The sequence below is a fragment of the Lutra lutra genome, chromosome 17, assembly GCF_902655055.1.
Source record: "Lutra lutra chromosome 17, mLutLut1.2, whole genome shotgun sequence".
Classification (NCBI taxonomy): domain Eukaryota; kingdom Metazoa; phylum Chordata; class Mammalia; order Carnivora; family Mustelidae; genus Lutra; species Lutra lutra.
Genome location: NC_062294.1, coordinates 34,086,366 through 34,158,454, shown reverse-complemented (window position 1 = coordinate 34,158,454; position 72,089 = coordinate 34,086,366). Strand labels below are relative to the sequence as shown.

At 42.2% G+C, this 72,089-nt stretch overlaps 1 long non-coding RNA gene across 1 annotated transcript; it reads left to right on the top strand.

Moving 5' to 3' along the window:
• Positions 1-27,936: 27,936 nt before the first annotated feature.
• Positions 27,937-61,244, top strand: LOC125089340 (uncharacterized). The gene is made up of 3 exons (XR_007123923.1): positions 27,937-28,265; positions 43,049-43,168; positions 61,194-61,244. It is a non-coding gene; the product is annotated as an uncharacterized LOC125089340 (long non-coding RNA).
• The last annotated feature ends 10,845 nt before the right edge of the window (positions 61,245-72,089 follow it).

Genomic DNA, 72,089 nt, shown 5'->3' with positions numbered 1-72,089 from the left:
AAACCAGTAAAGAAGACAGGGGATCACTGGCATCTGATGGTTGCCTTTGTGCAGGAACAATCTTGTGAACTCTTTCAGTGGACCAGAATGGACTCTGCCTCCCCAGGCTAAGCCCAAGGGTGCTAAAGCAATTTCTTTTTTTAAATTTTTTATTTCTTTTCAGCGTAACAGTATTCATTGTTTTTGCTCCGCACCCAGTGCTCCATGTAATCCGTGCCCTTTCTAATACCCACCACCTAGTTCCCCCAACCTCCCACCCCCCGCCTCTTCAAAACGCTCAGATTGTTTTTCAGAGTCCATAGTCTCTCATGGTTCATCTCCCCTTCCAAGTTCCCTCAACTCCCTTCTCCTCTCCATCTCCCCTTGTCCTCCATGCTATTTGTTATGCTCCACAAATAAGTGAAACCATATGATACTTGACTCTCTCTGCTTGACTTATTTCACTCAGCATAATCTCTTCCAGTCCCGTCCATGTTGCTACAAAAGTTAGGTATTCATCCTTTCTCATGGAGGCATAATACTCCATAGTGTATATGGACCACATATTCCTTATCCATTCTACGTTGAAGGGCATCTTGGTTCTTTCCACAGTTTGGCGACCGTGGCCATTGCTGCTATAAACACTGGGGTACAGATGGCCCTTCTTTTCATTACATCTGTATCTTTGGGGTAAATACCCAGTAGTGCAATGGCAGGGTCATAGGGAAGCTCTATTATTAATTTCTTGAGGAATCTCCACACTGTTTTCCCACGCCATTCCACCAGAGCTAGAGCAATTTCTTATCCCAGCATCTTCCTAGGATGGGGAAGATGCATTTATCCCACGGGCTCAGGAAGGTCCTAGAGAACCTGGCTTAGAATTGCAGCTTCTGACATGAGAAAACAGCTACTTGCCAGGCCCTGTGCCATGCCCTTTCCCACACCATCTCCAAATCCTCAGCACAGCCCTAAGAGATAGGATTAAGTGTGAGTTTTCTGGGTGCTTCTTTTCTGCAGACACTTCTTCCTCCCCTAGGTCAGTCAGGAATCCTTAAGAAGGGAGTGAGTTAGCAGCCAGACTTAGTAAATCCTAGTGGAAGAGGAAAGGCTGTTAATTTAGGTCCATCTGCTCCTGCCCAGGATAGCATACTGGTTCAACCTTCCCTTACTGGGGGATCTTTCTCTCTGGCTCCAGGAATTGTCCTAAGTCACCTGCCTGCAAGGTCACTTGTCAGTGAAGCAAAAGATCAGCCTCCACCTGTCACCACCTGTGTCACCACCTGTCTAAGTAAGCCTCACACCTCTCTTTCCCCTGGGTTTCATCTTTGTTTTTCTAGGCCCCATTTTGTAACTGTCTCTGCTGAACTTTTACTAGGATGTACTTATGAGCACATTTATTTATCCCTGGGGCCCTGGGATCCAAAGACATTTGGGGTGGCTCTGTCATAGAGGGAATTTCTCTGGGGTGGCTGTTTCTTTTCCCATTTCTGGGAACCTGTGAAATGATAAGAAATAGGTACTGGCACCCCTTGGAGATATTATAGGTTTCACTTCTAGATACCACAATAAAGTAAATATCACAATGAAGTGAGTCAAATGAATTTTTTGGTTTCCCAGTACACATAAAAGTTATGTTTACACTATATGGGAGTCTATTAAGTGTTCAATGTCCTTATGTCTAAAATAAGAATGTGTATTCTTTTTTAATGATTTTATTTATTTATTGACAGACAGAGATCACAAGTAGGCAGAGAGGCAGGCAGAGAGAGAGAGAGGGAGCTGAGCAGAAAGCCTGATGCGAGGCTTGATCCCAGGACCCTGGGACCATGACCCAAGCCGAAGGCAGAGGCTTAACCCACTGAGCAACCCAGGAGCCCCTATGTATTCTTTTTTTAAAAAATCTATTCTTTTTTCTTATTAAATATTTTTTAAAATTTATTCATTTGACAGAGAGAGAGAGACAGCGAGAGAAGAAACACAAGCAGGGGGTGTGGGAGAGGGAGAAGCAGACTTCCTGCAGAGCAGAGAGCCCAATGTGGGGTTTGATCCCAGGACCCTGGGATCATGACCTGAGCCAAAGACAGACACTTAACAACTGAGCCACCTAGCAATGTATATTCTTGAATTCAATAATACTTTATATAAAGCACTTATACAACTCAACATCAAAAAATTAATCTGATTTAAAAATGGGTAAATGATCTGAACAAACATTTTTCCAAGGAAGATATGAGAAGATGCTCGACATCACTCATCACCAGGGAAATGCAAATCAAAACTACAATGATATAATCACCTTACAAACCTAACAGAATGGCTAAAATCAAAGAGATAAGAAATAACAAGTGATGACAAGAATGTGGAGAAAAAGGAGCACTCATTCACTGTTGGTGAGAATGTAAATTGGTGCAGCCATTGTAGAAACCAGTATGGAGTTTCCTCAAAAAATTAAAAACAGAAATATCATACAATACAATAATTTCACTACTGCGTATTTACCCAAAGGAAATGAAAACACCAACTTGAAAAGATATATGCACCTCTATGTTTATTGTAGCATTATTTACAGTAGCCAAGATATGGAAACTGCCCAAGCATTCACTGATAGATGGATGGATAAGAAAGAAAGATGTGGTATACATACACAATCAAATATGCAGCCATAAAAAAGGATGAGATAATGCCATTTGCTACAACCTGAACGGACCTACAGGGTATTATGCTAAGGGAAATAATCTGGCAGAAAATGACAAATACCATATGATTTCACTTATATATGGTCTCTAAAATACAAACAAACAAACAAAACAGAAAAAAAAAACCCTACAAATACAGAGATTAACTGGTGGTTGCTAGAGGGGAGAAAAGTGGAAGATGGACAAAATGAGTGAAGGGGAGTGGGAGTTACAGACTTCGAGTTATGGAAAGAGTAAGTCATGGGGATGAAAGGTACAGCATAGAGAATACAGTCAATGGTACTGTAATAGGGCCAAATGGTGCAGATGGTAGCTACACTTGCAGTGAGTATAGCATAATGTTGAGAGAAGTTAAAACACTATGTTGTATACCTGAAACTAATGTAACATTGTGTATCAATATACTCAAACAAAAAGATTTTTTCAATTTAAAAGTACTTTGTTGCTAAAATGTGCTAACCATCACCTGAACTTTCAGCAGTTGTAATCAATTTGCTGGTAAAAGCTTTTGCCTTGATGTGGATGGCTGCTGACTGATCAGGGTCGTGGCTGCTGAAGGTTGGGGTGACTGTGACAATTTCTTAAAATAAGAGTGAAGTTTGCCACATTGACTGACCCTTCCTTTCACAAACAATTTCTCTGCAACATGTGATGCTGTTTGGTAGCATTTTACCCACAGTAGAACTTCTTTCAGAATTGGAGTCAACCCTTTCAAACTCTGCTGGTGCTTTATTCACAAGTTCATGGAATATTCTAAATTCTTTTTTGTCATTTCAACAATATTCACAGCATCTTAACTAGGAGTAGATTTCATTTTTTAAAAAATCACTTCTCTGTTCATCCATAAGAAGCAAGTCCTCATCCATTAATTTTTATCATGAGATTACAACAAATCAATCACATCTCCAGGGTCCACTCCTAATTCTACTTTTCTTGCTCTTTCCACCACATCTGCAGATACTTCCTCCGCTGAGGTCTTGAACCCCTCCCAGTTATCTATGAAAGTTGGAATCAGCTTCTTCCAAACTCCTGTTGATGTTGATATTTGACCTCTTCCCACGAATCACAAATTTTTGTCATGGCATCTAGAATGATGAATCCTTTCCAGAAGTTTTCAATTTACTTTGTCCAGACCCATCAGAAGAATCACTACCTATCACATTTATAGCCTTAAGAAATGTATTCTTAGATAATAAGACTTGAAAGTTAAAGTTACGCTTTGATCCATGGTTGCAGGATGGATGCTGAGTTCATAGGCATAAAAACAATATTAATCTCACACATTATCATTAGAGATCTTGGGTGACTGGGTGTACTATCAGTGAGCACTAATATTTTGAAAGGAATCTTTTTTCCTGAGTAGTATGTCTCAACCAAGAGCTTAGTAAAGCATGTTGTAAAGAGATGTACTGTCATCCAGGCTTTGTTGTTCCGTTTATAGAGCACGGGTAGTGTAGACTTACCATAATTCTTAGGGCCCTAGGATTTATGAGATGGTAAATAAGCATTGTCTTCAATTTCAACCAACTGTGTTAGCTTCTTTTTAAAAAATATTTATTTTATTTATTTGAGAGAGAGAGAAAGCACAGGCACTGAAAGGAGAGAGGGAGAGAAAGAATCCTAAGCAGACTCCCCACCTAGTGTGGAGACTGAAGTGGGGGTCAATCCCAGGACCCTGAGATCATTAGCTTTTAGCAGCAGAGTTAGCCTGTCCTCTGAAGCTTTGAAGCCAGGCATTGACTTCTCCTCTCTAGCTATGAAAGTCCTAGATGGCATTTTATTCCAACAGAAGGCTGTTTTATCTACACTGAAAATCTGTTGTTTGTGGTAGCCACCTTCATTAATTACCTTAGCTAGATCTTCCGGAGAACTTGCTGCAGCTTCTACATCAGCACTTGGCCTTGATGTTATGGAGACAGCTTCTTTCCTTAAATTCAGGAACCAAACTCTGCTAATTTCAGACTTTTCTTCTGCAACTTCTTCCCCTCTCACAGCCTTCACAGAACTGAAGAGAGTCAGGGCCTTGTTCTGGGTTAGACATTGGCTTTGGGGAATGTCGTAATGGGTTTGAGCTTTTATCCAGACCAAGAAAACTTTCTCCGTATCAGCAATAGAGCCATTTCTCTTCCTGACCATTCAAGTGTTCATTGGAGTCATACTTTTTATTTCCTTCAAGAAGTTTTCCTTTTAATTTACAAACTGACTGTTTGTCCAAGAAACCCAGCTTTTAGCTGGTCTTGGCTTTCGACATGCCTCACTCACTAAACTTAATCATTTTTACTTTTGACTTAAAATGAGAGACATATGACTCTTCCTTTCACTTCAACCAATACTTAGAGGCCATTGTAGGGTTTTTACATGGATCTAATTTCAGTGATGTTGTGTCTGGGAATAGGGAATCCTGAGGAGAAGGAGATGGGAATAGCTAGTCAGTAAAGCAGTCAAAGCACACACAAAATTCACTGATTAAATTCATGGGTGTGACTCACGGTTCTCCAAAACAATTACCACGGTAATATCAAGGATCACTAATCACAAATCACCACAACAAATGTAACAGTAATGAAAAAGCTTGAAATATTGTGAGAATTACCAAAATGTGACACAGAGACATGAAGTGAGCAAATGCTATTGGAAAAATAGTGCTGATAGACTTGCTTGGTGCAGGATTTCCACAAATCTTCAATTAGTAACAAATGCAAGATCTGCAAAGAGAAACAAAGTGAGGCCAATAAAACAAGATATTCCTATATACTGGCCTCTGCTCCCAATTTCTGATACAGGGTTCCTAAACCCTCATAAATGGGGTCCTAGGAAAATCTTTTGTTTTTACAGTTAGTCTTTGACTCCAGGTCCTGACACAGAATTCCTAAATCCTTTGGAATTTCCTGGGTGACAGGAGTGTCTTTTGTTCTATTGAGGGGACTCTTGGTGAGCTTCTGGATGGGGCTGGTCAGAAGAAAGACCAAGTCCCGATAAAAACCTTGGAACTTTCAATTCCCCCCCGCCCCCCACACACAAACATCCCATTCCTAATTCTCCAGCAAGGAGAGAGAGGATGGGGCTGGAAACAGAGGCGATGACTGATCATGCATACATGATGAGTCTCTGTAAAAATGCAATACTATGGGGATCAGAGAGCTTGTGGGTTGGTGAAGCATCATCATGCCAGGAGGGTGATGTACCTCAGCTCTACAAAAATAAAAGCTCCCATGCTCAGGAGCCTCCTAGATCTTGCCCTGTGTATCTCTCCATCTGGCTCTTTATCGGTGTCCTTTATCCTATCTTTATTATATAATAAATTGGTACATGTGTTTCCCTGATTTGAACTGTTCTAGCAAATAATTGAATCAAGGTGGGGTTCATGAGAACTTCTAATTAGTAGCCAACTCAGACAGAAGCTGTGGGTAGTCTAGGGACCTACTACCTGTGATTTGCATCTGAAGCAGGGGGCTGTCTTATGGTACTCAATTCTTAGCCTGTAGGGTCTGCTCTGCACTAACTTCAGTTGGTGTCTGAATTGAACTGAACTGTAGGACACTCAGCTGGTGAGAATTGCTTGGTGCGGGAACTGTCCCCTCCACAATTGGTGACCAGAACTATCTGAAGTGAAGGGTTCAGTGTGAGTAGTAAAGGAGAGACACAGGGGAGAAGTGAATTTTTCCTTTACAGAAGCTTCCTCACCTTCCACAGTATGTTCTTCACTCTGTGGGTCTAGGTTAAGGGATGCTGTGGCCTCTCAAACCCTAACCTCACCCCAGTCAGGACAATCAGACTGATGTTGCCTGTTAAGATTGTACTATGGGGTTTGAATCTGGGAAACTATGAGTTTAAAATATCCATTTATCCGCAAAAACCCAAACTGTATCCAAGTCATATCTTTTTCTCTTTATAGATTTAGGTACTGAACAAAGGTAATTCTATTCTAACATCAGGCGAAGACCCTAATACCCACTGAGCCACTTTGAACTTAAATGAACCTAAAATTGTGTGAAGCTTTTGGACCAGATTCTCAAAAGTCTCTGAAATGAACCCAAACAACTATTGTCAGTGGACTGCTCAGACTGGTTTACTAGCCTCACTTCTGATTGTGTGTCCTTTGCCTGCTGCTTGTGTTGTTTGCAGGTCCTGCTTTGCAAGACACCCAAAGAATGGTGAGGTACTAGACGGCCACAACACTAATCCCAAGCTGGACCCACTGGGGACCATCACAGATCAAGAACCTTGGACCCTCATGCGCCCCCGTCTTCATGTTATAGTTGAGGTGAGGAGGTCCAGAGAAGGCAGGGCCATCCTGTCTTCTGTACCCAAGACTGATGCATTTGCTGGGTCTTCCCCCATCCTAGGGGTTCTTAACTTCAGCTCCACATCAGAATCATCCAGAAACAAATGACCAGAGAGAGGGACTGATTCCCCAGCCCTGCCCAGACCAGAGGGGTCACAGCTCCCATTGACCTCCGCCAAGGCAAAAGCTGGGTATGAGGCAGGCTGAGCTGGTCCTGTTAAGCCCACAGCTGCGCACGGTAAGCCTGGGGTGTCTCCAGTCCCTCCCAGCCCCAAATCTCAATTATATTTCCCCAATTATAACATGAAGGTGTTGGTTTAAGTTATTGTAGCAGCTGCAGAGTTCTTTAGTTACTAGAAAGATCAGTAATTTTATTAGAAAGGCCATTAAAGCTATGTGAGCTCAGGTTCCTCGACGGTCTTGTCCCTCTGGCACCTCCATTGCCTGCAGAGTGTCTGGCACACAGTGATGCACACTCAATATTTGTGGAAGAGTAAATGAGTAAATGAATTAATGAATGAGTAAATAATGTATGCATAAGAACAACAATTCCCCAGACATGGGAAGACCTGGACTAGTTTCTCCCCTACTCTTTATAGGCTCTCATATAGATAAGAATTTGTGTATTTGGGAAAGTGCAGGGGTAGCACTGCTCAGAGTCAGAGTCAGATTCTGATTCGACTATATCCTAAACGTTGGATCTTGTCAGTTACTTAGCTTGCCCAGCCTCAGTTTACTGTATGTGTGAAATGGGAAAATAGTCCCTATATCACGGTGTGTGAAAAACACTTGGCACAGTGCCTGACACATGGTAGGCAGTCACACGTGAGCTATTGTCAGTGTTAATAGGCAGGGTTTGTTTGTGTGCGTGCATATCTGTGTCCGTATCTATTTCTAGAGTCATAAAGTTCAGGGTTAAATAATTGCTGTGTCTATCCTACAAATACTATTGACTGTCTTTGGCCCCCTATATGGCTCTGACTCTTTGCCCAGCTTATTTTCAACTCTTAAAGAGTTACAGTCCATGTGTTAAGTGTTACATTTACACTTTCTTTTTGGTTACCAGAGTTACAGCTTATCAACAGCTCTTGTAAATTCTCCATGCCTGTTTTCTATCACTTGTCTCCCGGAACCATCCACTTGGCAAAGCTCTCGGCTCTCCCTCTCAGTATTTTTTTTTTCTTCTGGTCACCTGATATTATGCTTGTCTTGTCTGCTTTTTTTGTTCTCCTCAGCTTCCCCTCTGTCTTTGGCAGGAATAGCAAATTGTTTTCATTGCTTGTGCCAGTTCAGATAGCCTGGAGAGCTACACTGAGGCTTCTAAGGCTATGTCTGGGGTCAGTGGGCAGAGCATCATGATTGATTAGCAATGTCTGTCACTGACATGGGATAGGGAGGTAGGAATTGTGCATGGTAGCCATTTGCCATTCTTATTTGGGCAAAGGAAACACTGTGACATCTTTTTGCAGCTTTACTATAAATCTTCAAGCAAAATCAAACGTAGGCTAAAATACAAAGTTAAATCATGTAATACAGTATACCACAATTTGGACAGGTGCTAAAAAATGATTTCTTCTCACTCTCTCTGTCTCATAGATAGAGGGAACATCTATATTCCCTGTCTCTGGGGAGCTGGGAGGTCTTGGTAAAGAATGTTTTTCCTTCTCTCTAGAAAGCACAGGCTACAATAGAAAGATTGTTTCAGCACTAATATTAAATTTGCTGAGTAAACTCAGAGATCTCTTTGGTTAAAAGAAGAGCCAGGAATTCTAAGAGATGATAAGTGAGGACTGTGTGGTAGGGCTGGTATCACTGGCCGAGGACCAATCCTGAATGACAGTCTTGTTTACCTCCTCAAAGGCCTGAACAAGGTCACCTTGTCTTGTCTCCATACTTCAAGAAGAGGAGGTATTCAGCTTAGGGTTAATGTGTGAGCATAGAGCCTAGAAGGGTCCATGCCCAGGTGCTGATGCTCATATCACATTTCCTAAAGATCTCGCCAGAACTAAGCTGGGCGCTGGGTACCCATATCAGGTTCTGGTACTGACTTCTTTTGACCAGACATGGATAAAGCCCCTGCCCAGGTCTGTATACCCTGTCCCAGCATGGACCCATGACTGGGTCTTGAGGTCTCTTTGTTCAGACACCTCTCTCCTGTGAGAAGGCACAGGGCCAGCAAGACCACTGACCCCATCTTCCTGACCATTCTTCTTTTGGCTACTCCCCTGAGCTCTCCCATCAACAGTGATGACCTTGTCTGTGACTGTAGCTGCAGCATCCTTTACAGCCTGCAAGGCCCTGGGCAAGCTTCCCAACTGCTCTGTACCTCAGGGTCCTCGTCTATAAGATGGAAATTATACTAAGAGCACCTACTTTGTGGGGTTGTTTTCAAGATTAGAGGGGTTTACACATGTGAAGTTCTCAGAACAGTGTCTGGCACATGATGAATGCTTCCAATGTTAACTATTGTTGTCATTAGAAGGGCTTTTCCTCTTGTCCCATGTGACCCTCACAACGCTATGAGGTCAGATGGGCCAACAGGGTGAGAATTCTTTTTATAGGCAGAAACTGAAGTTCTGGAGGGTAAGGGTCTTTGTCCTAGGGCACCCTGCCGGGCCAGGTGCTGGGCCAGAGCCCAGTTCTTTTGAGTCCTTGTCTGGAATGCTGGTTGAGGCCGCCTATGAATTTTAGTACTTGACTCCAGACCACACAGGTGACTGATTCTGCTTTGCTTTGAATTTTTCACTGAAAAGGGATTTTATAAACAATCTGAGATCTTGGCTATGTCAAAGTCAGATTGGAATATGCAATTCTATTTATATATTTTAATATGTTGAGTATACACCTTGGTGTTACTACTGATGATTTGGCATCCTTGAGAAAGAGAATGGGTAAAGACACTTTGTCTTTTTAGATCTGTCATGGAACTGCTGTTATTATTAGCTCTGAGGCCATTCTAATTCTTTTGTAGCATCACCCTGCTTTTTTTTTTTTTAAGATTTTATTTATTTATTTGTCATAGAGAGAGAAGCGAGAGTGAGCACAGGCAGACAGAGTGGCAGGCAGAGGCAGAGGGAGAAGCAGGCTCCCTGCCAAGCAAGGAGCCCGATGTGGGACTCGATCCCAGGACGCCGGGATCATGACCTGAGCCGAAGGCAGCTGCTTAACCAACTGAGCCACCCAGGCGTCCCTCACCCTGCTTTTCTGTTGAGGAAGCCCGTCTTTTTGGGACAAGTCACGGAGCTCTTATTCCTTACTCTTCTTGTTTCCAAGGGAAGGGGCTTCTACCAGAGTAACACTCCTGGCCTTCCCTTTATCTATCCTTCATCCCTCCCCACAGAGAGGGAGTGACTTACCTCTTTGGCATCTTGAGGGAAGGAGCTGGGCACTCTTATGTCTCTCTCAGGGAATATACAGCCCCTTCTTTTCTAAGCCATGATCAGGGTTCTAAGGGGAACACCTGTAGTTGTCCAGTTCTGCTTATGATAGGCTGGCTGTTTCTGGGATTTCAGTATATAGAAGCCTGTTGTGGAACACTGAAACCACATTCCATAAACCTAGTTTTACCAGTAGTAATTGCGATGTTTTGAGTTCTGTCTACCTGACTCTGAAGCCACCTCTCAAGTGTTCTGAACTCAAGCAGAGAAAAGAGGGAGAGTGGTTTATTGGCTAATAAACACTCCCTTAATCCTCAACCTCCTCCCCAGTCTCAGCCCCACTCCCCAAGTCTGGGCTGCCATGTGCTCCCAGGGTTCCATGACCACAGTCCCTATCCCTTTGGCCACACAGACTTGTTGAGAATGGGCACAGGATTCAAGCTGATTCAATAAGATGCTATCTCTTCATAGTAGTGATTTCTGCTGGAATTACTCAGAAGAGCATATAAACCAAGCCTTGTTGGTGAGATTTTTTTTCCCATCACAGAAGAGCCTGCCTGAGTAGAACTGACACCAAAGTAAGCAGAGCTGGAAGATGGAAGGGGACAGAAACCAAATGACAGTGACCATAAATCTCCTCCACTGCTTGAGATGACATGAGTTGATCTTTATCACGTTCAAACAGAGAGCCTTGCTTATGCAATGCTTCTCTCTCTAATAGTTGGGCAGAAAAGCCCCTCAACTTGCTGATGGGACCCCCATCACACCCTGTCCCTGATATTGTCTGTATTTGCCATACACATGCAGTTCCATGGATAATTCTAAGGTCCTAGAGGTCTTAAAGGACCAAGTTTGAACCCTATCTGTTGAGTGGACTGAGTGTACACTCATGTCGTAATTAATCACAGAAGTTAATGAACTTGTGGTCCTTTTACCCTCAGCATAGTTTACATGATTCTGGAGCTAATTATAGTTTCTGTTATTCTCTCAAAACACATCAGAGCCTTTCCATTCCGCATGATTCCTGTGCTAAACCTCACTGTGGGCCAGAGGAGAGAAAAGAGTCAGTCTGGTCCTGACTGTCATCACCTTCTGGGGATTTCTTTCTTTCTTTCTTTTTTAAAAATCATGTCAGATAGATGGCAAATATAGATCCAAGGATGTGATGGAGGGAAGCGCTCACATTTGTATGGCCAGGATGTGGTCTCAGAAGGAGCTCCCTGAGATGAGTGTTAACCGAGTCCTACAGATGAGAAACCAAGGCTCAGAGATGTACCAAAACTTGTGCTGCACTCATGACTGTCTGACTCCAAAGCCTGGGCTCTTACCCAAAGTGCCATCCCAGCCATCCAGACACAGATTCTTGGTGCCCACTGGGCAAAGAATGCTTCCATCTTCCCAAGTTCCGAGTCCCATTTCTCCATAGTTCACGCCAGTAGGGAGTAAGTTCTCTATCCTCTGAACCTTGAGCATTCCCTGCCTTTATTCCTTCTCTGGTCTTAATTTATGATGAGCTGTAGTGAGGCATTTTTCTTCATCCTCCCACCAAAAAGGTTGTGATAATATTGCTAAGAAGACTCAAGTTGGAGGAGTGAAATCAGGACAGATCAGTCAGTGCTGGTACTAAGTGGGATCACAAAGGTGATAAGGGCTTTAAAGCTGGTGATGCATATGCATATGGTACCTGCTGGGTCTGAAGCCTCTCACTATTCTTACACACTATGCCTAGAACCCCGAGATGATGAAACTTTTTTTTGGTGGGGGGAACAATTTGACACTATAACATCAAACTTACATGTGCATATGCAGCATATTAGTTCATTAAGCCTGCCATAATAAAGTACCAACAACTGGGTGGTTTAAACTATGGAAACATATTGTCTTGTAGATCTGGAGTTGAAAGTCCAAGATCAAGGTGTCGACAGGGTTTGCTCCATCCAAAGACTGTGAGAGAGAAATCTGCTCCATGCTTCTCTCCGAGCTTCTAGTGGTGTGCAAGCAATCTTTGGTTTTGTGTGGCTTGAAAAAACACCATCCCAATCTCTGATTTCATCTTCATATGGCATAAACCCTATGGGCTTGTCTGTGTCCCAATTTCTCCTTTTTAAAAAAAATATTTTATTTACTTATTTTACAGAAAGAGAGAGAGATCACAAGAGGCAGAGCAGCAGGCAAGGGTTGGGGGAAGCAAGCTTCCAGCTGAACAGAAAGCCTGATGCGGGGCTCAATCCTAGGACCCTGTGATTGTGACCCGAGCTGAAGGCAGAGGCTCAACCCACTCCCAGGCGCCCCCCCATTTCTCCTTTTTATAAGGACATCAGTCACATTGGATTAGGCTCCACAATAATGATCTCATCTTAACAAATTACATTTGCAGTGACCACATTTCCAAATAAGTTCACATTCTGAGGTACTGAGGGTGAGGATTTTAACATATGAATCTGGGGTATGGGGCATATTTCAATCCATAACACTGAGAAATTTCACTTCCAGGAAGCCACCCTCCCAATCTACTTGCATGTGTTCGAAGAGAGGTATTTATAAGATGGTTTGGCAAAAGCAAAATTGGAATGCTATGCATTAAAAAGATGGTAGACCTATACAAACTACTATGAACTGATTTTCAAGGTAGATTATTAAATAAAGAAGCATCTTATAAAAGGTGGTGTGCTCATAAAACAGAACAGAACTCTGATTTATGTAAGTGTCCATAGAGCTAATCAGAAGGATGCATGAACCAAACTATCGACAGTGGTAGGCTCTGGAGAGAAGAGAGGGATAAGGGAAGATAAATGTCCATCTGGGGTTTATTGGCACATTTTGATCATTTAAAACTTCTTAAAAATTTTTTTTAAATATTTTATTTTATTTTATTTCAGTGTTCCAAAATTCATTGTTTATGCATCACACCCAGGGCTCCATGCAATACATGCTAAGATTCTAAACAAGATCCTAGCAAACAGGATCCAACAGCACATTAAAAAGATTATCCACCATGACCAGGTGGGATTCATCCCTGGGGTACAAGGATGGTTCAACATTCGCAAATCAATCAATGTGATAGAACAAATTAATAAGAGAAGAGAGAAGAACCACATGGTCCTCTCAGTTGATGCAGAAAAAGCATTTGACAAAATCCAGCATCCATTTCTGATTAAAATGCTTCAAAGTATAGTGATAGAGGGAACATTCCTGAACTTCATAAAATCTATCTATGAAAGACCCACGGCAAATATCATCCTCAATGGGAAAAAGCTTGCAGCCTTCTGATTGAGATCAAGAACATGACAAGGATGCCAACTCTCAACACTCTTGTTCAACATGGTATTAGAAGTCCTAGCAACAGCAATCAGACACCAAAGAGAAATAAAAGGTATCCAAATTGGCAACGAAGAAGTCAAACTCTCTTCACAGATGACATGATTCTTTATATGGAAAACCCGAAAGACTCCACCCCCAAACTACTAGAACTCATACAGCAATTCAGCAACGTGGCAGGATACAAAGTCAATGTACAGAAATCAGTGGCTTTCTTATACACTAACAATGAAAATACAAAAAGGGAAATTAGAGAATCGATTCCATTTACTATAACACCAAGAACCATAAGATCCCTGGGAATAAACCTAACCAAAGAGGTAAAGGAACTGTACTCGAGGAACTACAGAACACTCATGAAAGAAATTGTAGAAGACACAAAAAGATGGAAGACCATTCCATGCTCTTGGATTGGAAGAATAAACATTGTTAAAATGTCTATACTGCCTAGAGCAATCTATACTTTTAATGCCATTCCGATCAAAATTCCACCGGTATTTTTCAAAGAGCTGGAGCAAATAATCCTAAAATTTGTATGGAATCAGAAGAGACCCTGAATCGCTAAGGAAATGTTGAAAAACAAAAATAAAACTGGGGGCATCATGTTACCTGATTTCAAGCTTTACTACAAAGCTGTGATCACCAAGACAGCATGGTACTGGCATAAAAATAGACACATAGACCAGTGGAACAGAGTAGAGAGCCCAGATATGGACCCTCAACTCTATGGGCAAATAATCTTCGACAAAACAGGAAAAAATATACAGTGGAAAAAAGACAATCTCTTCAATAAATGGTGCTGGGAAAACTGGACAGCTATATGTAGAAGAATGAAACTCGACCATTCTCTTACACCATACAAAAAGATAAACTCAAAGTGGATAAAAGACCTCAACATGAAACAGGAATCCATCAGAATCCTAGAGGAGAACATAGGGAGTAACCTCTTCAATATCAGTCACAGCAACTTCTTTCAAGATATGTCTCCAAAGGCAAAGGAAACAAAAGCAAAAATGAACTTTTGGGACTTCATCAAGATCAAAAGCTTCTGCACAGCAAAGGAAACAGTCAACAAGACAAAGAGGCAACCCACAGAATGGGAGAAGATATTTGCAAATGACAGTACAGAGAAAAGGTTGATATCCAGGATCTATAAAGAACTCCTCAAACTCAACACACACAAAACAGACAATCATATAAAAAATGGGCAGAAGATATGAACAGACACTTCTCCAATGAAGACCTACAAATGGCTATCAGTCACATGAAAAAATGTTCATCATCACTAGCCATCAGGGAGATTCAAATTAAAACATTGAGATATCTCACATTGAGATACCACCTTACACCAGTTAGAATGGCTAAAATTAGCAAGACAGGAAACAACAAGCACTGGAGAGGATGTGGAGAAAGGGGAACCCTCTTACACTGTTGGTGGGAATGCAAGTTGGTGAAGCCACTTTGGAAAACAGTGTGGAGATTCCTCAAGAAATTAATAATAGAGCTTCCCTATGACCCTGCAATTGCACTACTGGGTATTTACCCCAAAGATACAGATGTAGTGAAAAGAAGGGCCATCTGTACCCCAATGTTTATAGCAGCAATGACCACGGTGGCCAAAATGTGGAAAGAACCAAGATGCCCTTCAACGGACAAATGGATATGGAAGATGTGGTCCATATACACTATGGAGTATTATGCCTCCACCAAAAAGGATGAATACCCAACTTTTGTAGCAACATGGATGGGACTGGAAGAGATTATGCTGAGTGAAATAAGTCAAGCAGAAAGAGTCAATTATCATATGGTTTCACTTATTTGTGGAGCATAACAAATAGCATGGAGGACAAGGGGAGATGGAGAGGAGAAGGGAGTTGAGGGAACTTGGAAGGGGAGGTGAACCATGAGAGACTATGGACTCTGAAAAACAATCTGAGCGTTTTGAAGGGGCGGGGGGGTGGGAGGTTGGGGGAACAAGGTGGTGGGTATTAGAGAGGGCACAGATTGCATGGAGCACTGGGTGTGGTACAAAAACAATGAATACTGTTACGCTGAAAAGAAATAAAAAAATTTTATTTTATTTTGTTTCATTTTATTTTATTTTATTTTATTTCAGTGTTCCAAAATTCATTGTTTATGCATCACACCCAGTGCTCCATGCAATAAATGCCCTCTTGGCACCCACCACCTGGCTCACCCAGCCCCCGCCCCCTGCAAAACCCTCAGTTTGTTTCTCAGAATCCACAGCCTCTCATGGTTTGTCTCCCCCTCCGATTTCCCCCAACTCACTTCTCCTCTCCTCCCAATGTCCTCCATGTTATTCCTTATGCTGTACAAGTAAATGAAACCATGTGATAATTGACTCTCTCTGCTTGACTTATAAAACTTTTTTTAATGAGAATGCACTGACATATTACTTGAATAATACAAATAAAAATTGTTTCCTTTCCACACCCAGTGGCCAAACTGGACCCAAAGAATATAGTTCTTAAACCAGGTGGTTCTCAGAGGGTCTCCATGGCTCCATGGAGAAAATGGTTCTCAGAGCCTGGGCAGCACTGAGTCATACTCTGCCCACAGGGCACCAAGAGTTGGTGTCTGCAGGGTTGGGATGGCACTTTGGGCAAGAGCCCAGGCTTTAGAGTCAGGCAGTCATGAGTGCTGCACAAATTATGGTACAGCTCTGAGCCTGGGTTTCTCATCTGTAGGGCCCAGTTAGCACCCATCTCAAGGGGGCCCCTTCTGAGACCACACCCTGGCCAGATGCCTTTGTTCCTATTACCTCACATTTTACTGAACCAGAAGATGTCTAAAATCTGCCTGAAGCACTGGCCCAGAATGCTGGCATCTCGATGAGGCATTTGTGATCTCTTCAAGAAAAAGAAAAGCTCTTGAGTTGGGCTTGAAGAAATGGGTAGAATTTAGTAGATGGGGAAAAGAGAACTGTGGGACTCCGACAGGAGAAGTAGAAACGTTCCTCCCACCTCCCCACATAGTCCTCTGCCTTCTCTATGTTTAAGGCTATTTTTTTCTCAGACTATCTTCACTTGTTTTCCCATTTTCTCTTTTTCACTATTTACATATGTATATACAGTTGACTCTTAAACAACACGAATCTGAGTCCACTTATATATGGATTTCTTGGATAAATACAGAACAATATTGTAAATGTATTTTCTCTTCCTTATGATTATTTTAATATTATTTTTTCTGTAGCTTACTTTATTGTGAGAATACAGTATATAATACATATAACATCCAAAATATGTATTAATCGATTGTTCATGTTCTTGGTTGAGCTTCTGATCAACATTAGTTAAGTTTTGAGGATTCGAAAGTTATACGTGGATTTTTGACTGTGGAGGGGATCAGAGCCCCCAACTCCCACCTAATTTAAGGATCTACTCTACTTGTATGTAATCTTTATATTTTTGGAAAGAAGTGTACATGTACATTAATCTGTGAAGGGTGTGGGTGTGTGTGTATTATGAAAAATGGGGAGGGGATAGAAAGAGAGAGGGGAAGGAGAGAGAATTTCTAATTTCTATTTATCTCAGATTGGTTAATGAATGAAGAAATGGGATGAAAACTAATTAACTAGAAATTCTGATTCTATGAGATATGTCACAAATATCCCTCGAAAATGACCAGCTTTCAAAAAGATAGAGTCCGATAAAATTCACTTAAAATGAACATTATTCAAATAGTCCTCTAATCTCTCTTTGGGGATTCAAAAGACCTTGAAGGCCTCAGTGTGTCTCAGGGTCAACTTTATAAACATCTGTGAGTGGTGAAAACAGGTTGGTTATTTGAGTATTCTGGGTGTCTGGATCTGGATAAAAAGGAACTGACGTTTCTGTCTTATTCATCCAGCAATCCGGTGGGTTACAACTCTTTCTGCTGCCTGTGTAATTAATCATAGGGCTTAGCTAATGCTTCCTAAATTAATGCAATTATCAGTGTCTCTGAATAACCACCTTCGTGCAGTGTTATCAAAACACACTGTTGATAGATCTGCAGCCAAAGCAGGGACGCTCTGAGACTGGAGTTGGGATTGATTTTAATTAACTTGTTTCTCATATTACAAAGGTGAGAAAAATACTGATTCTCAGTAGCTCCAGATTAAAAGAATGGGAGAGTGGGTGTGTGGATGGGCAGAGAGACTCATGAAAATAGTAGCTACAAGGTATTTTTGTTCCAAAGCCTCCATGTCCAGGCACTGTGTTTTATTACCACAGTTGGCCAGGGCTCAGCCCAGAACCCATTAGCTTGCTCTCTGCTTCTCATCCCAGGACTTCAGTTTAAAGAACCTCTGATTTAATTTGCTTTATGTTGAAGCGTGGCCCAGTCTCAGGAGCAGGGTAAACTTTCCTCTCTCTGCCTCTTCCACCCTGATATTTCATTAAATATTTCATTAAATGCAGAGCTCCAGAACTAAAAGAAGGTGAAAGGAAAAACTTTTTTTTTTTTTAATGTTTGATCTTGTTTTATGCTGCAGCTTCACTTTTAAAGGCTCATGTTTCTAGAAACATGGCCCGGTCTCCTGGTATAGAAGGAGCTGCTTCTCCCCTGGGTGGACACTTTGAAAGGGGTGTCCATTCCTGGGGATGGGTCATGAAGCAGCATCACGTTGTACGCTGTTTTCCATTGTGTTCAGCTGGATATTGGTCTACAAGATGGTCATGGAAAAAGTAAAGATCAAATAAGTTTGGAAAATATTGTATATCCCAACATACTTTCCCCCCTCCCACCAACCCAATTTCCTATCTACCATAATATATCAAAGGCTCTGAGAAGTCCTGTATCAAGCAAACATGTTTATCCTTGTTCAACCCCATGGCTACTCATAATTGACTACAGACTTCTTCCCTTGGACTTCATCCCTATTAGCACTGGACAGAAATAGTGTTAGGTAGAACCCAAATGAGGTACTCCTCTGCTAGGAGGAGAATCTGAGATCAGAGCCTTACCTGGAGACCTCTGTTTTCTCCAGCTTTGTCACTACTTACTGTGTAACCTTGGCAAGGTGCTACCTCTCTCTGGACCTCAGACTTCTCTTATGCACAAAGAGGTTCTGCTCTTGGATTCTGTGCTTCTGTTGGGACTATAGACCAGTCAACTTGGTTGAAAATTAGAAGACATGAAGGAACAGATAAAGAGGAGTAAAGACTAACTGAAAGAAAGAAGAGAGAGAAAAGAAAGGGACAAGGCTTCATAGTGAGACCATCTTAAGGAAGATGGTTTACTTTGCAGAGGGTCAGGACTAGCAGTAAAGAATCTGAGCTCCCCTCTTCTAACAGCCTCTGATGCTGTTGGGAAGGGGGCAGACTGACCATCCTCCATGCCTGCAATGCCAACATGGGTTCTGGAAAGCTCCTCCACCACCAGGAGTTGCTAGTTTTGCAGCCAGTATTTCTGTTGCCCACCCATCATTCCTCCTTCCCAGCACCTGTCATTGGCTGTCATCTGGTCAGGACAAAAACGCAATGTAGCCCAGTGGGAGGGACCCCTGGTCCCATTCCTGTAGCTTGAGGCTGCTCCTTTTCCAGGAGAATGCCATTGTCACTGCAGTGGAAACGTCCTACCCCAGAGGTCAGCCAACTTGGCTTCAGGCAACTCGGTAGGAAGAACGTTATGTTGCAACAGCTGAAAAGAGAGGATTGATAATTCTCAATGTGACTCTTGTTATGACCTTCTTCACATGCCCCACAGGGGGATTTGTTGGTATGCACAAAGGGAAGGCAGACTGAGGTTTGTTTCTCAGCAGAGTCTCTTTCTGAGTTGCCTTCCACTCTGCTCAGATCTGCTCTTCTGGAAGATGGGTCTGGCTAATAGTATTAATCACCATTTTAATAAAATCTTAAATTTTAAATAAAAATTATTTTATTTATTTATTTATTTATTTATTTATTTATTTATTTATTGTTGCACGATTCATCATTTATGTATAACACCCAGTGCTCTATGTAATATATGCCCTTCTTAATACCCATCACCACACCAAACCATGCCGCCCCCCCAAACACTCAGTTTTTTTCTCAGGGTCCACAGTCTCTCATGGATCATCTCCCCTTCTGATTCCCTCCCTTCATTTTTCCCTTCCTTCTCCTAATGTCCTCCATGGTATTCCTCACATTCCACAAGTAAGTGAAACCATATGACAATTTTCTGTGCTTGACTTATTTTACTCAGTATAATCTCCTCCAGTTCCATCCATGCCAGTGCAAAAGTTGGGTATTCATCATTTCTGATGGCTGAGTTATAGTTCATTGTGTATATGGCCCCCTTCTCCTTTATCCATTCATCTGTTGAAGGGCATCTCAGCTCTTTCCACAACTCTTGGTTATTGTGGCCATTGCTGCTGTGAACACTGGGGTGCATATGGCCTTCTTTTCACTACAAAAAAGTATTTTAATGGGATGAAAATCTCTTTAAAAAGTCCAATCACATGGAGCCTTTGTTGTGGGCCAGACACTGAGCAGGCCACATGTACCTGCTGATCCCACATCCTCTTCCTGCAAGCCCATGTGCCCAACACTGCTATTATCCCATTGCAGAGGCAAGGACCCAGAGACCAGAGAAGATAGTTTTCCGTCATCTGCCTGCTTAGAGCAGAAGCTCCAGCCTTGGCTATCCCTCTTACCTATCTCTGATTCAAATGCCCCCTTGATCAAAAGGAGGGACTTTGACTGACTGCCCCTTGTGGTCTTTTACTGGTCCTACTGACTGACGTCTCAGATGATCGGTTGTTTTTCCATGTTGACTTCCTTTGTTAACTGGTCAGTGGTCACTGTTCTAATGGTATGGCCCTTATGCTGTCACTGAGAGATGCCCACTAGGTGGGAGTCTCTGTGACAGTGACTGACAGGGGGAACACACTGATACAGCCCTGAGGGGTCCCACCTCACCTCCTTCTGAGGGTTTTTTTCCAGTAAGCTGACCTGCTCTATGCCACATGACACTGCTACCCTGGCTATAGTTGTGGATCAGCCAGAGAGAGCAAGTTCCCAGGCAGGCCAGCAAACCATAGAAAACTTCAGTGTGCAAGTTCTACCAGCCAGAGCTTCCTAGACTTGTGACCATTGGCTAAATCTATCATATCTCCTCCCCTTTGAGGACTTTGAACTTGAGCCGTAGAAACTGAGAAATTGGTAGAAAGTGGAACCCAAGTCAAAGAGCCACAGAAAGAAAAAAGTAGAAGGCATGAGGGGACAGAAGACAAAGGGGAGACAAGGTGGTGGTGGGGGTGGTGGTGGGAATGGTGGGGAGCAGAGATGAGAAGAGATGAGGCAGCTCACTGAGAGAAAGACACTTGGGGCCAGGAATAAAGAGGTCAGTTAGGGTGAGGGAAGAACATGAGGTCCAGTGCTGGAGTTGCCCCTCACCCCCCACATCTGTCCTGGGTCCTGGAGTGGAGCTGCTAACTTTCCCTATGTAACCTGTGTGAGTGGCTGGAACACAACTCTGGCCTTAGGAGCCAGAAAACCAAGGGAATAAACCTCACGACTCTCCCGCCCTACTAATGATTTCAGCTCATTAGTTGAACTGGCTGCTCTTCCCTGTCCAAATGAATCACTTTCCAGTCCCCTTCCTGTCCAGTCCATCATCACAGGAGACCTGATGTGATGCTCAGAGTCTCACTCTCCCCTGTCACCTGCCCCTTCCCATTCTCCTTCCCTGTCTCCTTCCCTCTTTCTCTGTCTTGGTCTTTCTCTCAAATGAGACTTCAGAGCTACTTGGAGTGGGACAATGAAGCAGCCATGCTCTTTAAAAACACTGTCTGACAAAGCTGTGGGAGGATTTTATCTGATGAAGAGAGAGCCAGAGAGAGAATTTCCTGAGGAAACCTGTCAGGTAGCTTCTTATACCATCCTACATGGCCCACTGGCTGGACTGTCAGTCTTTGGTGGAAACAGAAGGAAAATCTCTCATTGTGCTCATTGTACTGAAGGCATTTATGTCACATCCATGTTGTCCCCTGAGTATCCAAGGCCCCCTTTTAGGAATGTTCTAGCCTAGTGGGTCTGAGGTGAGCTTGAGGCTTTGAGATTGGAGAGACAAATGCCCAGAAGAGAGCTCTCAATGACTGCTCCAGCCCTACTGACTCACTATTTATTAGCAATTCCCAGGGAGGGACTTACTGGTATAATTTCTCCTGGTCTCAGAAACCATGCAGATTCTCTTATACATCAGACCATCAGTGACCACACAGCAAACCATAATTTCTAGGGAGATATCTCAGAAATGAAGACCCTGTCACTTCCAACTTCTTGACCCCTGGTCTTGTATTATTTAGGATTATCTGGTTGTCAGTGACAGAAATCACTCTGGCTAATGTAAATTTAAAAAAAGAAATTCATTACAAGGATAGGAGGTGGCTCATAGGAAGAATATAAAGCTTTGAGGAGACAGAACCAGGCCAGTGCTGGTGGACAAAGCAACAGAAAATGATGGGCAGTCTGTTCAAGTCATCACTGGTAGGATGAATCAGCAACCAGCATTTTCTGTCTCTGTGTCACTCTGCTCAAGGCTCAAGTTCTCATCAGATAGAAGGACTAATTGGCCTGGTTGGGGTGATGGGCCAGTCATTGCCAGGATCATCTTGATTGGCAGTCCTACTCAGACTCCATGCAGGGTGGAAAGGGGAAAACCAAGGTCTGTTCCCAGAGGAAGGGGACATAGTGCTAGGGTCAGAGCATTATCTCTTGACCACCGATCCTGATTTTCTGTGACTCTCTTTGTTCCATCCTCCCTGCTCTCCCATACCATTCATGGATTTGGCCCTTCCCAACATTCTTCCTGATCTTCTCACCTTAAGTCTCCATTCAGTTATTCATTTACTCATCCTACAAGAGTGCAACTGAACACCTATAGGGGTCATACATTGCATGGGAGTGCCCTCTCTGTGCCTCCACTGATCTTAGCATTCTCTGTGGTCCCCTCCATTCCTTGGCTCAGTGAAACCTCCTGCCTTACCTTAGCTCAGTCTATCTCTTTGGATGCCCAAATCTGGCCAGTTCCAGGTCTATTCCATGTGGGAAGGATGAGAAAGAATTTGAAAGAATGTGACTCTCTGTATTAGTAAAAGGTTTGAGGTAACCTTTAGCCATTAGCACCAGGGAGTGAGTCAGTATGTGTCCCTTAGGTAGGGCAGAACATTTTGCTTGAGGCAATGGGAAAGAAAAGGTGTGTGGTGTAGGATGCTAATGAAGGCAGCTTAGTTGGGTGAGGGGAATGTATTAATCATATAGGGTCCTGGGCACCTAAGTGGAGGCAGGGGAACATGCAGACCCAAGTGAGGAATAGGACCGTATAAAGGAGAAAAATAACACCTGATTTGGAGCCCAAAGACGACCTCTGTATCTTAAGCATATATCGTTCACCAGCTGGGTAACCTCAGGTCCCTACTGGGGCCTGTCTCAGGAGTCCTGCCCAGATGGAAAAACCCTAGTCTTCAGATCTGATGTGTTCCCTCCACTCCAGATCATGTTAGAGTCACATTTCCTCTTTATGCCAAAGCCAAAGGAAACAATTCCAACAGCCTGTCACCTAAATCACAGGAGAAGTATTACTCTCAACTAGGGAAAAAGCTTGTTAGGAGTATCATATGTACCCGCAACAATGGGATCCCAGCTCACAGTGCCCTTGGCAGGCTGTCAAGAGGTCATCCATCACCACCACCACTCATGCCCACCTTGGTGGCAGTCACTGGCCACGCATGGAGCAGACTTCTGACCCTTGGCAGTCACTGGCCAAACATGGAGCAGACTTCTGACCCTTGGCAGTCACTGGCCAAGCATAGAGCAGACTTCTGACCCTTGGCGTGAAGCCTAGAAAGAGAATTTAGAATCATGTTCTCTAAGGGAGAGGGACATTAGGTCTATAGACCCCAATTCCCACATCTTTTAGTTTGTGGGGATCACATTGATGGTTTCTCTAGAACTAGAAAATTATCATTCCAAATGACCTTAGATACTTATTCTCTGGTCATTTGAAAGTGGAAATGGGATACAACTTGCCCTCCACAGATATATATATATAGTCAAGGAGGGCTGGCCAGGTTGAATGCTTGCTGGGCCACAGGAAGTCAGGCAGTCTGGGGTTGGCTGTTATCCCTCACAGTGCTGGTTGGTAATATAAGCAGATTTGGGGGGGGGGGATGAGGAGTTAAGAGGCCAGTGACATGTAGAGAGAACTAGGGGGGTCTTGGTTCTACCTTTGGCTGAGACCCTTCTCCAATATCTTTTTACGCTTTGAACTAGGGATGTTTCCTAGAGCACAAAGACCAATGACCAGGGCACAGAGTGAGGAGGGTACATCACTCCAGCTCCTCAGAATGGCAGGTGTCAAGTCTTAAAATTATGTCTGGGGATCTCTGTGCTGAGTATGAAAAACACAACCTGTGGAGGTTTATAGCATGTCACTTGGTATCTGTCTTAGTCTATTGAGGCTGCTATAATAAAACACCAGAGACTGAGTAACTTACAAACAACAGAAATTTATTTCTCACAGTTTTGGAGACCGAAAGTTCAAGATCAGAGTCCCAAGCATGATTGAGTTCTGGTGAAAGCTCTTTTTTGGGTTGCAGACCTCTTTTGTAACCTCGTATTCTATAAGGGTTGAGCTAGTTCTCCAGGGCCCCTTTTAGAAGGACAGTAATCCCATCTAGGAGGGCTCTACTCTCTTGACCTCATCACCTCCCAAAGGCCCCACCTCCTAATACCATCATCTGGAGTCTTAAGCTTGCAATGTATGAATTTGGGGAGGACACAAACATTCAGATGGTAGCAGCACCTGTGAGCATCTGGAAGTAATACCTACCTCTCTAGGTGTGGTAAGGTCTCAGAGATCTAATAGGAATTGTCCTGCAAACTCTCTGGGGCCCCATACATGTTAGCTATATGGAAACACAAGGATTATCAGAGAGAATTTAAACTGGTCTTGGGTTCCCCTATAGCAGCGAAAATGACTTCTTTCATCGGCATGAACTCTTATTTAACCAGTCCCATACCTCTGGAACTAAACTTTAGGTTCTCCCAGGCAAAGGCCGAATTTCACTCTAAGCATTCCTCGGTGCTTTATATGGGACCGGTAACATGAAGGGGGCAGGAGTCAATAAACACCTGTAAAATGCATTATGACTCTTCAGAAGGGATGTAGAATGAAAACTGCAGACTATCAAACTTACACGCCTTCAAGGGTCACATAGAAAACATTCATGAGTGATGTGGGTTCAGTGGAATCCGGTAGGAAAGCATGGGGACTGTGTTAACTGCAGGGGACAGGTCCCACCTCTCAGAGGTGTTTTCAGCTCTTGTTTTCAGCTAGTTGTTGCCAGGAGGGAATGTGGGCCCAGTAAATCCAGCTCTTCAGAGTGTTTTGAGCAAAGCCTGATATCTATGCTGTTAAAAATGATTACCTCCTGGGGCACCTGGGTGGCTCAGTCGTTAAGCGTCTGCTTTCAGCTCTGGTCATGATCGAAGGGTCCTGGGATCAAGCCCCGCATCGGGCTCCCACCTCGGTGGGAAGCCTGCTTCTCCCTCTCCCCGTAGCCCTGCTTGTGTTCCCTCTCTTGCTGTCTCTCTGTCAAGTAAATAAATAAAATCTTTAAAAAAAATGATTACCTCCTATTTATAGAGTTTTGGCAACTAACGCAAATACAAAACAAGACAAAGCAGTACGTAGAGCCCTCAAAACACATCTGTTGGCCGGTTTTGGTGCGAGACCCAACATTATGAGACTTTAAAATACCACCTCTTCCTTTCATAGAAGAGAAGACAAAGGCCAGGGATGCAGAGTGGCTGGCCCACGGAGGAGGCTGAGTCGGTGATATGCAGAGGGTAGTGGTGAGGAGGGAGGCAAAGAAGTGTTTGGGAACATCCCTGTGCCTCCGGCCTTCCAGGAAGGCAGGACTCCTTTCTCTCTCTCTCCCTGGGGTCCCTGTGCTTCCTTATCCAGTGTGCTGGAAAGAGGCTCCAGAAAGGGCAGGCCACAGTCCCTCATCTACTTGCCATGAAGAGGCTGCCCTCATGTTCCCTGCATGAAAGGCCCTCATCGTGGGTTCACCCCCACCTGCCCCCGATATGAGCTTTGGCACTGACAAATACAGCAAGAGGAAAGGAGAGAACTGTGGAGCTTCAGAGGAAAGGAGCTTCCTGGGGTCTGGGTCCATGGCCTTGGCCCTAGCAGTCTGAAAACAGAAAGTCTGGCAAGCCTATTAACTCTGTGCAGACAGGCAGAGAGGGGTAGGGAGGAGGGACTTAGGAAGCCACTCTGCTGAGTAATGAGGCCCCTCCCTTACCCTCCCTCCTCCCACCCCAGGAGCTATTGCCAGAGACCCTGCGATGATTTGTTTGCCCGCAAATCCGAATGGGATGACAAGCAATCATCCGATTGGCTGAGAATGACTGGTTAATTAGGAAATAAAATCGGGGCCTGTGCGCTCAGAGCTGTTTGTGGTTTTGTGGGAGTTTGTTTGCTTTGTTTTATTGAGTGGGTGGCTCTCACCATCATGATTATAGAGAGCTGATGAACAGAGAAAACACAGGAAATCATTTGGCCTTCAGCCCAAAAAGAAGGCTGGAGGGATGAGGATTTCAGTGCTGGAGGAGGGGACAGCAGCTGTTCCCATCAGTGCAAACCAGGGCTCAGCTTTTCTCAGTCAGAACAGACTTCCCTGCCCAGGCCCAGGACACCCACCCTGAATCCCTCCCAAGCTTCAGCTGCCCCTACTGCCTCCTAACTCAAGTCCAGGTCCAAGCTGGTCATCAGGGGTGGCTATGAGCTCTGTGGGGAAGCTCGTACCACGTAGGGATTCTCTTTAAGGAAAAAGCACAAATTTAGGTATGAAAATGGATATTGGGGCACCTGGGTGGCTCAGTGGGTTAAGCCTCTGCCTTCCACTCAGGTCATGATCTCAGGGTTCTGGGATTGAGTCCTGCATTGGGCTCTCTGCTCGGCAGGGAGCCTGCTTCCTCCTCTCTCTCTCTCTCTCTGTTTGCCTCTCTGTCTACTTGTGATCTCTCTCTGTCAAATAAATAAAACCTTTAAAAAAAAAAAAGAAAATGGATATTGATTTAAAATGAATAAAGGAATTCATAATGAATAAGAATTATTTTAAAACCTGACAAGATCCACAAATATCAGAAAGATAACAATGTTGTATTAATTAGTTGTTGGTACACCTCTTAAATACTTTTTTATTCTCTGCCTGTTTTGGCTTCATACTCTATTTGCTTCTTTATGTGCAATGACTTTTCTATAGAGAGAATGGAAAAATTCTTTGTGCAGAAGAAAGCTTTCATTTTGGCAAGGTGTAAATGAGGATGAATGCCTTGACTTCCCATGGTACATGTCTGAGCATCAGAACAATGTCCCACATGCTAGCTTCTACCTCTGCCATTCCCTCACTTTCTTCTGATGTTGAGCATGACTGGACATGTTCTTCTCGAGATATGACGCCTGGCCTTATACCTTCATGTTGTGATGCCAGGTGAGTCAGTAAGAGTGAGAACTGGAAGATCCCTGGAAGCCATTACCATGCTAGAACAACTGGCAGTAGCTTTACTCTACATGAAAATAACCGAAAACCCTATACCTATATCCCACTATGCTCATGCTCAATGTCACTCTAACCCAACTTCTTAGCCAGGTTGCCATATACACACAGCTCACCAACACTGCCTGATGGAAGCACATTGTAGGGGAATGAAAAGGCAGTCTTAACTGATATGGTTCAAACATCTTCTTCTTGCAACCTTTACAGAAACACCTGGGCATGTAAAGCTATCGTTAGTGCCCCTCCCACAGCTTTGGAGGGAACTGTTGCATGCAAGGACCTTGGAATTACATCAGCTTTGTGGTAATAAGTTCTGTTAGTTATCAGACTCTGCAAGCCCTTTTGTTTTGCCTCTCCTCCATCTCATGGCTTCTCAGGTTTGGCAGAGTGGAATTCAAATTCTCAGCCCAGATCCACACTGGTTTTATAGCTTTCAGGAAGCCAGAACACTTAGCTAGGATATGGCCCTCTTGCCTCAATGATGGGAAAGCTCCAGTTGCAAAGAGAAGGCAAGTTTTCTCCCTTTTGTGGGAGTATTTACCAAAGGGAAGAGCAAAGTCAGGTTGAACAAGTATAAACATCATTTGGGAGCTGCTACTGACCTTTGAGATGATTTGGCTCAGTATTGTCCCAAGTCTACCCTGTGGAACATGAGTCAGCTGTTTGGTGACAACGTTTATTGAACAGCCTCTATAAGCCAGACACTCATTGGAGCAATAAGACTATAGCAGGGAATAATGAAACAAGGCTCTGCCCTCATGGAGCTTATTTCAGTCGTAGTGGAAGCAGGGAAGACAAGTGAAAAAAAAATAATTTTGTTGCAGATAATGTAAGTGAACAAGATGCTAAATAGAGACTACTGGTAGAGGAGAGGGAGGCTACTGAAGCAGAAGAACAATGACTTCCAGGAGACCTGAGCAAGGAGGAGGGCAGCTATGTGAAGATCTGGAGGAGTAGTCCAGGCAGAGGGCCCTGATCTGCATCAGTCCTGGCCAGTGTGAGGGGCAGGTGGAAGACACAGCAGATGGCAGAGGACAAAAGGAGATAGTTTGGTAAGGGAGCCTGAGTCAGAGCATGCATGACTTTGGACTGAGGTAGAGAGTAGGGTTTTTATTCAAATGAGGCTGAGAAGCCACTGGAACAAACAGGTGCATGTTAAGCTCTGCTGTGAATTTAAATAAGATAATTTTGGTCTGCAAGAAGACTCCTTTATATGGGTATAGAAGTGAAGCCAAGAGATCAGTTGGGAGACCATCATGTCAGTCAAGTTGAGGGGTTATGGTGGCTGGGTTGGGGTGACAGAGGTGGCTATGGAGAGAGATGTTGGGTTCAGGATATAGTTTGGAGGCAAAACAAACAGGATTAACACTTGGGCTGGATATGGGTTTTGAGGAAAAGAGAGGGTTCAAGAATGACTCCCATGTATTTTTTTGTTTTTGTTTTTGTTTTGTTTGTTGTTGTTGTTTTTTAGCCTGAAAAGCTGGATAAAGGCTGGTACCTTTTAAAGGTTGAGTAGCTTTGAGGGGTGGGTGGGGGTTCTTTGTTGGGGCAGCAGATTTGGCAGGTGAATTAGTTGTCTTTTGCTATGTAACAAATTATCTCAAAACTTGAGGGCTGCCAACAGTATTATTTATTATCTCTCCCGGTTTCTGTGTGTCACACACTTGGGAAGGAGTTAGTTGTGGGTGTTGGCTTAGGGTGTCTCCTGAGGTTGCTGTCTTCTAAAATCTAGATTGATGCTGAAGGACCTGCTTCCAAAGTGTTTCTCTTACGTGGTGGGCAATTTGGTGTGAAGTCTCAGTTCTTCCCTACTTGGGCTTTTCCACAGGACTGCTGAGTGTCCCCACAATGTGGCAGCTGGCATCCTCTTGTGGGAGCAATTGAAGAGGGAGTGAGGTGGAAGCTACAGGGTTCTTTCTGGCTCAACCTTGGAAATGACATAGAGTCACATTTGCAGTATCCTATCGGACACAGCCTATTCAATGTAGGAGGGACTACACAAGGGTGTGATGCACACATGCACCCCTTCCTTTTTTTTTTTTTTTTTGCCTGGCCAGTGAACACCTTCTGTTGTAAGTGACCAAAAACAGTTCAGCTAGTTTCAAATGAAAAGGAACATACTGACTTGAAGAAATGGAAAGTCCAGCGGAATATGCATGGTTGGATCTAGGAGCTCAAATGAAGCTTTCTGGACTTAGTTTATTCTTTCCTTCTCTTAACTTCCCTTCTCACATGGGTAAACTCCTAAGGGTAGCCAGAAGGCTGAAGATTCACCAGCTTTATATCCTTACAAGTGCAACTGAAAAGAGAACCTTTCTTCTCCAATAGTTCGAACAAAAGTCCTAGGACTGATCCCCATTATCCACTAACTGACTTTAGCCTCAGTCTCATGGCAATCCCTTGGAGATGGGAAGTAGGGCCTAACCCCTCCGAAGGATGGCTTAAGAGTGGGATAGAACTGTCTCTGTGCTCTGCAGGCACGTAGATAGCTGAAACCAAGTGTTCCCCTCACAGAGGTCACAATCTGGTGGGAGAACCAGTACACATGTAAATAGAACTCAGGTGGAAAGGTCGGGACTAGATGGGCAGTGTGTTTTTCCAGAGAGATAGGTGGGGCACCTGAGGGCGTGCTTTCATCTTAAAGAAGGAGTAAGGGCTGATCTGAGATAGGGCAAGGGTGTTCCAAACAGAGGGCACAGCATGAGCAAAAGTAAGGGGTCAACACATAGTGGCTTGGAGCTGAGTGGAGAACAGCCGGTTCTCTGTTTCTAGAGAGCTAAGGCAGAAGTGACAGAGAAATGACATGGATTGGGGAGCCAGGCTCAGACCACAAAGGCCTTGCACTTATCTTTAGGGCACTGGGAAGCCTGTGATTAGGCAGCAGACAACCCCATCAAGTTTTCATTCCCAGTGCACATCTTTGGCAGAGGTTAGAGGTGGATTAGAAGGGGCCGAGAGTTTAAAAGACAAGCAAATGTTCTGATGTAGAAAGATAACCAAGACATCTTGAACAGGAAAAAAGTGAGTCATCAAATGACGTGCAGAGTATAATATAAGAGATTTAAGAAAACAAAATCTAAGAAAATATAAGAAAACTTTAAGAAAAATGTAAGAAAACAAACATATCTATCTCTATTTGTATCTCTGTTTGTACATATGTAAATGCATTTAAAAGGGCTGGTGGAACACAAACCAAGTGATAATGGCATTGACCTCCAAGGAAGTAATTAGGAATGGGAGTGTGGTTTTAGGGGGCTCTAGCTCTACCTCCAATGTTTGCATGTTTACAATAGAACTGCTGTTGAGTTAAGGGGCTTGTAAGACCCCATGTGATGAGTCCACCAGGCAGCCTCACTCTGAGGCTCAGAGTACAACTCAGAGTACAACTCTGAGCCTCAGAGAAAACACAGAATGCCGACTTGCTTGCCATATGCATGTTTCAAAACGCTGTGCTTTAATATACTCTCATAATTAGGACTGACACGGTTATAAGAAACAGAAATCCACTCAAGCTACTAGGGGGAAAAAATGGAAGATACATCCTAAGGACACAGATCGGAGACCCCAAGGCAAGCAAGAAAGATGGCTTTGGCAAAGTCTAGAACCAGGGTTGGAAAGCCTCCAGGTATTAAGGCCTCTTTTCTCTATCACATGCACTCTCCCTCTTGTCTGAGGAAAGCTTGTTAAAGATCTTTCTCAAGCAAACAGTTGATTTGGATGGAGTCTTTCTATTCTGTCCACCTCCAGTTGGGTTCTCTAAACTACATAGTTTCACAAGGGGGAGAAGACCCCTGGAATGCCAGGCTGCTGACTCTGTCTTTGTTTGCCCTGCTTACATCAGTATTTGTGACCATCCACTCGGCTGCCACACAGAGCCTCCCCGCCCCCCACCTCTTCTTTGTTAATTCAGCTCTGACTTCGTTGCATCTGCTTTGCTGGCAACTTCATGGAAGCTAAGCTCAAAGAAAGCATCAAGGAAAAGAGAAAATGTTGCCAGAGACTTTCCTGTGACTCGTTGCTAATAAAGTTGATTAGACTGACAAGTCTCTCCTGTTTTATTACCGACAGCTTGTGTCCTCATTTTGATTTATCACCACCACACCTACCTGAGTCAGGAGTGGAGATTAGCCCAAATTAAAGCTTGGGTGACTCAGGAGAGCTGAGACGTGACAGCAGGTGGAGGTGGAGGGTGAGTGGGGTGAGAGAATAGCTAACTTCTGTGGGTGGATGGACACAGGCCCTGGCAGACCTCTGAGGAGTAAAAGATGGAGGTCCCAAGGATTAACTTTCCTTATCTATCTGGGGAGAGGGAGTATTTTACTGTTTTTACTGGCCATGGAGTAAAGTCCATAAATAAAGCTTGTGGGTATTGTGTGTGGCTCTGTTAATTTCAGGTGTTATTAATCTTAACGAAGACCCAACTTTGCAGATACCTGGGAACGTTAGCTAAATTATCTCCGATATAAAGTTATGCATTCTGCTGTGTTATCTTCCAGGAACACTGCAGCAGGGACTATAACCCAATAGTTTCTAATTGTGGGCTGTCCAGGTGTGAAAACCCTTAAGTTCCTGAGGAAAGTCTGGAACCCATCCGCAGACACTCCACAGCACCCCTATAGGCCCTCTGACTACTCACAGTCCCAAGATTTACATTCAGCTACAAGTTTTGGTAGTTGGGCCCCATGCTCTTCTGTTGCTCCCCAAGAAGTCCAATTTCAAAGACTTACCAGAACTTCTGAAAGAGCATAGATAGTGAGTGGAACATCACTGGAGGTACTCAAGTCTGGTGTAAGCAAACACTTGGAGGACATTTGAGTAATAACCCTTTGAAATTCCTTCCTATATGAGCTTCTGAGCTACCAAACTGGGAAATTCCTGGAATAAGTGAGTAGAGCACCAATACCCAGTGAGATGGCCATTCAGCAAAAACCAAAATCTAGAGTGTCTTGTTATAGATCAGGGATCCAGGGTTGACTGTCCTGTCCTTGAAGATGGGGTCATGCCTTAAGTCTTATTTCCTTCATTATAACTCACTGAGCATAGATCCTTGAGCATAGAAGACACTTACTTAATGCTTATTGAATAAGTGAACAATTAGATGATTGGAAGAGTGAAATTCAGAAGGTTAGAAAGACTGGTCCAGAGAATTTACATTCCCACAACTGAGCTCTTGACTCCAAATCCAAATGCCTTTCTGACCTCTCTACTTGGATGTCAAATAAGAATCCCAAACCTTAGACATCCAAGACAGCACTCTTCCTAACTCCTGTCTTCCAAACTCAGGAATGGACAGACATCCAATCAACCAGCTGCTTAAGTCAAAACCTAAGAGTCATCTTTGACTTCACTCTTTGTATATCTGCCTACATGGTAATGCATTAGTCAGTCTCATCAACTCTATCTCCAGAATATACCCCACTTTCATCCATCCCCTTCATATTCTCTCTCTGCTACTACCCTGGCTCAACTGTTCACCATCCCTTGCCTAGACTACCTTTGTTTTCTCTGCTTTTATTATTCCATGCCACCCCATTCCCAACAGCCCATTATACATGCAGCAGCCACAAAGATATTTAAAAAAAAAACGATCAGAGCAATTGTTTCCCATCACAAATTCTTATTATAAAAGTCCACAAGTTTCTATATGATCTTCAATCTTGACTAATTTTTTAACTCTCTTATAACTTTCCCCTTACTCATTATACTCTGGCTATACAGAAATTCTTTATTCTTTCAACCAAGCTTGTTTCTACCTCAGGGCCTTTGCACTGCAGTTTTCTCTGTCTGAAAGACTTTTCACCCAGATCTTCGTGTGACTAGCTCCTTCATTTCATTCAAGTCTCAGCTCAAATACCTTCCTTCACCTATTTTGGAATGCCTTTCCAGTTTCTAGTAGTAACCCTCTAAAGATTTTCCTTATATCATGTTTACTATCTGATATTATCTTATTTACTTATTTATATGTTTATATAAATAATAGAATATAAACTACTAGAATATAAGCTCTACAAGTTAATATGCATTGTTTACTGTTATATCCCCAGGGCCTAGAACAGTGCTTGGTACGCTCAATGTACTACTCAAAGTAGACATTAAATGAATAGTTATTGAACAGATGTAGCCTGCCAGGCAATGGGTCCACTCAAAACACTGATATGGAGGCTTCATGGTCACTTATGCCTAAAGGAGCCAGGAGCCATTGTGTTGGTGAATTGAACTTGACTTTAGCAACCACGGAATCACAACACTTCAAGAAGAAGAGAGACATGAGATAAATAAAGGGATCTTCAAGAGCAAGTTCTATGTGTTGCCCAGCCTCTCTGGGCCTTCTTGACCCTCTTTTATAGATTTTGTTTTTTATCAATTTTGCCTACCTACCTTCTGGAATAGGCAAGCGTCCACAACTCATGGCTTGGATTTGGAAATTGATTTGCCTGACTGCAAACCTAAACCAAGCATGAGGAACCCTAAATTGCAAAAAACCAGAAAGTTGAGTTTTCATCAGAGAAGATAAAACTTATTGTATTGATTGGGGCAAGGGTAGGAGGAGTGATAGCAAATAGAAAACAGCCAGAAGCTCCCATTTCTATCTGATCATAATCAACTCAGAGGTTTAGTTTCTCTGTTTCATTACACTAGGGAAAAAAAAAAGAACCGACCTAACCCCACCTCCACAATCTAACACACCTGCAGGTAATATCTCTCTTGTTTTCCAAATCTTTTTTTTAAAAACTATTTTCCTTATTAAACTTGCACTGGGTGAATCTCCATTGGCCTATTGATTTGAGTATTAGACTCTGTATCAAAGATATGAAAATACAAATTGTTGTTTCAGAGAGAAATGACCATCTTTATATTGTTTCTGTCTCTGGGGTTCTGAATATTCCCGGGGGTTCTCAGGCTGCATAGAATCAGAACAAAGGCATCTTCTTGGCAAATATGGAGTAAATTCTCAGGAAAGATCTGAGCAACCCCTTGCTGCTGTTGCTGAGGGGCCCAATAACAGGACCAAGATTTTTCTACTTACATTTTTTTTTCTAACCATAGTCTTGTCAAATAGGATATGAAATGAAGACACTTCCTGGATATATTCATTCCAGCATTTAAATCTTGGTAGTGACCTCTGAGTGGGATCCCATCCACTGATTAACCAAGAGGCTGAGAAACCCCCTTCATTAATCTCATCTGTGTGTCAAAGGGCTGGTGCATACAATTGCTGTTGGCCAATGTGAAGTCAACTCCTAGAAGGACGGGGCGGGGGGGAATGAACACAGTGATGGAAGAAGGCAGAGAGCAAGAGGAAGGAGCAGTTAGCTGGTAGGGTTTCTGCAGATTCTTAGAAGCAGATAAAAGAGCTCTCAAGCAGAGCTGGGATTGTGGTTCTTTATGGGTCTTTAAGGAAGTACTGGTCCATGATGCCTGTGGCATTCTTTCTCCTTTATTTGCACTCATTTAGGCTGGGCTACTGGGTGTAGTGTGGCTGTACAGATCACGAACTGGAACAAGATGCCTGGTTGATGGCCACGTGGGACTGAAATGTAGCTAATACTCTGCTCACTACACTATGTAGCCCTAGTGCAGAGCTGTGTCAGCCCTGATAAAGAAATGCCTTTAAAAATAATCCTTTTTATGATAGTCCTTCACATTAAGGTATTTTTTAAATCATTTTTTTATTATTTATTTTCAGCATAACAGTATTCATTGTTTTTGTACCACACCCAGTGCTCCATGCAATCCGTGCCCTCTCTAATACCCACCACCTGGTTCCCCCAACCTCCCACCCCCCCACCTCTTCAAACCTTTCAGATTGTTTTTCAGAGTCCATAATTTTCACAAAGACCCAGTATGTTTTGGCAGCTTCCCTAAATCTATAATTCCACCTTCCATGCGCAGTTTACTTTCATTCCACTTTTGCAAAAATATCCTAAATTAGGAGACTCCTCATCTCCTTCATGTCAATTTAATTCCCTCCAGTATATATATTTTTTCCATCTTAAACATTGTATATTTCATTTCTAGAAGTTCAATTTGGGTCTTTTTCTATTTTCTGTATCTGTCCTTAATATATTTGGACTTTCTTTCTCCTATCTTCTTGAACATATGGAGTATATTTATAATAGATATTTTAATGTCCTTGTCTACCATTTTTATTGCCTGCATCGTTTCTTGGTCTGTTTTTGTTGGTTGGTTTTTCTTTTCATTATCAGTTGTATTTTCCTTATTCTTTGCATGTCTGATCATTTCTGGCTGAATATCAAACATTTTGAATTTTACCTGCATTTTTTGTATTCCTTTAAATGTCCTTGAAGTTCATTCTGAGACTCATTTAAGTTACTTGGAAACAGTTTGATCCTGTTAGGACTTGATTTAAGCTTTGTTAGGCCAGATCATGCCCGTCTTTAGTATAGAGCTAACTGGCCTTACTACTGATGCAATGCCTTTCAGTATTTCAGTATCCACCTAACCCCCTATGTATTATGAAATTTCTCTATCCTGGATTTCAGGAATGTGAGACATTCTAGTGCTATGATACTCTGCCCTGAAAACTCTAGTTCATTTGACCTCTTCCAACTTCTGAATCTATCTCTTCAACTCAGAGAGACCAGCAGACTCTGCCTGGGATGCCCCTCCCTGCACTGCAGTCTGGAAAATCAATTCAGACAGTCAGCTAGCAGAATTGAAGGGCTCACTCTATTTGTTTTGCCTTTTTTTTTTTTTTTTTTTTTTTTTAGGAATCCTGCATCACCTCTAATACATGTCTAGAAATCATTTTACCATAAATTTTGTCTGGTGTTTTAGTTTTTTAAGGTGGGAGGATAATTCTGATTTCTGATCCTCTATCTTGGCCAGAAGCTAAAGGACCTCATATCATCTTATAAAATGACTTTCTCTCATCCAAATATATATTTCTTTTAACATTCAAAGCATCTTTTGTTTGTTTGTTTTGGCAACAACCAGATGGCTTCAGCAGTACAGATATTAATATCCCCATTGTAAAGGTAGAACTGAAGGGCAGAGAGTTCAAGGTGCCTGTGTGAGAAGATCATGCAGCTGGTGAGTGTTAGAACCAGAATCCAGAATCCAAGCCTCTCAACATGTTCTTGTCCTGCTGGAGCACTGTGTATTTCTCCATTTCCTCAGGTCTCACTTACCACTCACATCCTCAAAGACCTCTCCTGATTACCTCTGACACCAGTGCATCAATCACACTTGGGATTTTGGAGATAAGAAAAATTCCCCAGCACCCTTCTTAGGGGCTCAGTAAATACTTGTTGAATGAGCAGAAAAGATAACCATATCCCAGGGATAAAAGCTCTTTGATTTCCAAAGGTCTGAAGCAGGTTTTTTTGTTTGTTTGTTTGTTTGTTTTTGGACATATGAACTGGTGTTCCTGCTGTCGCATTTGTGCCATCAGGACTTGCAAGTGACAACCAACTTAAATTGGTCTAAGCAAAAAATTAATATATATATTATATATATTTTGAGCTTTCAAGGTTAGGTTGGCTTCAGGTATGACTAACATCAGCCATTCAAATGCTCCTTCATCAACTCCCTGCTCTGATCTTCTGTGTTGGCTTCCCTCTCAGACGTGTTCTCCTTATGAAGTACCGAAGTGGTTACCAGTCACCATGGGCCCACCTCTGTGAAGAGAGAACTTCTACTCCCAATAGTCCCACAAAAAGTTTCAGTTTTACCCTTACTGGACCAGCTGGGGGGTGGGGGTACCTACAAACCCCAGAACAGATCATTGTGGCCAAGGGGGATGGAATGTGCTGACTGGCTGAGCCAGTTTAAATGCCCACCTGTGGGATAAGTGGAGATGGTTGTCAGCCATACCTTAACCACATGAACAAGGAGTGAGGAAAGGGTCCTTCTCTCAGTTAAGTAGCTATTGCCAGAATAAGGGGAGACTCCTTATAAGACTCCTTATAAGACTCCTGAGGCCCAAGGAAGAGAAACCACCCAGAAAAGAAGGCATATTCTTAAAGGAACTGATACCAATTTCCAGGCTCCTGGCTGCCAACCCATAGAGATGAGTCAAATATCACATTGGTCAGCCAAGGCTTTATGTATCTAGCCATCACTCATAGAGGTTATATCTCAGGGATGAGACAAGAAAATGCCAGGCAATTCATTTATTCATAACCTAAGTGCTGAGAGCCTACCAAATGTCAGGCCCATGCTTAGGGCTATGCTTAGCTAGGCCTGCTAAGGCTAGGTTGGGCAGTGGGGCAAACTGGAGAACAGGCTAGAGCAGGGGGCTTGGGGAGCACAGATCTATGCAGTTTAAAGTTCAGGGCCAGAGGAAGGAAACAGTAAGCTGCCTCCATCAGAAGTTTGGGAACAAGGCATGAGATCTCCTAGCCTCCATGTTGCAGAATTAGGAGCAAGGGCAAGATCATGTGCAGTGATGGGGCTCCAATATTGAGTTCTTGGATGCTTGGGGCACTTCTCCTGATTCTACAGGATGGTCTGCACTAAAATTTGGGTGGTTAGAGCAGCAAGAATGATGTGGTGACCTTGTAATTCTGAGAATGTCCTCCCTACCACTCCCACTTATTCTTCAAGGTCCAGCTCAAGTGCAACCTATTCCAGAAAGCCTTCCTGAATCTCCAAGTAAGGTCTTTTCTTCTTACTCACATAGAACCTTGATCTCCTCTATGGTTTATTCCAAAGTCCTCATTGTAATACATTGTACATTGACATAATGTACAATGTATTACATAATGTAATTACATATGTAATATGTAATATACATATGTAATAATATGTATTATGTAATATTACATAATGTAATTTTGTGATTACATAATATGTAATTACATAATACATATGTATTTGTACATATACATATACATATACATAATAAATATGTAATTATATAATATTATGTAATATGTAATAATATGTAATATACATATTACATATGTAATACATAATACATTGACATAATGACAGCAATAATGATTGATGATGAAGATAGTGATGATGACAAAAGAGATACCATTTGCTAAGTATGTACTACCTGCTGGCAATCTCACATCTATTATCTGAATCAATCCTCACTACAACCTTGAGATAGGCACTGTTGTGACCCTCACTTTGCTAAGAAGAAACAGAGGCACCAAGACCACAGAGGCTAGGTTGCTTGCTAAAGAAATACAGCTGATCTCTGTCTCTGACTCCTGGATGCTCATAAGTTGGGCCAAGATGGGATTTTGAGCAGATGTTCTGATTCCAGAGCCCTGCTTATAACCTCATTGTACTACATCTGTCATAGAACTACACACTAACCTAGGTATACATACTTAGACAAGATGATGCTCATCTTCCCAAACAGCCCAATTTCCTGGGAAAGAAAGACCCAAGTTTTGCTCATCTTTCCATTCCTACATTGTTCAGAACATTGTTCAGCACCTCGTGGGTATTTGCCACCTATTCTGAATTGAGTATCTGGAGCAGTACCTATACCCTGAGATAGAAATGGAGTTGTTTACATCACAACCTCTCTCCTCCCTGGCTCATCTTTTCCTGCATTGAGACTAATAACTCATGTAAACAAAATTAATCTTTTGGAATAGCCAGCCTCCTCAGCAGAGGGACTGCAAGGATCTCAGCTCGGGATCCACATGTACGGAAGAGTTGGCTGCTGCATCTTGGCTAGCATGGCCCTTCTGCAGTCTCATTTCATTTATCATCCATGGAACTAATGATTTGTCACTGTGAGAAACAAGTCTCTGTTTTTAGTATCAGGATCTTAAGGAAGAATTGAAGGGCTTTCACTGAGTCCAGCCTCCCAAGGACGTGAGCTAGGGACTGCAGTTGAAGTTTATGGGCCCAGTTCATGAAGGGTTTAGCTATGGATTAGTGACAGAAACCCAAATCAAGATGGCTACAGCACAAAGGATATACTGTCTCATGTAACTGGAGGCCAAAGTGTGGTCTCCATAGGCTCAGGTGAAGTTTTTTTCTCTGGGTCTCTCTGTATCTCTCCCTGGATCTCTTATTTCTTGAATTCTCTCTATGCATTAACCTCAGTCTGTCCTACCATGGACGGACTCTGTCCTTACAGTTCATGAAGAGTAGACATTGCCTTACCTAGGTTTAACATCATGTGACTCAGTAACTGTCAAAAGAAAGAGTGCTTCTCCAGCCCGTATTGGAAGAAAAAGAAATCGATGGTGGTCTCTGATTGGTCTAGCTCTGGTCCTGAATCCAGTTCTGGGTAGTGATTGCTGCCTGTAGAGAGGGAAATTGTGAATAACCAGGCATGTGTCACATGCCCATTCTTTGGCCCATGGGGAGGGCAGTGTAATCGGCAGCCCCTCCAAAGCACATGGAGGGGGACGGGGGCATTCACCAGTAGAAGCAGTTTGCTGTTGTGGGATGGAAGAATTGCTAAGCAGACAAAACAACTGATGTACCTTGGGAAGACACTGGTGGGGCCACAGAGCTGGCAGATGAACCATCAGCCCTGGGGTATGAGCTTTTAGCCTGAGGATGCTCCGACAGCTACCAAAAATGTCTATTGCCTCCTAGCAGAAGAACCTCTATACTTGCCTTTTCTCAAACACTCTCTGGCCAACTCTTCAGCATGTAAAGGATCTGCCAGTCCTTCTATACTCTCAGTATGAAAGGAGGATATTGGATCCAAGATATTTTTAAAATTTTAATTGTTGTTGAGATCATTGTAGATTCACAAGTAGTTGTAGGAAATCATTCAGATGCTACTTGTATACTTTGCTCAGTTTCCCACAATGGTAACATCTTGCAATAATATCACAGCCAGGGTATTGATGTTAATACAAAAATAAAATCAAAACTCCAAATAGTTGGCTTTTCTCCATTTCTTTTAACCTCCTCTTTATCTGGGAGCAAGAACTCAAAGGTGAGGAGACTTCCCCATTACAGCCAGCATATTAAAGACTCCAGAAAAGGGCGCCTGGGTGGCTCAGAGGGTTAAGCCTCTGCCTTCGGCTCAGGTCATGATCTCAGGGTCTTGGGATCGAGCCCCGCATTGGGCTCTCTGCTCAGCAGGGAGCCTGCTTCCTCCTCTCTCTCTGCCTGTCTCTCTGCCTACTTGTGATCTCTGTCTGTCAAATAAATAAATAAAATCTTTAAAAAAAAAAAAAAAAGACTCCAGAAAAACTTGACCCAAAGTTTAAAATAAGCTAAATCCTGATGTGGGAAATCTAGAATGAAACCAGTTTGTGCAACTCGCCTATCAAAAACTTCAAGGCCTGGGATCAGGAGGGAGACAAACCATAAGAGACTCTTAATCTCACAAAAGAAACTGAGGGTTGCCCGAGGGAGGAGGGGTAGGAAGAGAGTGGTGGGGTTATGGACATTGGGGAGGGTATGTTCTATGGTGAGTGCTGTGAAGTGTGTAAACCTGGCAATTCACAGACCTGTACCCCTGGGACTAATAATACATTATATGTTTATAAAAAAATAAATAAAATTTATTAAAATTAAAAAAAAAAACTTCAAGGCCACACTAAGGAATTTGTCTATGAAAATCAACACCTGGGATTAGAACCTTTCCTCAAGGAGGGAAGTGTTATTTTTTAAACTTTCTTCTGGCTTTCTTGGCACTGGTTGGACTATCACTTCCTTTAATATAACAATTCCTGGGGAGGTGGACATTCTCAATTCTCCCCTTTTGTGGTTCTTGCAGATAGTCCATTCAGCAATAGGTATATATATATATAAAACAGGGCCAAATATATGTGTGTATACATATATATGAATATTACTCAACCATAAAAGAGAATGAAATCTTGCCATTTCCAACAACATGGATGAAGCTAGAGCGTATAATTCTAAGTCAAATAAGCCAGTCAGAGAAAGATAAATACCATGTGATTTCACTCATATGGGGAATTTAGGAAACAAAACAAATGAACAAAGGGGAAAAAAAGAGAGAGAGCCAAACTAAGAAAGAGACTCTTAGCTACAGAGAACAAACTGATGGTTACTGGGGGGGGGGGGGGCGGTGATGGGGGAAATAGGTGATGGGGATTAAAGACTACTTATCATGATGAGCACAGGATGATGTATAGAAGTGTTGAATCACTATATTGTACACCTGAAATTAATATAACACTATATGTTAACTATACTAGAATTAAAATTAAAAACAAAATACACACAAAAAAACCCCCAACATATTTAACAACTTCTGTGATGGGGCGCCATGTAATCAGAATGACTGCCAATCAATTATAGCGCTAGGGTCCTTCTCTGCCAAGTGTTAACCCTTCAGCCATTGGGCTATGAGAAGACTGAAGACCCTTGGAAGATGGCCAGGGAAGCTAAGGATGTAGAGGGGCCCTAAGGAGATGGCAAGGTATTATCTATTTAAAAATGAGTATGGAATTATTTTATTGTCTTAACAACCAATACAGCTCCACCAGTACACACAGGCTGTGTGTCTGCCCCGTTTCTCTCCCTTACCCCAAATACTCTCAACTGCTGGTTGTAACCTCATTGACATCAGGGAATGCACATCTCAGTTACCACTAGACCTAGTGTCTGGCAAAGTGAATAGGTACCCCATAAATGTTTGTTGAATTGGTATGAAATTGGTATTGATATTGTTATGGTATTGGCATTGGTATTGGTATGAAATTCATAAACAATAAGGAAGAACAAAAAGTACGATACAGCAAGATCTCAGTGCCAGGAGGCAGGCCTTCCTTCCTTCCTTCCTTCCTTCCTTCCTTCCTTCCTTCCCTCCTTTTCCTCATCTTTCTTCAACAAGCTTTGCTTTGGACTAAACAGTGGGGATAGATGAGTAAACCAGACAGTCCAAATACTCATCCACATGAAACAGTCTAGGAAAATAGAGCAAACTAGAAAGTGCAGAGCCAGCAGGAAAGTCTGGGTGGATGTAAGCTCTCACAAACCTTAAATAGGGTTTGGGTATTAGGAACAAAGTGTAAGAGGACTATGAAGCAGAAGCAATAATAGGACAAAGATGATGGAGTTGGGAATAAACATCATGCATGAGGGACCCTACAAGACTGGCAGAGTGGGCTGGGAGCTGTTTGCCTTGGGAAGGCGCAAAGCTTTGAAGAGGGAGATACATCCGTGTGTAATGGCTCTGGATCACCAAGAGTCACAGTCCAGGGAGGAGATGAGCGTGCAAACAACTGTGGAGATAAGCATGGCTGGGCTGGCATCAGGGCAGGTGGTGAAAGCATTCAGAAGGAACAGGGAAAGATCCACTTTATGGAGGGGATGGGGAAGAAGGAGGGGCTTGGAGATGAAGCCGATAGTGATGACATAAGCCAGATGGGGGACACTGGATGCTCCACCAGTTTTGAGGTAGTGCAGGTGGTACTGATGGGTGGCAATGGAGTGGGGAAAGTAAGAGACTGCATTTCATTCATTTGATTTAGAAGTGCTCTCAGGGTGTCCTGGTGGAGATGTTCTGTGACTGCTTGTGACTGGATGGAACACAGAGCAGGGTGTTCACCAGCCACAGAATGAAACCACTTGGGTAGGAAAAGAGAACCATAGGTTCTGTCCTTCAAAAACCCAAGAGGCAGGGTGAGGAGAGGCAGATGGTGCCACCTAAGCCATTTCTGACAGGCAAGGCACTGTGCCAAGATTCCAAGCTGTGACCTCTAATCAGGATCCCCAATCCTTTCTCCCTGACACTATCTCCAGAAAAACACATGTTTTATATCTGCCTCATCCTAACGTCCCCAACCTCCCAGCACCAATTAGTGTATCAATGGGCCTGGGGGATTTTCACCCAAGATGTTACTTCTGCTGGGAGCATCTGGCAACATCTTTAATTTTATTTGGTTTCTTCTTTCCTTCCAAGGAACATCCTGAAGAGAGCAGATGGCAATAGGAAAGGGCAGATCAATGCTGTGGAAAGTGGCCTGGTTTGCCCTTGGATTCTCAGACTCCTGTTCTCTGTTGTTGAGAGTGTTTGCTAGAAGTAAGCTCCTAAGGCTAATTATCTGTGTGTCCCAAATACCTCTGGGAAGTCAGAGTTTATTTGTTTGGCTTGTTTATAGCTAAATTTCCAGACTTTAGTGCAGGACCAGGCCCACTTGCAGATGTTCCAGAAATTCATTCACTGATCCAACAGATATTTATTGAGTGCCAACCATGTGCTAGGCCCTTTTCTGGGCACTGGGAATTCAGCAGTGAACAAAACAAACATAGCTATGTTCCTTCATGCAATGGATAGTCTAGTCATCTGGCTGGCTGGTCATTGACTATCAAATTATTGATCACTACTTTATGCCAGGCAGTGTTGGAGATATAATGATAAGCTCCTGTTCTCTGGGGGTTTGTATTCCAGTGACAACACAGGGTCACAACAGGCCTGCACACCAGCTAAGATTCCTCATTATAAGCCTAAGGGACAGACTCTGGCTACTTCCAATAAAGGACTATTTATTTAGAAGGTTATCAGGGAGGGTGGAAGAGGAGGGAGGCCCAGCAGGGAGATCCCTGATTATAGACTTGTGTTCACAAAATTAAGCCACCTTGAGACATCTAAGCCTCCTAATGGTTGGCCATGTGAGATAACAAAATCTCCATATTATTTTCAGAAAGCTGTTACTTGCAACCAGGAGGGGCCTAATTGAAAAGAAGTAGCAGAACAAGGCTTAGAAACAGGAATGACACAGAAAAACAAAGTTCTCATGGCCAGGTTTAATGACCTCTCCACCAGAACACTTGAAATGGAAGAGCAAGTTTTTCTCTGTTAAAGATACAGTTGTAATTAAGGGGGAAAATTGGTTCTGGGAGACAAAATTTAATAGCTCTTCATTGCACTCTATGAGGTGAAGTTGTGAGGGACCTGCCCTTGGCTATGAGTTGCTATAGGTGATGCCTGCCCTCTTTGGAGACACAATGTAGTGTGGTGGGAGAACTAGAGGGAGAGGCTTATCTTTGTACACATTTGTGTACAGTAAGGCCAATCCCCCTTTCTTGAGGGTACAGCTCTAGGAGTTTCAACACGTAGACACCACCACAATCAAGATACAGAACAGGTCTAGCACCCCAGAAATTCCTCCATGGTGGTGCAACGCTCACCCTCTCATCTCAGGCAACCACTGATCATTCCCATCCTTATACCTGACTTTCTCATATAAATATCGTGTAAATGGAGTCATGATATTCAGCCTTTGGGAATGTTTTTTTTTTTTCACTCAGGATAATGCCTGTGAGAGTCATATTGTTGCATGAATCAACGGCTCATTCCTTTTTATTACTGCATAGCATTTCATGTTTTGGATGTACCAATGTTTTTCCATGGAAGAATATTTAGCTTATTTACGATTTGGGAGTCGTTATCAATAAAGCTGTTATAAATGTTCATATATAGGACTTAGTCTGAAAACAAGCTTTTATTTCTGTAGGGTAAGTACTAGGAATGGGATTACTGTGTCACAATTTAACTGCATGTTTAACTGTATAAAAAAACTGCCAAACAGTTTTCCAGAGTGTCTGTACCTTTTTACATTCCCACCAGCAATGTTTAAGAATTCCAGTAACAACACATCCTTGATAGCACTTGGTATTATGTTGTTGTTGTTGTGGAAGTTATTCTGCTAGAAGTATGGTGGTATTGCCTTGTAGTTTTAGTTTGCATTTCTGTAATAACTAGTAATGATTTTCATCTTTTCATGGGCTTATTGGCCATCCATATATTTCCTTTGTGAAGCATTTGTTCAAATATTTCACCTTCTTTTAATTGGATTCTTATTTTCTTTTGTTGAGTTTTTAGAGTTCTTTATAGATTCTGGTACAAGGACTGTACATAATTTGTAAATATGTCCTCCCCATTTGTACCTTGTCTTTTCATTCTCAGAATAGTGTCTTCTGCAGAGCAAAAGCTTTCCATTTCATGAAGTCCAATCTACTTTTTCTATTTCTTTTATGGATTGTGCTTTTGGTGTCAAGTGTAGGATCTCTTTGCCTAACCCAAGGTCACAAAATGTTTCTCCTATATCTTCTCTTAAAAGAGTTTTACAGTTTTATATTTTACATTTAGACCTGTGGTCCATTTTCAGTTAATTTTTCCATAAGGTGTACACCAATGCCCTTCCTTTCTTCATCTTTTTAAAAAAATTTATCCATTCTTTCTTTCTTTTAGCATAGGGATGTTCAATTATTCCTATACCATTTGTTGAAAATACTATCCTTTTTTCATTGAATTACCTTTGCATCTTTATCAAAAACCAATGGACTATATTTCTGTGGGTCTAGCACTAAACTCCCCATTCTGTTCTCTTGATCTCTGTGAGTATCTTTTGGTCAGTAAATACCATGCCCTCCTGATTATTGTAGTTTTATAATAAGTCTTACCATTGTAGAGTATGAATTCTCCAACTTGGCTCTTTTTTTTTTTTATTGTTTAAGCTACTCTAGTTCCTTTGCTTTTCTATATGAATTTTAGAATTAATCTGTTATATCTACAAAAGTCCCTGCTAGAATTTTGGTTGGAATTGCATTGGATATCTAGATATATCTAGATAAGTTTGGGAGAGAACTGGTCTCTCTGCTATGTTGAGTCTTCCAGTCCATGATCACAGTATGTGTCTCCAATCATTTAGGTCTTCTTTCATGTCTTTCATTAGTATTTTGTAGTTCTCAGCATGCATATCCTATACATATCTTTGTTAGACTTTTATCTACTTAGTTATTTTCTTTTTTGGAGCTATTGTATATGTCATCTTTAAAATATTTTAGCTTCTGGGGTACCTGGGTGGCTCAGTGGGTTAAAATATTTTAGCTTCTAATTGCTCATTTCTGGAATATAGAGATACAATGAATTTTCTTATATGTTGCCCTTGAATCTCCTGATCTTGCTAAACTCACTTATTTATTCTAGTTTTTGTTTTTTATAGATTCCTCTGGGGTTTTCTACATAGACCATCATGCTATCCATGTATAGAGGCAGTTTTATTTCTTTCTTTCCAATGTCTATGCCTTTTTTGGTTTTGGTCTTATTGCTTGGGATTGGATTTCCAGTATGATGTTGAATCAATCATGTGAGTAAACATTTTCTTATTCCCAATCTTAGCATAAGAGCATGTACTTTTTAAAAATCACTAAATATAATGTTAGCTGTAGGGTTTTTATAGATGCTCTTTATCAAGTTAAGAAATTTCCCTGTGTTCATAGCTTAATGAGAGTTTTTATCATGGACAGATGTTTAATTTTTTAAAATACTTTTTCTGCATCACTTGATTTTTCTCCTTTAATTTGTTTTTTTTAAATTAACATATAATGTATTATTTGTTTAAGGGGTACAGGTCTGTGAATCATCAGTCTTACACAATTCACAGCACTCACCATAGCACATACCCTCCCCAATGTCCATCATCCAGCCACCCTATCCCTCATGCCCCTCCCCTCTAGCAACCCTCAGCTTGTTTCCTGAGATTAAGAGTCTCTTATGATTTGTCTCACTCCCTGGTCCCATCTTGTCTCATTTTTCCCTCCCTCCTCACCATGACCCCCTGCCCTTCTTCTCAAATTCCTTATATCAGAGAGATCATATGGTAATTGATCTTTCTCTTGTCTTTCTCTGATTGACTTATTTTGCTTAGCATAATACCCTCTAGTTCCATCCACGTCATTACAAATGGCAAGATTTCTTTTTTGATGGCTGCATAGTATTCCATTGTAGCTATATACCACATTTTATTTATCCATTCACCTGTTGATGGACATCTAGGCTCTTTCTATAGTTTAGCTATTGTGGACATTGCTGCTATAAACATTTGGGTGTATGTACCCCTTTGGATCACTGCATTTGTATCTTTAGGCTACATACCCTGTAGTGCAATTTCTGGGTCATAGGGTAGCTCTATTTTCAACTTTTTGAGGAAACTCCATGCTGTTTTCCTGAGTAGCTGCACCAGCTTGCATTCCCACCAACAGTGTAGGAGGATTCCCATTTCTCTGCATCCTTACCAACACCTGTAGTTTCCTAACTTACTAATTTTAGCCATTCTGACTGGTGTGAGATGGTATCTCACTGTGATTTTTATTTTTATTTCCCTAATGCTGAGTGATGTTGAGCACTTTTTCATGTGTCTGTTGGCCATTTGGATGTCTTCTTTGCAGAAATTTCTGTTCATGACTTCTGCCCATTTCTTGATTGGATTATTTGTTCTTTGGGTGTTGAGTTTGCTAAGTTCTTTATAGATTTTGGATACTAGCCCTTTATCTGATATGTCATTTGCGAATATCTTCTCCCATACTGTCAGTTGTCTTTTGGTTTTGTTGACTATTTCCTTTGCTATGCAAAAGCTTTTGATCTTGATGGAAGTCCCAATAGTTCATTTTTGCCCTTGCTTCCCTTGTCTTTGGGAATGTTTCTTTCTTTCTTTCTTTCTTTCTTTCTTTCTTTCTTTCTTTCTTTCTTTCTTTTTTAGATTTTTAAAAATATATTTATTTATTTGACAGAGAGATTGAGATCACAAGTAGGCAGAGAGGCAGGCAGAGAGAGTGGGGGAAGCAGGCCCCCCCACTGAGCAGAGAGCCAGAAATAGGGCCTGATCCCAGGACCCCGAGACCACAACTTGAGCTGAAGGCAGAGGCTTTAACCTACTGAGCCACCCAGATGCCCCAAATGTTTCTAAGAAGTTGCTGCGGCTGAGGTCAAAGAGGTTGCTGCCTGTGTTCTCCTCAAGGATTTTGATGGATTCCTGTCTCACATTGAGGTCTTTCATCCACTTTGAGTCTATTTTTGTGTGTGGTGTAAGGAAATGGTCCAGTTTCATTCTTCTGCATGTGGCTGTCCAATTTTCCCAGTACCATTTGTTGAAGAGACAGTCTTTTTTCCATTGGACATTCTTTCCTTCTTTGTTGAAGATTAGTTGACCATAGAGTTGAGGGTCCATTTCCAGGCTCTCTATTCTGTTCCATTGATCTATGTGTCCGTTTTTGTGCCAGTACCTTACTGTCTTAATAGTTACAACTTTGTAATAGAACTTGAAGTCTGGAATTGTGATGCCACCAACTTTGGTTTTCTTTTTCAATATTCCTCTGGCTATTTGGGGTCTTTTCTGGTTCCATATAAATTTTAAGATTATTTGTTCCATTTCTTTGAAAAAAATATTTACGGTATTTTGATAGGGATTGCATTACATGTGTAGATTGTTCTAGGTAGCATAGACATTTTCACAATATTTGTTCTTCCAATTCATGAGCATGGAACATTTTTCCATTTCTTTGTCTCTTCCTCAATTTCTTTCATGAGTACTTTATAGTTTTCTGACTACAGATTCTTTGCCTCTTTGGTTAGGTTTATTCCTAGGTATCTTATGCCTTTTGGGTGCACTTGTAAATGGGATCAGCTCCTTAATTTCTCTTTCTTCTGTCTTGCTGTTGGTGTATATAAATGCAACTGATTACTGTGCATTGATTTTATGTCCTGACACTTTACTGAATTCCTATATGAGTTCTAACAGTTTTGGAGTGGAATCTTTTGGGTTATCCACATAAAGTATCATATTTGCAAAGAGTGAGAGTTTGACTTCTTCTTTGCCAAATCAGATTTCTTTTAGTAGTCTGATTCCTGAGGCTAGGACTTCTAGTACTATGTTGAATAGCAATGGCGATAGTGGACAGCCCTGCCATGTTCCTGACCTTAGGAAAAAAGCTCTCAGTTTTCCCCCATTGAGAATGATATTTGCTGTGGGTTTTTCATAGATGGCTTCTATGATATTGAGATGTGTACCCTCTATCCCTACACTGTGAAGAGTTTTGATCAAGAAAGGATGCTGTACTTTGTCAAATGTTTTTCAGCATCTATTGAGGGTATCATATGGTTCTTGTTCTTTCTTTTATTAATGTATTGTATCACACTGATTGATTTGTGGATATTGTACCAACCTTGCAGCCCAGGAACAAATCGCACTTGGTTGTGGTGAATAATCTTTTTAATGTACTGTTGGATTCTATTGGCTAATATTTTGGTGAGAACTTTTGCAACCATGTCATCAGGGATATTGGTCTGTAATTCTTCTTTTTGATGGGGTCTTTGTCTGATTTTGGGATCAAGGGAATGCTGACCTCATAAAATGATTTTGAAAGTTTTCCTTCCATTTCTATTTTTTGGAACAGTTTCCAGAGAAAAGGTATTAATTCTTTAAATGCTTGGTAGAATTCCCCTGGGAAGCATCTGGCCTTGGGCTCTTGTTTGTTGGGAGATTTTTGATTACTGCTTCAATCTCCTTACTGGTTATGGATCTATTCTGTTTTTCTATTTCTTCCTGGTTTGGTTTTCATAGTTTATAAGTCTCTAGGAATGCATCCATTTCTTCCAGATTGTCAAATTTGCTGGTGTATAGTTGCTCATAATATGTTCTTATGATTGTTTGTATTTCTTTGCTGTTGGTTGTAATCTCTTCTCTTTCATTCGTGATTTTATTAATTTGGGTCCTTTCTCTTTTCTTTTTGATAAGTCTGGGCAGAGGTTTATCAATCTTATTAATTCTTTCAAAGAACCAGCTCCTAGTTTCATTGACCTGTTCTACTCTTCTTTTGGTTTCTATTTCATTTATTTCTGCTCTGATCTTTATTATTTCTCTTCTCCTGCTGGGCTTAGGCTTTCTTTGCTATTCTTTCTCCAGATCCTTTGGGTGTAGGGTTAGGTTGTGTATTTGAGACTTTCTTGTTTCTTGAGAAAATCTTGTATTGCTATATACTTTCCTCTCTTTGCTGTATCCCAAATATTTTGAACAGTTGTGTTTTCATTTTCATTTGTTCCCATGAATTTTTTTAATTCTTCTTAATTTCCTGGTTGACCCATTCATTCTTTAGTAAGATGCTCTTTAGCCTCTTTGTATTTGAGTTCTTTCCAAGTTTCCTCTTGTGGTTGACTTCTAGTTTCAAAACAATGTGGTCTGAAAATATGCAGGGAATGATCCCAATCTTTTGGTACCAGTTGAGACCTGATTTGTGACCCAGGATGTTATCTATTATGGAGAATGTTCCATGTGCACTAGAGAAGAATGTGTATTCTGTTGCTTTGGGATGGAATGTTCTGAATATATCTGTGATGTCCATTTAATGGTCCAGTGTGCCATTTAAAGCCCTTATTTCCTTGTTGATCATTTATGTTGATGATTTGTCCATTTCAGTTTGGGGGGGGTTGTTAAATTCCCCTACTATTATTGTATTATTATTGATGTATTTCTTTGATTTTGTTATTAATTGGTTTATATAGTTGGCTGCTCCCATGTTAGGGGCATAGATATTTAAACTTGTTAGATCTTCTTGCTGGACAGAACCTTTGCATATAATACAGTGTCCTTCCTCATCTCTTATTATAGTCTTTGGCTTAAAATCTAACTTATCTGATATTAGGATTGTCACCCCAGCTTTCTTTTGATGTCCATTAGAATTGTAAATTATTTTCCACTGCTTCACTTTAAATCTGGAGGTGTCTTTGGGTCTAAAATGAGTTTCTTGCAGGGGCACCTGGGTGGCTCAGTGGGTTAAGCCTCTGCCTTCATCTCAGGTCATGATCCCAGGGTCCTGGGATTGAGCCCCACATCAGGCTCTCTGCTCAGCATGGAGTCTGCTTCCTCCTCTCTCTCTCTCTCCCTGTCTCCCTGCCTACTTGTGTTCTCTATCTGTCAAATAAATAAATAAAATCTTAAAAAAAATAAAATGAGTTTCTTGCAAACAGCATATCAATGGATCTTTTTTTTTTTTTTTAATCCATTCTGATACCCTGTGTCTTTTGATTGTGGCATTTAGCCCATTTATATTCAGGGTAGCTACTGAAAGATATGAATTTAGTGCCATTGTATTGCCAGTAAGGTGATTGTTACTGTATATTGTCTCTGTCCCTTTCTGGTCTGTTACTTTTAGGCTCTCTCTTTGCTTAGAGGACCCCTTTCAATATCTCCTGTAGGGCTGGTTTGGTGTTTGCAAATTCTTTTAGTTTTTGTTTGTCCTGGAAGCTTTTTATCTCTCCTTCTATTTTTGATGACAGCCTAGCTGGATATAGTATTCTTGGCTGCATATTTTTCCCATTTAGTGCTCTGAGTATATCATGCCAATTCTTTCTGACCTCCCAGGTCTCTGTGGATAGATCTGCTGCCAATCTAATATTTCTACCATTTTAGGTTACAGACCCTTGTCTCAAGTTGCTTTCAGGATTTTCTCTTTGTTACTGAGACTTGTAAGTTTTTCTATTAGATGACAGGGTGTTGACCTATTTTCATTGATTTTGAGGGGAGTTCTCTGTGTCTCCTGGGTTTGGATGCTTGTCCCCTTTCCCAAATTAGGGAAGTTCTCTGATATAATTTGCTCCAATATACCCTCTGCCTTCCCCCTTTCTTCTTCTTCTGGGATCCCAATTATTCTAATATTGTTTCATCTTATGGTATCACTTATTTCTCAAATTCTCCCCTCATGGCTCAGTAGTTGTTTATCTCTCTTTTTCTCAGCTTCTTTATTCTCCATCATTTGGTCTCTATATCGCTAATTCTTTCATCTGTCTCATTTATCCTAGCAGTAAGAGTCTCCACTTTTTATTGCTCCGCTTTAATAGCTTTTTGATTTCGACTTGGTTAGATTGTAGTTCTTTTATTTCTACAGAAAGGATTTTATTTCTCCAGAAAGGGATTCTCTAGTATCTTCTATGCTTTTTTCAAGCCCAGCTAGCATCTTTATAATCATCATTCTGAACTCTAGTTCTGACATGTCCATATTGATTAGGTCCCTAGCCATAGGTACTGCCTCTTGTTCTTTTCTTTTCTTCTTTTTTTTTTTTTTTAGGGGATTTTTTTTTCCACCTGTCATTTTATCCAGAGAAGAATAGATGAATGAGAGAACAAAATATTAAAAGGGTAGCAACAACCCCAGATAAATATGCACTAACCAAATCAGAAGAGACCTTCCAGAATACGGTCGCTTTTCTGTTCCTAGAATTTCTGCTATTCTTTTCATTTTTTTTTTTTTTAGGGTTTTATTTATTTATTTGACAGACAGAGAACACAAGTAGGCAGAGAGGCAGGCAGAGAGAGACGGAGAAGCAGGCTCCCTGCTGAGCAGAGAGCCTGACGTAGGACTCAATCCCAGGACCCTGGGATCATGACCTGAGCCAAAAGCAGAGGCTCTAACCCACTGAAACACCCAGGCGCCCCACTGCTATTCTTTTCTTTGATCTCCTGTTGAGTTTGTAGGTGTTCAGAATGGTTTGATAACCTATCTAGCTGAATTCCTGGGACCTGATGAAATTTGTTCTCCTACTCCTCTGCCATCTTACTCCTCCAACTCCTTTAATTTGTTAATATGAAATATCACAATGACTGATTTTCAAATGTTAAACCAGCTTTGCATTCCTGGGATAAACTGCATTTGGTTGTGATATATTTTTCTTTTTTATATATTGCTGCACTCGATTTGTAATATTTTGACGAGTACTTCTGTATATTCATGAGGGATATTGCTCTGTAGTGTCCTGTATAATCTTTTCCTGATTTTTTCATCAAGGTAATGTCGGCCTCACAAAATAAGTTGAAAAGAGTTACATCCTCTTCTATTCTCTGGAAGAATTGGTAAAAAAAAAAAAAAACTTCTCTAAATATTTGGTAGACTTTACAGAGTACTGTCTGGGCTTGAAATCTTCTTTTTCAGAGGTTTTAAATGATAATTTCAATTTCTTATAGGCAGGGCTATTTGGTTATCTGTTTTTTCTTGGGTGAGTTTAATAGTATGTGGCTTTCAAAGAATTAAGCAATTTCATCTAAGCAGTTGAATTTATGTGTATAGAGTTGTTCACCGTCTTCCCTCATTAAACTTTTAATGGCTGTGTGGTCTGTGCTGATAACCTCCCTTTCATTCCTAATAATGGTGATTTGTGTCTTTCCCATTTCTTTCAGAGCCTGGCCATAGGTTTGTCAATTTTATTGATATTTTCAAAGAACCAACTTTTGTTTTCATTGATTTCTCCATTTTTCTGTCTTTAATTTCATCGATTCCCCTCATCATCACTGTCCCTTTCCTTCCTCTTGCTTTGGGTTTATTTTCCTCTCTTCCTTTAGTTTTTCTAAGGTTAAAAAATCTAGGTTATTAATATTAAACATTTCTTTTTTAAAATATAAGTATTTAATGCTGTAAATTTCTCTCTAAGCACTGCTTTAGCTGCATCCCATAACTTTGGTGTGTTCTATTTTATTTTTGTTCAATTATTTACTCAAACTATTTTTCTGATTTCTTTTAAGATTTCCTTTTCACCTACAGATTATTTAGAAGTGAGTTGTTTAATTTCCAAGTATTTAAGGATTTCCCCTCACATATCTTTGTTATTGACGTCTAATTAAAGTCCAGGATGTTTGGGTTTTGAGACTCATGTTCTATAACTGGAAGTAGAAATTGGGGCCATCTTATGAAAGGGTATCTTGATAATTGCACCAAAAGCCTGAAAAATGTTTACATATTGTACTTTGGTCAAACAGTTCCACTTCTTTGCTTATATCCCAAGGAAGTATTCATGAATGCACACATTAATCTGTACAATCCTCCAAATCTAAGTTCCAAAAAATGGGAAACTGCGTTGGTGGTATAGTGGTGAGCATAGCTGCCTTCCAAAAAATGGGAATCTAGTTACCTAAATTATGGTGATCCAAACAATGTAATATTATGCAGCCATTAAAACGTATCCTGAGGAAGAACGTGGAGTGCCATGGGAAGGAGCTAATGATGTATGAATTCCTTTATTGTCTGTCAACTCTTCACTGGAGTGTCACCTTGATGAAATAACAAATGTTGTCTCTTTCATTTATTGCTATTTCTTCAATGTCTGGCATGGCTTGGCACATGGAAATATTTTGATAAATAAATAATTAGGAGAAAAGTGTCTTTTATCATTATAATATTATTGTATTATATTATATATATTCTATATTATATACATGTCTGTATGTATTATATATCATTTTTGTAATATACATTAAATGTGCACATATAACATGTAAATACATATAACATGTATGCATATGTATATAACATATATGTATGTGTGTATGTATACAGACATGAAATTTCTTTTGATGAGGGTTGCATTCTTGCTCCTATACTACCATTAAGTGCTAAGCATTTTCCCTCCCTTTCCATGTAGCCACTCCAGATCCATTTCAATGGATACCCTGATGCTCCTCCACACTGTGGAGCAAGTCCTATTTGAGTGTGTTTGCCATCATCATTCATGATCACTAATTGTAATGTCCTCAAAATTAGTAGGTACATGTCACATCATTTTTCTGAAGGACAGATGTAGACACATGTGACTTTTTCCTAGAGGCTCAAGGTAAGTTAATGGTAAGCAAGGACACCTTGCTCCCAGCCATTGACCTTCCCCTTCAATGTCTCATCCCACCAGCTCTGTCCTGCCAGAGATAATGACTCTAAGGCATTTGGGGGCCCTGATCCCACCTAAGGCTGTGAACCCCTCATCATCAGAAGTATCTGGGTTTCAGCACCACACAAAATGACAAAGTAGCCTTGCATTCTTGTTGGTTCTTATATTTCCCAAATACCAAAAGGGCACAGTCTGCCATAGCAACTAAAAGTCTAAGAAACATAACTGCTTTTTTAAAAATATTAAGCAACCGGGCCACTTGTGCTTTTCTACTTTCTAGCTTTTATAAAACAACATAAAATACTGCAAGATACACCCAGAAAAGCTCAGCAGGCTTTGGTGAAAATAAAATGGGTTTGGAAATGAACTGATCAGGGATCTGGTTCTGTCATTGTGAGAACAAGGTGCATTTCTAAAACTCTGAGCTCACAGGCCACCCCTGTGGAATAAGGATAGGTGAACATCGAAGGTGATATCATACCTAAAATGATGAAAACCCTGTGCCTGGTGAATAGTGAGGGTTCACTAAAGAGGATTTGTGGCACATCTATCCTGGTTCATGACTGTGCTCTAAATTCCCTTCTAAGCTTCTTATTTGCAAGGGAAGAGCACACCATTGCAATCAAAGTGAGCTCTACCTAACTCAAACCTGCCTCACTTGTTTGCCTTGCTTCCCTTCTTCCTTCTCCAATACCCTGCACATATCAAAGGTCCCTGATGATGGGTGACATCTTGTGGCTTCTCTGGCCTCTTTTTGGGGGATGGCAATGTACGAAGATATAAGTGGGATTTTTTTACCTTCTCTAGATTTGTTCTGTTGGACTTTTGTCAACCTGGAATTAGTTATGTGTGTTGACACTGGACCCATTTGGAGGACTCATGTTTAGGGAAGTTTGTCTGGAGCCTAGAAACTGGGGACTTCTTGACTCTGAAGGGTACTTTCAAGAGCTGATTGTCCATGACACAGGCTCAGTGGAGAAGGGCAGGATGGACACTGGGGGTCTGACCCTCTTGCCTAACACCCAACCCTGCCCCTGGTACTCGCTCAGTGTCTGGGACCTCTCTCCATGATAGCAGCACTCTCTCCTTTACATTACCCATGACTGCTTTGTGCCCACTCTCCTATCAGACTAGGGGCATCCTAATAGTTGAGACTGCTGCTCCATGGTCTCTCTGCACCCAGCACTGAGTTTAGTAACTGGTCACTGGAAGCTGGAGTGAAGGATGACTTCATTTGAATCCTGAACTGATAGGCAGTTTATGCAAAGGAAAGCAGTGTTCCCTCCCACCCCCACACAGACCTGAAAATATGCATTCTTCAAGGGAGGTTTAGCAAACGGGCTTTTGTTCTTGGGCACAGAGCAGGCAAGCGACATCGTGACATCGCATTTGAGTGGCTTTTCCGCTCCCTCTGCCTCTGAGTGTCTGAGCAAAATGTTCTGCGTTTGATTGTCACTCTTCAAACAGCATGTTATTGTTATGCTTCTGCTTCTTTTTAATAAAGAGAAACGAGGAGGGGTTTTGTACATGCAAAATTAACACAAATCAAAACTGCTGCTAGTCTTTGATCCATTCTGGACTCTGATCCACATCGGCCTTTTTATTTTCCCACTGAGAGTGTACCGCTCAGGAAGGATTACGGAGGGAAGAAAACCGCTTACCACTTCCCATTTGATTAACACGATTTAATGCAGCAATAATGCTGTGGAAGTTCATTACTTGGGAAAGGCTCTGATGTGGCTGCCCACGGTGTCTGGGGACTGGGTTGTTGTTTTTTTTTTTTTAAACACAATCAAGCACCTACAGTGAGAGGATGTGTGAAATCCTGCCTAAGCTGGGGAAGGTGGAATTTCCATATAATGTAGATGGACAAAAATCCCTCCCATTTGTATAGCTTTTGACAGTTTACTCATTCTATCCATAAATATTTGTGTGGTTTATTAAGTTCAAAACACTGGGATCAGAAAACAGCAAAAGTCCCTACACTCATAGTAATATGGCACCTGTCTGAGCAATCAGGGAAGATTGCCCTGAGGAGGTGACATATGAGCCAAGCTCATAAGAGTTTATCCAGAATAGGTGACCAGGGGAGGGGCAGAATTTTTGAGGCTGAGAAACCTTCTATGTGATATTGTGAGGCAGCAATAGCCTGAACTATGACCAAAGCTGTCAGATGGCTGCTTGGTCTGGGCAGGTGGAAGGTAGGTGGCAGATGGGGGATGGGGTTGGAGAAGGGTCCATTGATGTACCCCAGCCTCCCTGCCTCCAGCTCAACTTCAGCCTGGTGAAGAGGAAGGAGAGTCAGAGAATGATTAGGAATTGGTGGCCTCCATCTCAGATCATCCCCCTCTCCCATCCCCCAGTGATTATCACCAGTCCTGGGACAGGTAAAACAATAGCCCTGAATGCCCAGGCTTGATATCCAACCCTACATCTTCTCATATGTGACATTGGCCATGTCTGTAGCCCACCTGTGTCTCAGTTTCTGTCCCTGCAAAAACGGAATCATTGTGCTCAGTCTTTGCTTGCCTCGTAGCACTACCGGATTAAAAAAATATATAAATAGGAGTCTCAGGCTGTTTCAAGACATTCTGGAGATTGTCAGGAGATTGTCTCCTGGCGATCGTTTAACAGGACACAGCGCAGTGTGAGTTAGGTTGTTGCTGGCTGGGTTTGAGGTGGGAGTTATGAATTGCATTGAGATTGGGAAGATTCTGCCCAATTTCTAGGAATAAGATCAAGGTCTAACGAGGAACTGGGCTATTTGAAATAATCCTTTATTAGCTATGATGAGATATGTTCCTGCTTCAATACAAAACAACCCCCAAGTCTCTGATGTAGTACTGCAAACACTATTTCTTTTTGACACAAAACCAGTTTCGGGGCTAGTCAACTGTTTGGAGCAACTGTCTTACATGCTGTGAGTCAGCAGCTCGGGCTAAGGGAGACTGTAGCCCATGGTCATGGTGGAGATGGAGCACCAGCCCTTAAAAGCTTCCACCAGAAGAGACATGTGACACTTCCATTCTCATTCCAGTGGCCAGAGCAGGTCACGTGGCCACAACTAACCTCAGGGAGGCAGAAACATGGAACGGTCATGGATTTTGGAAGGAGAGAACTGGAAGTCCACAGTTCTTCCCTTGCCTGGTCACTTCTAGTCACAGAGCTCTAGACATACTCCTTCCACAGCTTTCTGTCTTCCCAGGACAAAATCCAAACCCCTCTCACTATAGCCAAAGAACTTTATAATCTGGTGCCCACTTGGAGTACAACTCACCCTATGGAATACCTGCTCCAGCCAGAAAAAACCTTCCCAGTTCCCAGATTTGCTGCTTTCAACCTGCTGTCCGCATGGCTAGAACACAGTCCCCTCTGTTATCAAAAGATAACGTCTTTTGAAAAACAAGCCTTTCTCTCTCTAACCCCAGCCTAGGCTGGCCACTTCCCCTCTTTGTCCCAACAGTACTGGGATGCACTGCTACCTGCCCCACGCATCCTGCCAGCCAGCAGTCCTGCTTCTCCTTAATTGTCCTCCTTTGCCCCTCTGCCCCAGGCTTTATCACCTGATGACACACTATCTAATCTGCTTCATATGCCTATTGTTTATTTTCTGACCTCCCACTCCATCACCTAGAACCTGGACTCCACAGAGGCAGGGATTTGCCCCATTGTGCTCACAGATACATCCCAAATGTCCAGAATGGTGCCTGGTGCATATCAGATGCCTAATAGGTATTTGCTGAATGTCCAAAGAGAATGCCCAGCAATGCCCTAGTTCTCCCATATGTCTGGGGTCCAGAGAAGGGAAACCTCTTTTCTTTCCTGAATTATGATATTTTTATTTAGGGCATCTAAAACTCTTAAAAAAAAAAATAGTGGCATCTCTCAGTCAACTTCTCTGCCTATCAGGATGTTAACAATAAATAAAAATAAGTCACTGAGGCCCAGACAGTGGAAAGATGCTGCCGTGAAGAGCAGGGTCAGCCAGAAAGGAAAGGCCAGGAGAACTGAGGTGGACAGCCCAGTGGGTGGGAAGCCACATCTTCAACCCTGAGTGCTCATGAAAGGGAGAGAAGGACCAACTCTTTCCCTTTGTCCCTGAATGTCAATGGCAGGGGCTGTCTTGAGCATGATCAAATGGTCCCGATTTATGGATTTGGACCAAAGAATTTAAGTAGAGGCTGGGAAGAATCAGACACATGGAGCCACCTGGGTTTGACTCTGCAGTCTCAGGGGGAGGAGAGGAGGGGGATGGAAGGCTTATGGAGGTTTCCTCCCCATTTTCTCTCTGGGATGAATTCAGCTTTCTCATCCTGCAGATAGTGTCACCTGCAGCCTTAGGAACACACTTCCCTTCCCTCTCACAGGCAGAAGATGCATCTGTAATTAGCCTTCGCTGTCGGGGAGAAAACACCTGCGAGAGCAAAGGGAATTGGGGGAGGAGGGCCTTCCCTAACCGGCCGAAAGCCTGGTCTGACTGTGAACCACCTGGGTCACGCTGGGTGATGGGGACTCTTTGCTGACAAGCCATTAGTCTGTGGGAAGGTTTATCTGCCAGGCCTTTAATAAAGTCTTCACTGCAGCAGCTTACACCTGGTGACCTTTACCCTGTGCAGGGGCCCCTGTGTGTCACACACTATTTATTTACTGCCTGGAAAATTCTGGCACAAAGGCAGAGACCTGCTACAATTTTGTAAGCAATGGAGGTGAACAAGTGTGACCTGGCCCCCCTCTCCCCTGCAAATGATAGACAAGGTTGGCCTATGTTCGGGGTTACCTCTGTACCTCTATTATTCCTCTGTTGTACTGATTCCATTCTTGTTTTTTTTTTTATTTTGATTTTTTCATCTGTGATGGTGAACGTGAGGCATGGGCTTGTGGTTTTGACCCAGGAAACATGTGAGCTAGTGGTAATAATGTGGTGGCTTATGTCGTATGATGCTGTGACCTTTCTGGTGAGTCTCCACATCCACGTTTGATCCTCCAGCTTCCCTGCCAGGAAAGCAGGATGAGGAGGATTGTCTTTCTATTTGCAGATGGAGCTGTTGAGGCTCAGAGAGGAGCAGGCCTTTCCTCAGGGTCCAGAGTGAGTTAAAGACAGACTGAGTGAGAACCCAGCTAGCCTGGATTTTGTTTCTTAGTGTGCTGGACAAATATTTGGTGAGCTGCTACCAGGTGCCAGGCATGTCCCCAGGGGCTGGTGAGATGCTGCGGAAAAGCAAAGGGCTGTGCTCTCATGGAGCTTACATTCTTAGGGATTCATCTGAAAATAGAGATACTTTAAGGTTATTCACAGGTCCTGTGCAAATTGGTTGTCTTTTCTTGATTTGATTTTAAAACAAGGCTTAAGATACAGCATTGTTACCCCATTTCTGCCTCTTTTTTTCTCTTCCTTCCTCCCTTCTTTCTTCCTCCTCCTCTTTCCCTTCCTGTTTCTTTCCTGTTAGGATTGGGGGTTGGGGGGGGGGGTTCAAATTCACTGCACAGCTGTCCACAGCTTTCTTTTAAAAATTTCTTTCCTAATTTCAATAACTTTTGATACAATGCACCATAGGCTTTTCTTGCACAGGAACAAAAGGTGAAATGTTAATACGATTTTATTTGGGCTCAGATTGGATAAGGAAGACCTTTTGTCTCCTACCTTTCATCCTCAAGTTGGCACTCGTTAATTAAATCGAGCCTGTGGAAAGTGACCTTTGAGGGGAGGGGGGTTCCTGAGAATATAATATGTTTTAATCAAATATGGACAAAAAATAAATAAGTAAGCAAGAAAAGAGCTATTAGACAAAGAAACACCCTGAAAACTTCCAGATGAGCTCTCTTGAAAGAAAGGTAATTTGCTTTTTGCTTTGGGTGAAAGTGCACACGTAGGTATTGAGCTACAGTGGTCACTTGGAGAAAATCCTTCACCACCCCCACCCCCAGATGCTCTTAAAATGAGGGAGAGCTCCCTGCTGATTCTGCACCCCAAGACCACCCCTTGCGGTTTCCTGCCCACTGAAAGCAACTCTGGGTTGCCTGATTTCTCTGAGCTTGTGCCCCACCTGGCCACAAGGGGGCGCAGAAGAGTTGCTTTCCTCCGCCTGAAGAGGTAAACCTGTGAGGCCTCGCACCTCTGGGCCAGGTGTGGCTGACGACTTGGTCTTCCAGGGCTTCCAGGCACTAAAGGGGAACTGAACATCTGCCTGCTCTAAGGGAGGTGGATTCACCCCAAGTCTGAAAACCCTCTATGCCAGACACAAGGCAGGCTCTAGCTGTACCGAGAAGAAATAGAAAGGGAGCATTGTGGTGGGCTAGGAAGGCTCTGAAATTTACTTCAAGCATGATTTTAAGTGAGCTACTTAGTCTTGTTGAGTCTCAGTTCCTCAATCTATAAAATGGGGATATAATCTTATAAGATTGTAAGGAGGAGTCCATGAAATTAAAAATATAATAAGTTGGGATGAAAGTGATAGGTGCTCAGTAAGGATGGTTGTTGTTGTGGCTGCTCCCCAGTTGTGCTGTCTACAGGGAATTCAGCATATCTCACCGCTCTTTTCCTTTATAATTTTTACAGAATGTTTAAATACATGGTAAATCTTTTTTTATTTCTTAAAGATTTTATTTATTTATTTGACAGACAGAGATCACAAGTAGGCAGAGAGGCAGGCAGAGAGGGAGGAAGGGAAGCAGGCTCCCCACCGAGCAGAGAGCCCGATGTGGGGCTCGATCCCAGGACCCTGGGATCATGACCCGGGCCAAAGGCAGAGGCTTTAACCCACTGAGCCACCCAGGTGCCCCACATGGTAAATCTTTTTTTAAATCAATTAGTTAACATATACTGTATTATTAGTTTCCGAGGTAGAGTTTAGTGATTCATCCGTTGCATATAATACCCAGTGCTCATTACATCACGTGCTCTCCTTAATGCCCACCACCCAGTGACCCCATTCCCCATCCCCCACCCCCCTACCTTCCAGCAACCCTCAGTTTGTTTCCTGTAGTTAAGAGTCTCTTATGGTTTGTCTCCCTCTCTGATTTCATCTTATTTTTTTTTTCCCCCTCCAGTCCCCTATGTTCATTATATGGTGAATCTTTTAATGAAAGCTGTCTTTGAATCTAAAATATGTATCTATTCCTGCATTCATGTAATTACTGTCTACTGCATGTCAGGTGCTCTGCAGGTGCTGGAAATAAGGTGGACAGCAAAAAGCAGACCCACTACATGTTCTTATGGAGCTTCCAATCTAGACCAGTGCTATCTAGCAGAACTTTCTGTGTTGATAGAAATGTTCCTTATCCGTGTTTTCCAATACAGTAACCATAAGTCACAAGCGGCTACTGATTACTTGACATGTGGCTAGTGACAGCAAGTGAAAGTTAAATTGTATTTAATTTCAATTGATTCAAATTAAAATAAGCATCCATGACTAGTGGCTACTCTTAGTGCAGGTCTAGAGGATAAATATGATAATGTTTCCCACAGAGCCTGGCATGCAGTCAGCTCTCAGTAAGTACACATTTCCTTTTCTTCCTTCCACTATGTGGCACTTGGTACCTTGCGCGTAACTCCTCTCCTACTATGATGCCTTCTTGGCGATGAGTGAGGTCATCCAAAGAGATTCCAGAAAGGCAGGCAACATTTCAGATTACTTTTTTTATGCCTCATAGGATTTTGCACACTTAAAGTGTTCCTGAAATGCCTACTAAGTTAAGGAGACAATGTGGTGCAGGGAGGGGATTTTTTGGAACCAGCAATGAATTTAAATATTGTCTCCATCACTCATCACCTATAAGATGGGAGCTAGGTCCTCTCTGGACCTCAGCTTTCTCTTCTGTTAATTGGAGTGGCCATAGTTATTCATGGGATAGTTGTGAAGCTCCAGGAGATCATGCACAAGTCATGACACAAAGTTGGTCTCCATAGATGAGCAATCAAACTGGAAGCCAGATATAGTCAACCCATGGTGATGCTTCTTCACTGGACACTCCCCGCCTGACAGATGTGCCTCTGTGGTGTGACTCTGTTGTCTCTGCCTTATTGATTGGCCTAGGGGCAGACACCTGGTTCCAGATAAGCCAATCATGTTCTTTATTTGGGATTTTAAAAATACTAGATCTAAGGGAACAGCTGAGCCCTCTTTTGATGGTGGGAGTTGAGACAAGTGAGGCCCAGAAGCTTTCAGCACCATGATCCCCCTAGGTGAATGAAGTTGGTCTGCAGCAGGAACGAATCAAGCCAACACATACACAAAGGAACTAAAATTAAAAATGGGGGAGAGAAGGGTGCCTGGGTGACCCAGTCAGTTAGGCACCTGACTCTTGAATTCAGCTCAGGTCACGATCTCAGGGTTGTGAGATCAAGCCCCATGCTGGGCTCCACAGTGGGTGTGGAGCCTGCTCAAGATTCTCTCCCTCTGTCCCTCCCTTGTTCCCTCTATAAAAACAAAAACAAAACAGGGGGCTGGAGAGAGAAAGAAAGGAAGCAAGAGAGCACGAGTGAACCCTGGAGATGTTCATGCCCTGATCAATTGGCCCAAGACCCAGAAGAAACTCTAGTGTTCCTAGGGTTACATTAAGTTGCTTTTCTATCCTTCCCAAACATTCTCCTTTCTGCCCGAGCATATTTGGGCTGGTTCTTATCACTTGCAATGAAACAAGTTTTAATTAAAACAGCAATCAATCTGACACCTTTTCTTTCTTCTGCTCATCTGCATCCCATCAGAACTTTGCCTTAAACTTTGTCCTACATTCTATTTCCACATCTGCTGTGGGATAACTCAGAACCTGGAGTGGTTTGGGGTTGGGGAGGCAGGAATGCTAAGTCTCTGGGAGTTAATTAGTGCAGTTGGAGTTGTTTTCTGTAATGTTTATGTGATGTTGCCTCAGGACAATTCAGTAGCAAAAGAGCAAATGCAGGTGTCTCTAAAGTGGTCCTCCGAGAAGCAACCCCATGCGTAGGGCAGAAACCGTGTTGAATCAGGACCCAGGGGACCCAGGCTCAAGTCCCTGTCTGGCTGCCCACTAATATGTGATATGTGAACTTACACATATCATGGCCTGGAACTCAGCTTCCTCATTAGTAAAATGGAAATGATAATACACCCTATACCTGTCTCATGGGGGTCTCTGTGTTTGGATGAAAGAATTCATGAATTCGACAGACTTTGGTGAGGGACCACTCTGAGCCTTGCAGTGTATTTTTGCAGAGCAATTGAGAATTGTATATTCTCTCATCCATCTTATGCCCACTCCCTCGAGGAAGAACTAGGAGGCATATTTAAGGAAGGAGGGAATTTCCTCCCTGTCCTTTCTTGGGACACTGATGAGCCAAGCAGGCAGTGGACATGTAGCTGACTCCTACTTACATGGGACCTTGGCAGTTTTCCCTTGAGACTTGTCAGCACCCAGATACTTCACAGCTCATACCTTATGCTCATCTTTACATGAGATAAGCACCTCACCTGGAAAGCCACCTCCCCTCCCTTGCCAGGGATACAGAATCAGCGGGCTTGCTTCTTACATAGTCCTACAGTTTCCTGCTTCTACCACTTTCCCAAGTGGCCAAAGTCAAGACCATTGTTCCCTTTGGCAATGTGATGACTTGACCTTACAAATTCATAGTATCTGGGCCCTTCTTTAAGAATGCCTACCCACAATAACCAGTAAGGAGATTGAAACAGTCATCAAAAATCTCCAAACAAACAAAAGCCCAGGGCCAGACGGCTTCCCGGGGGAATTCTACCAAACATTTAAAGAAGAACTAATTCCTATTCTCCTGAAACTGTTCCAAAAAATAGCAATAGAAGGAAAACTTCCAAACTCATTTTATGAGGCCAGCATCACCTTGATCCCAAAACCAGACAAGGATCCCAACAAAAAAGAGAACTACAGACCAATATCCTTGATGAACACAGATGCAAAAATTCTCGCCAAAATACTAGCCAATAGGATTCAACAGTACGTTAAAAGGATTATTCACCACGACCAAGTGGGATTTATTCCAGGGCTGCAAGGCTGGTTCAACATCCGCAAATCAATCAATGTGATACAACACATTAATAAAAGAAAGAACAAGAACCATATGATACTCTCCATAGATGCTGAAAAAGCATTTGACAAAGTACAGCATCCCTTCCTGATCAAAACTCTTCAAAGTGTAGGGATAGACGGCACATACCTCAATATTATCAAAGCCATCTATGAAAAACCCACCGCAAATACCATTCTCAATGGAGAAAAACTGAAAGCTTTTCCGCTAAGGTCAGGAACACGGCAGGGATGTCCGTTATCACCACTGCTATTCAACATAGTACTAGAAGTCCTAGCCTCAGCAATCAGACAACAAAAGGAAATTAAAGGCATCCAAATCGGCAAAGAAGAAGTCAAACTATCACTCTTCGCAGATGATATGATACTCTATGTGGAAAACCCAAAAGACTCCACTCCAAAACTGCTAGAACTTGTACAGGAATTCAGTAAAGTGTCAGGATATAAAATCAATGCACAGAAATCAGTTGCATTTCTCTACACCAACAACAAGACAGAAGAAAGAGAAATTAAGGAGTCCATCCCATTTACAATTGCACCCAAAACTATAAGATACCTAGGAATAAACCTAACCAAAGAGACTAAGAATCTATACTCAGAAAACTATAAAGTACTCATGAAAGAAATTGAGGAAGACACAAAGAAATGGAAAAATGTTCCATGCTCCTGGATTGGAAGAATAAATATTGTGAAAATGTCTATGCTACCTAAAGCAATCTACACATTTAATGCAATTCCTATCAAAGTAACATCCATTTTTTTCAAAGAAATGGAACAAATAATCCTAAAATTTATATGGAACCAGAAAAGACCTCGAATAGCCAAAGGAATATTGAAAAAGAAAGCCAAAGTTGGTGGCATCACAATTCCGGACTTCAAGCTCTATTACAAAGCTGTCATCATCAAGACAGCATGGTACTGGCACAAAAACAGACACATAGATCAATGGAACAGAATAGAGAGCCCAGAAATGGACCCTCAACTCTATGGTCAACTCATCTTCTACAAAGCAGGAAAGAATGTCCAATGGAACAAAGACAGCCTCTTCAATAAATGGTGTTGGGAAAATTGGACAGCCACATGCAGAAAAATGAAATTGGATCATTTCCTTACACCACACACGAAAATAGACTCAAAATGGATGAAGGATCTCAATGTGAGAAAGGAATCCATCAAAATCCTCGAGGAGAACACAGGCAGCAACCTCTTCGACGTCAGCCGCAGCAACATCTTCCTAGGAACATCACCAAAGGCAAGGGAAGCAAGGGCAAAAATGAACTTTTGGGATTTTATCAAGATCAAAAGCTTTTGCACAGCAAAGGAAACAGTGAACAAAACCAAAAGACAACTGACAGAATGGGAGAAGATATTTGCAAATGACATATCAGATAAAGGGCTACTGTCCAAAATCTATAAAGAACTTAGCAAACTCAACACCCAAAGAACAAATAATCCAATCAAGAAATGGGCAGAGGACATGAACAGACATTTCTGCAAAGAAGACATCCAGATGGCCAACAGACACATGAAAAAGTGCTCCATATCACTCGGCATCAGGGAAATACAAATCAAAACCACCATGAGATATCACCTCACACCAGTCCGAATGGCTAAAATGAACAAGTCAGGAAATGACAGATGCTGGCGAGGATGCGGAGAAAGGGGAACCCTCCTACACTGTTGGTGGGAATGCAAGCTGGTGCAACCACTCTGGAAAACAGCATGGAGGTTCCTCAAAATGTTGAAAATAGAACTACCCTATGACCCAGCAATTGCACTACTGGGTATTTATCCTAAAGATACAAACATAGTGATTTGAAGGGGCACGTGCACCCGAATGTTTATAGCAGCAATGTCTACAATAGCCAAACTATGGAAAGAACCTAGATGTCCATCTACAGACGAATGGATAAAGAAGATGTGGTATATATACACAATGGAATACTATGCAGCCATCAAAAGAAATGAAATCTTGCCATTTGCGACGACGTGGATGGAACTAGAGGGTATCATGCTTAGCGAAATTAGTCAATGGGAGAAAGACAACTATCATATGATCTCCCTGATATGAGGGAGAGGAGATGCAACATGGGTGGTTAAGGGGGTAGGAGAAGAGTAAATGAAACAAGATGGGATTGGGAGGGAGACAAACCATAAGTGACTCTTAATCTCACAAAACAAACTGAGGGTTGATGCGGGGAGGGGGGTTGGAAAGGGGGTGGGGTTATGGACATTGGGGAGGGTATGTGCTATGGTGAGTGCTGTGAAGTGTGTAAACCTGGCGATTCACAGACCTGTACCCCTGGGGATAAAAATATATTATATGTTTATAAAAAATAAAATTAAAAAAAAAAAAAAAAGAATGCCTACCCACAGCTGGCTTGCCGCAGGCACAGGTGGCTTGTGAAGCCATCCAGACTGAAAGCTGGCAGCCCTGTCAGGGTCCTGGTCCCAGCTTTGCTCTCAGACCTTGGGCAGGTCATATCTCACACTCCCTGTTCCTCAGAGTCCCCATCTACAAAACTGGAATAAAAATACCTGCCCTCCTGACCTCACAGACAGGAAATTAGATTAGAGATGTGAGACCTAGCAAAGCATTATGTGACTGCAAGGTGCTAGTACTGTCTTTTCTATAACCTTAAAAATGCTATTACAAAAATGATACATGCTCACTGGGGAAAACTTAGAAAATGTAGATAAGAAAATGATGAAAACGAAAATAGTCCATAATCTCATCACCTGGAAAGAATTGCTGTAAATAATTTAATGGATATCTTTTTAAGATCTACATCTATCTACTTGAAATGGGACAACACTCTTTACGCTATTTTGCAATTTGATTTTTTCACATAATAACGTGTAATCCCCAGAAATATGTTTTGCCAGAGATTAAACTTATGGGATTTTCTCCCTCTGTGCCAAGACAACATCATTTTGGAGTTTTTGAAGGTCATCTCCTCTGTCCTTCAAAGAGTAGGTATAGACACCTTGGTTTCACTTGGGTGCCTCCCTCAAGAGGACAGGCTGTGGTCCAGGGTCTGTGGAAGGAGGCTTACATAGTAGAGCCTGGGTGACTTGAGGGTAAAGAGAGATCTTCTCATAGGGGAAGATCCCTAAGAGGCAGGGATCTGTGGGTCTGGTTCTAGGAGACTGTTAGAAATAGGTCTAGGGCTTACCCAGGGTCCCTGGAGCTGCCTGGATCTCTGGAGGTCGTGGTAGGAGAGAAAATGAGGTGTACCTTTGCATGTCCAATTCCAGGGGGCCATAAATCAAGCTTGGCATTGAAGGAGTGATATGTTGTTCCTGCCCCAAGAAAGACTCTACAAGGATCTAGACTGGGGAGGAATTGCAGCAGCTCACCAGCATCTGGGTATGAGTTTTCTTCAGTGTATTGGTGAGTGGTCTACAGTAGAAAACCCATGACTGGGAGAGGCCTTGAGGAGGAGAGACTAACTGCTTTCCTAATTATGAGGGTGAAGGACTGAGCAACAAATCACAAAAGTGAAAGATGCCAATCACCCTTTGTTGTGGGTTGAGTGGTTCACCCATTGCAGTGGGTTGATATGCTTTCCTAGAACCTGGGAGTGTGAACTTATTTGGGAAAAGGGTCTTTGTAGAAGTGATTAAGGATCTTGGGATGATATCATTTTAGATATGGGGTAGACCCTCAATCCGTGACAGTTGTTCCTATAGGAGACAGGGATATTTGAGATATAAGGCAGGGGTATCTCCCTCTGGCAACCTCTATGGCAGAACTCAGCTGGAGGGCTGTAGTTTGGAAAGTCCCAGAAGTATGGAGCAGAATGCAGAAAGTTAGATTTAGAGCTGAGACTCAGCAGGTGTGGTATCTGGCATAAGAGACTTGGCTTTGGGGGTACCTGAGTGGTCCAGTCGCTAAGGGTCTGCCTTTGGCTCAGTTCGTGATCCCAGGGTCCTGGGATCGAGCCCCACATTGGGCTCCCTGCTCAGCAGGAAGCCTGCTTCTCCCTCTCCCACTGCCCCTGCTTGTGTTCCCTCTCTCCCAGTGTCTCTATCAAATAAACAAAATCTTAAAAAAAAGAGAGAGAGAGAGAGAGAGAGACTTGGTTTTGTTCATATCCAGTCCTGCTTTTGGAGTATCATGTGGACTCTGTGAACCCCTTTTGTGCTTCCAGTGAATCTACTTTTGTTCAAGTAACCAGAGCTGTTTTCTGTCTCTTGCAATCAAGAAACCTGACAAGTACAGATATTAACTTTTGTTATCCTCACACAACTCCATGAATAAAGTATATAGTGTGTTTCCCATTTTACAGATGAGAAAAATGAGGCCTGAAGAGCTTATTCCTATTGAAGCCTGGTCAGTGATGATACTTGGACTAGACCAGATCTTCTTAATCCAAGGCCTTTCCCTTGTCAACTTTGTTTCTCATCTGACCTGCTAGGGCCAGAAAACCAAAGAGGCTCTCAAAGCTCCCAGCTCGGTGATGCTCTCCACTTTGTGCAGAAAAGAAAACAAAAGATATACGGATATACTTCACAGTCAGCCAGTGCGGCAAGTCTGTTTAAGCAAAGTGTCAGTTTACCCATTACATTGATGGAAGAGAAGTGAGAGTGTCAATGTTAAGTTGTTTAAGAGGTGGCAATTGAATTTGAAACAAGTAGCCTTTAAATTTCTTTCCAGAATGACTTTAAGATGAGTCTGAGAGATAGGGAATGTTGCTTTCTGTCTAAACCCTTCCCCGTCCTTCTCCAGTAATCTCTCAAGTGTCAGTAAAAGCCCTGGGAAAGTCTACTCCCCAGGGTTCTCTCCAGCAGTTTCCAGGTAAGGCAGGGTTTTCAGTCCCTAAAATGAATCTCTTTAGGCATTCTTGAAAGTTAAGCATAAAGACGTGTGGTAGGGTAAAGTGCCTGCAAGAATTCTGAAATGAAATAAAATCTCTTTGAGGTTTAGAAAATAAAAAATGACTGAGACACTGTTCTATTGATTTTCTTCCCCTCGTCTCACACCACTGGGTGAATAAATTATTCTTGGAGGTTTTGTACAAATTACTCAATAAAGTCACAAGCAATGTGTCTGGTAAATGTAGTCTGCTTTGATTCCAAGTCCACATGGCAGACTACAGCAGGAATAGCTAGGATAGAAAAGACCTTGTGAGCCATGGAATTCAACTCTCTTATTTCAAAGGTATGAGCAATGGGAGGCAGGGGGACTGGGAATTGGACTTGGGGTCACAGAGATTAGAACTCAAGGCACTGGACAGCACTGTACTGCCTCCATATTGAAGGAGGATAAGGTAGGAGCCTTGACATATCCCTCTGAGGGTTCATTTTACATGTCTGTTTGACTGGGTGATGAGTTGTCCAGACATTGGATTAACTGTTACTCTGGGGTTTCTGAGTAAAGCAGATTGTCCTCCCCGGTGTGGGGAAAGGAGGGACCTTCAGCCAATCATCTGAAGACCTGGCTAGAGCAAGAGGCTAAGAAAGAGGCAACTCCTTCTGCCTGATGGTTGAGCTGGGACATGAGTCTTTTCCTGCCTTCAGACTTGAACTGAAGCACTGGTTCATTCTTCTTGGATCTTGAGCCTGCTGAAATTTGGACTGCAACATACACCCTTGGCCCTTCTGGTTCTCAGACCTTTAGAATCAGTTTAGAGAAAGAGTGTGTGTGTGTGTGTGTGTGTGTGTGTTTCAGGTTTCTCCAGGGAAACAGAATCAATATATATACATACATCCTATTGTTTCAGAACCCATATATGAATATATATATATATATATATAGAGAGAGAGAGAGAGAGAAATATTTTGTATATGTATATACATATACAGGTTGTTTCCCTGGAGAACCTTGACTAATAGAGTGCCCATGAATTGGAGAGAAAAAAAAAAAAGTAATGATTTATCCCAAAGCTTGACATCTGAAGGAGCTAAAAGAAATATTCAGCAACCTTACCTGAATACACAAATGGGTCATCACCAAAGGGCCAAGATATGTCTTCTCCACAGATTCCTTTTTTTAAATTTGTTTTAATTTACAAACAATTTGTTTGTTTTAATACAGCGATTTGGGCCCACTGAAATTCCTGACATTTCTTGAACCGCCTCTGTCATCGTGGTCTATACCAGGCGTTGCAAGTAGTAGCTTTCAGCTGGCATTGCCTGAAGATGTGTTCTCTTTGGCCCACACTGTGGGGTTTTCCTCTGTACTGTACTTTTGCAAGTTATTTTGAGTATCCTATGTTTTAAACATTGTTAAACGTAAAAGCCAGGGGACTGCACATAAAAATTCTACCTTTCTTACTTTAAAAGCAAAATAACAAGATTGGGTAATGTTTGGCTCCTCAATGGCCACAGTTAGCTAGCACTGAATAGCAGCCCGTTCACCATGGTCCTCACCCTTCCCAAATGTCTCCCTTATGCTGAAGCTGAGGATCAGTGCCACTTATCATCATGTATGCCCTGGCCAGATCAATTATCAAATAATTCAGAATGTCTTTATGAAAATATTGATTCCACAAATTAATATTTCTTGGCTACTGAGTATGTTTCTAGAACCGTAATGGGAGGTAGCAATGCAAAGATAAGCTTGGCATGACTTTTGCCCATGAAATGTAGTCACAGTGAAAAGCTTCCTATAGTCCTGTCTCAATCCACATTTTTTGTATCCTCTTCAGGTATGTAGGTTGATGGTTTGGCTGGAACTGATGTATATTGGAAAGAAGTGAAGGTGGGGAAAAGAGATAGGGCAGTGTCAAATTGGGGAAGAATGGGCAAATGGGAGATTTGTCTGTGCACATGGAATAGTTCTGTTCTGGAATAGTTTCTGAGTGACATATGGCATGATAATAAAAAAGAATAATTGTGGCAGAGACCAGTCCTCCACCAAGCCACTCCTCCTCCCCTGGGTACTCAGCTAGACTACATTTCCCAGCATCCTCTGTAGTGAAGCAAGACCATGTGACTGTGTTCTAGCCAATGGAATGTGGGTGGGAGTAATGGCCCTTCCAGAATGGGCTCTGCCAACTGTCCTTTGGGAGAGCTTCCATCTTCCTTCCCTTTTTAACAGTGGAATAAATTAGATTCTGAGGTCGTAGCCACATTATGAAAAGAGGCTAGATCCCTGAATCTGTGAGGAGAGGACACTTGTGGAGTGGACTTTGGTGTGAGAAAGAGGCAAACCTTTGCTTTGTCAAACTACTGAGATTTGGGAATTGGTTTATTACAGTAGACATCATTTCCTTAACTAAAAGTAGTAACAACAACAACAACAACAATAATTCATTAAGTGCTTATTCTGTGTTAGGCAATGTTCTAAGTACTTGAAATGCATTATCACATTAAATTATTGCCATTCTTTGAGGTAGGTATTTTATTACTATTTCCACCCAGTGAAGAAATTGAAGCACAGAGAGGTTAAGTAACTTGCTCAAGATCACACAGCTACTAATTAGAAGCTATATTTTATAGCAGGGTTATTCTATAGCAGAGGAGAAGCTCAGATGGAAGA